At 31.9% G+C, this 72,089-nt stretch overlaps 2 pseudogenes; one reads left to right on the top strand and one right to left on the bottom strand.

The window, feature by feature from the left end:
- Positions 1-57,683: 57,683 nt before the first annotated feature.
- On the top strand, positions 57,684-58,889 carry LOC149546817 (uncharacterized; annotated as a pseudogene).
- A 12,430-nt stretch (positions 58,890-71,319) lies between these two features.
- Positions 71,320-71,919, bottom strand: LOC149546816 (tRNA (guanine-N(7)-)-methyltransferase pseudogene; annotated as a pseudogene).
- Between the last annotated feature and the right edge of the window lie 170 nt (positions 71,920-72,089).

Raw genomic sequence — 72,089 nt, 5'->3', positions numbered from 1 at the left:
CAATCAAGTGACTTTAAGAAAATTTAGAACAAGTTGTCAAGGTTCTCATAGTTTACTGAGTAAAATGGCATCAAGCAGTAGTATAGTGAAGAGAGGGTCTGAAATGTTGCTTTCAGGAGTCGAGTGGAAAGTGTTAGATTTCAAACCCATGCCAGCGATTACAGAAATCCTTGACTCAAGTGGAGCTCAATCACAAATCCATTCCAAAGTACTCCTTATTAACGATATTCATACTCATTTCAAGTTTTCTATTCAAGAAATTGGTACCCTAGAAATGGATGATGCCCTTGGTGAATGAGCATAAGCATTTGGAAGACAAAGGTTTAACACATATTCCCCACATGCCCTGAGGTTTTTAAATTACATTGTTTAGTACATTCTAAGTTGAGTGCATAATGGTCAACTATGGCTTGAGAAACCAGTTGTGATTACAAAGAAAATGTTTCATCAAATCACTAGCTTTCCCATGCTCACCAAAGCCAAAATGACCAAAACCCTAGGTCAAGCTAAATTGGAAAGGAAAACCTTAGCAGAGTGGGATGGTAGAGGCATGAAAATTAGTAGTGTGATAGATACATAGATAAAATTTGGGATTCATGTTATAGCACATAAGATATATAGTTTGAGCCATCTTAATAGTGTATCGTATAAAGCTATGGACTTACGTTATAAAGTGGTGAAAAACAATCTATCTTATGACTTGGTAGATCTGTTGTTGAATAAATTCAACAAGAACATGGAAAGTATTAGGACATCCAAGAACAACCCCTATAAATTTGGTTCACTTTTGACTTGTTTGTTCTTTTATGTTCAGAATTTCTTCCCTTCCAAAGGCATGATAGTATTGAGAAAAGATGTGCCTTTATTATACTATATAAATGAATACATTATAGAAATGAGAGAGAACTATATTAGCATTATGGACAACTACTTAAATGTTTTCAAAGATAAAATGAACAATAGGTTTAGGATACCTAAGAAGTTAGTTGAGGATTACAAAGATAATGTGTGCTTTATTGTAGATAGTGACAGAGTTTACATCTAGGTAGTGAAGCCCATAATGGTGTGGGTAAAATGTCTTCCTTATGAGGTGAATATTGATGAAGCAAAGGATATTATTGAAGCTCTTGTTAATGAACCTATTGATCCAAAGACACCATACTTTGGAACCTATAATGAAGCCAAGGCAAGGATAGAACTAGAAATAAAGTTTCCTTAGGTAGTTAACAAAGGAAAGAGGAGGATAGCTAAACTGAAATCTAGCACACGTCTCATGTTAACTAATGGAAAAGGAGAAGATGTAGAAGAAGTAGAGGACAAAGAGGAATCTAAAAAGGAAGAAGAACCTATGAAGAAGAAAGGTAAGGTGATCATCACCAAGCCACCTAATCCATCTATTGTAGTTTCCACTAGAAGGATAAGGAAGAAGGAAAATAAAGAAGGCGGTGATATTATAATTAGAAAAAATCCACCCATATTTGAGGATAGATTGAAGGAATTAAGAGAAAGAGCTAGTGTAACCAACTTGAAATCTCTCAAATATGAGACCAAAATAGAGGCTGAGAAAAAATAGATTGAAGACCTAGTCATTGATAAAATGGGCCAATCAAAGCACTCACCTGATCAAATGGCATCATAGATTCCCAGTGTCTTATTAGATAAAATTATGATAAGATGGGAGAATACCAAGCAAACTATAAAGGATATATATGCCCAAACATTGACACAATTGGCATTGAGCATGATAGGTGCTGAGGTGAACAAGTCATTGAAGGATAATGAAAGAAAAATGACTCTCAAATTAAATACTTGTTTGGTTTTGATGAAAGAAATTGAATATGTTGTGAAGAATACCACTAACACTTGGAGCAATGTCTATCATCTTCACAAGCCAAATGAACAACCAGTGGAAATAAAAGATGATGATGATGACAATGATAATGATGAAGAAGAAACTTATACTAAGCCTACACATTTTTACAATGAGGAAGATGAAGAAGATAAAGAAGAGGAAGCTACCAAGGAAGAAAAGGACAATGATGAGGAGACTGATCCAGTTAAGATACCTACAGTAGCCATTGCCTCACTTCCACACTCTCTAGGAAACTTTGTAGCTATGTCAAGCTCAAAGAAAGCTTCAAAAAGTTTGATTGTGGGGTAAAAGCACAAACCTGTGTCAGATTTTATGAAGAAAAGTGATATCAGAATGCGACAGTTCAACATTAATGTCAAAAAAAGAGGTATTTGTGTTTAGAATTTGAAAATAATATAAACTGATGAAATGTGTAGAATTGGATGAACTTTATGCCTATCATTATTTTAATTTTTGTTTGAGTAAGAATTTATTCATTTCTTTTATTTTGAAGTCCTTTTTTTAACTATAAAAAATATAGGGTGTAGTTCCCGTCAAAAAAAAAATACAGATCATCTTTTTTTGTTTTGATTTGAATATATCTTATAGATGACATGTATATCTAGTGCACAAAAAAAGAAATAATTATTTTTTATGTATATTTTCTTTGTTATAAGTACTCAAGCTTGACCTTCTTAGAAGCCAACAGTTTTTTCCTCCCGTCAAAACTTCCCAATCAAATCTACACCTTCTTGAGAAAAAATTACATATTCATGAAGAGGACTCTCTCCTCTAGAGATAAATATAATTTTTTTGTTTTTTTGGTATGATTTACTATTTTTTTCCCTTTTTTAAGTGAGCATCTTCTGAAATGTTGAAATATCGACTTATTATATTTTAAAATTCTAACATATTATAACCAATCAAAACACTCAAAAATTTATATAATGATGATATTGAATCTAAGATCTATATAAGGGTGTTTTTAGTTTCTGAATAAAATTGAGTTTTGATAGAGAAATGAAATTTGACCAAAATAGGTTTTGATATCACAAATGGTGATACAGATCTATACTTTTACCCTGTGACAACCATAGACACTTAAAATGTCATTAGTGTTGAATACAGAGTTGATGTCATCAGTCATGAATACGCTATCTTCTACAATTTTGAGTTCTTCAGCAGTAAGTACATCAATTTCGCATACTACAATTTTGTCTACTTTTGTTTTGGATACTTTGGTTATTACTTCATTAGTTTTGGATTCAACAAGCATTCCTATTAGTAGTCCATTGGTTAGTACAATATCAATTTTCACTACAAGTCCTAGTATATCAACTATTGTTTCCATTCCAAACATAAAAGCATTAAGTACAAGGACAGTTGAACCTAAGGCTCAACTGAGTAAAAAAATTTTGAGTAAAGGAGAGGACATAGAGGATGACATAGACTTAGATGAGGAAATAGAAATCCCAAAATGGGATATTCATAATCTCTCTATAGATCAAATACATGATTTTGGTGAAATTCTTTAGAAAAAGGAAAAGCAGTAAAAATTAAGAGAAGAAAGAGATAGAGTATAAGATTATAGATGATGCTAAAAATAGTTTGTTTGAGGCTATAGGAACTAAGGATGATACTTCTCAACCTATTTTGTTTCAATTAGTAGAAGTAGTCAAAAAGTTCAATAAGGACACTAGTGGACATGACAAGCTAATTGAGAAAGTTGAAAAGAAATTTGATAGTAAAGTGTTGGAGCACATTGCTCAACAAATTGCTATTCATCAAGTTGAGCTTTCATCAATTTTGATCAATCTTGAGACCTCTTGCACCAATGTGACATCACTTTTTGGGAAGTTGTGTGATGTTTCCAAGTTCGCAAAGGAAATAAAGGTCAAACTATCAAAAATCAATGAGGATCTAAAAGCCAATGCTCAACAGTTCTAACTTGATCATAATTCAAGCTCTGCACATCACATGAAGATCAAATTTTTGTTAGACATGTCAAAAGAGTTGTTAAGAGAAAAAGCAAGGATTGAATCAACACTGATTGATATTCAGAATATGATCCTTCCTATCATGGATACAATGCAGAAACATATAGTTTACTCAGAAACCTTGATCCATGAGATCAACTTCTCTATTGCAGATCACATGATAAAACCTTGGCACTTTTTTTTAAGGTACATTCTAATTTTTTTAATCTAATTTTGGTGTCTCCATGTAGATAAGTTCTAGATAAATCTTTGGCATTATTGTCAAAAAGGGGGAGAGTATTGTTGAGATGCATGGTATGCTATATATGGAGAGACACATAGTATGGTGGAGAAACATACTATGAAGAGAATGTATATAATAGATGATGTATAGTATACCTTATAGAGATAAATTTTGAAAAATCTAAAAACAATATATTCTACCAAGCTAGTATCACATGGTGATGTATTTAAAATATTGGCTGATAAGTGTTTTTGTCACTAATGCCAAAGGGGGAGATTTTTGACATATCAGTCAAGTTTGTTATTAGTGACACACACTTATTTAGATTTTGTACGACTACTAAGCTTATTGAATAGTCTATAGTGTTTACCATGTAATTTAGTAGCCATTGAGCTCTATATTTGCTCTAGAGTTTTTTAGACTAATTCTAGTAGCTACTAAGAATTTTAGTGGTTACCAAGTGTATTCAGTTAGTGTGAAGCCTAGTAGTTCAAACTAAGAAGATTCAGTCTAGCAGTTGAACCCAAACATTTCAGTGGTTACCCAATATTGTAGTTTCTACCGAGTTCATAGTTCATGTAATGTGTAGCTACTATAAATCGATCTTATGTGTTTACTGAGTGATTTATTTTATACGAAGTTAGACAGTATCTACCAAGTCACCAGTGCAGACCAAGTTCAAGACTACTTTGAAGTGATCAGTATGGACCAAGCTTCTATGTCTACTAAGTGCATGACAATGCCAAGTAATGATAGTGGGCGTCGAGTATTAGAACTTCACCAAGTCAGTCTTCAAAACCCAAGTGTCTTCATTTGGGATGAATTTTTGATATATGTGTTAACCTGTATGATGGCCAACTTTGTAAGTATGTAATCTGGATTGGTATAATGTAATGTATTTTATCACATCCATATGTAAGATAATGAGCATGTAAAAATATGAATGTGAATAGTTGAAGCTAAGAAATAGATAAAGAGTAAATTGAGAAGGCCATATCAAAAGAGAAGTAGTAGAGAAATATTCATCATTTAAAGGTGATCAATACAATCAACGAAGGGCTATCAACAATCCAATTGGAAGTAAAAGATCTATTGTTTCATCATAACATGTGAACCAATCAAAATCCTTTCACAAGGTAGACTTAACAGTATTTCTTAAATCTCTTAATAGAGTACATACTTCATTGTGTGTTTTTGAAACCTCTAACAAGGTGGACCTAGCAGTCCTAACTTCTCCTAATGGGGCAAATCATCAGAAGTGATCAATGTTAGCCTTAATAGGCAAATTTTATGTTGCAATATTGAAGTTTTGTCAATATCATCTCCATCCTAGTTTTCCTTTCTATTTGGAAGGTTTCTGGGTCACCAAATCACTATGTTCAAGCATTATGAATGTTTTATGTTTTGAGTTTGTCATGCATGCAATTTGATCAGATAGGATGAACTAAATGGTAATTGGATTGCTGCAATTAAGATATGTAATTGATAAATTTTTTTTTGGTTAGTAATTCACCCCTCCCCTCTTAGTAACCTAACATAGTCTTGAATATTTCCAACAAGGGGCACTGCCCCCATACCCCCACAGAAATAATATGGGGGAAAACTATGCCAAATAAACATCCAAGTCTTATTAGGCTCCACATCACAACAATCTCCCACTTGGAGACTGATCAAATTTCTCAACAATAAAACTCACATTGGGCAAGAACATAAGTTCAAGCTCATCCTCTTAGAGTGAACTAACATTTTGTCAAAAGAGGTCAGTTGAGATCATGACTAAAGATATAGAGATTTAAGACATAAGTTGACATTGATTCAAATTCAATTATTGCCACAAATAGAGATAATTTAGAAGGAAATCTATATTTCTAGAGATATTTTGAAGAAAGATATATTTTTTTGAAACATTGCAAGATTCATTAACCTAGCTGCCATGATAGAGATTCAATTTCATGTTTTGGAATAGGTACATGAAAGATGGAATACTATATATGCCAATATTGTGGCAAATCATCAACTATTCTTTTAGAAATATCACCTAACCCCAAAAGCCCCAAGTTCCATTAGTAAAAAGAACAAGGGGAAATGATAAGAGATAATAAAAGGGGAATGAAATAATCAGAAAGGGGGATATGTGACATAACAAAAAATATCATAGATCAGATATATTAGATTGAACATAATCAAATTTTGGTCTCAAGGGGAGAATAGTTTTTTTGAATGAAATGATTTCATGACAAAGAGATTTTTCCACTAATATCAAAGGGGGAGATATTTGATCTCTAAGTCTATGTTGTCGATTAGTGTCTAAACACTGAGTCATTTGCAAGTCATTTACTAGGAAAGATTACAATGTCATCACTTTGACCAAGTTATCTAGTAAAGGTTGACCATACAATACTTATACCGAGGGAGAAAGTGATTTTCAAGCTTTTATTAGAGACCAAGTAGAAATTGAGTAACAACATTAAGGTTTATGCATGACCAAGCGTAGGAGCATTCAAGTGTTGAGTAGTTCAATTTTGATATGGAAGTTTGTAATGGAATAAACACATATGTAAACCATTTTGGTCGACATTTCTATAACATTTAATGTCTCTAGAGCCAGCTAAGATGTTGATTACACATCATTATACAAGGTAATGATCCCTAGGTGTACAATTCAACCAATTAGAAAAATGAATGAAAATGAAAAATGATGATGAAGTTTAAGTAGTCAATCAATTTCTAAAAACTTCACATAATGTCTATTTAAGGAGGATTCTAACCCTAGAATCAAGAGTCATTATTGAGGAGAAAATGTGTAAGGAGTGAATACGCATGTAAAGGAGTAAAAAACTATTTTGGAGACAAATCCAACATAAAGAAATCAGAGTAGTGAAGGATTGACTAAAGTTATTAGATTAGGAAAATTATATCAAAGTTATAGGAAAGAAGAGACCCAAGATCAACTTGTAGAGCATACTGATGGTTAGGTACTAAATCATTTATTTTGTTATTAAGATAGGGTAAATCTCTTAATAGAGTGGTCTTAAGAGATCTATGTAAGCCTCCTAATAGATTCCTTACTTTATTGTGAGTGTAAAATCCTTTTACAAGGTGAGACTTAATTGTCTCTTAAGCTTTTAATAGAGCAAACCTTTCACAGGGTAAATCATATTTTATGATGAAATATTGTAACCTTAATAGGTTAAATTTATTGTTGCAAGAGTGAAGATTTGTGGATTTCATCCCCACCCCAGTTTTACCTTCATCTTGAAGTGTTTTTTGGGTAACCCAATCATTGTGCTATGCATTGAACTTTTATGGATGTGATGGATTTCATTTAAGTTTTGGCATTATAGTTTTATTGATAAATATATGTGATGGATTTGATGTATGTTTCAGCATTATAATTTTATTGATAAATATATGTTTCAGCATTATAAATATATGTGATGATTTTGATATGAATTAATACAATTGTTTTTAAAGTTAAAAGTTTAGGATCCCATTTCACCCTTTCCCCCTACCCCCCCACTCCGCCCCAAAAATAAAAATAAATCCTCAATATCCTATTTCTCTTATACTTATTCCAGTAGAAGAAACTACAAGTCATATGTGTATTTTTCATGAAATGAAAATCTATATAATTAGGGTAAATGATATATCTAGGAGAATTAATGGGAAATATGAACATATTGTCTTATTTCAAAGGATGAATGAAGTTAAAATTATATCATTATACATTCCCTTTTATCTCAATGGTGATAATGATAATGTGTATAATGAAGGAAAGAACCACACACTCCTCATAAATTTAATATTTCATAAAATATGACTTGGTTGAAATGTGTAGCTAATAGGTTGAATCTATCTAATGTATCTTTATTGTGCAACATTTAAATGCATTTAACTTATAAGGCTCATAATTTAGAAATGGTAGAAGTAATTGAAGCTTTGTATGTATTACTTGGGTTTAAGAAACAAATGGTTAACGAATAACTATCTAATTATTTATTATGCTACCCTAAATTCTATAAGGTTAGATGTAGATTATGATAATTTAAAAGTTGTTAGATCCTACTTGCAGATCTAAAAACAAGAAAGAGTTGATTTAAAACTCCAATTAATATAAAAAGAGAATTGAATATTAGGATGGATAATGTATCAAAGTAGACATAATAATAATAAATTGATTCACTCAAATAGTAATACTAAATGTAGAATGAAAATTAGGTAAGAAACAAATAAGGAATACTTGTTGAGTTAGTTGGACAACAAATGCTAACTCTTGAATTTGGAAATTAAAAAATGTTTTTTAAGGGTAACATTATGGAACCTATTAGGAATCTTACATCTATGATTATGAATAATTAACAAGCCAAATGTGTTGAAAAGGAAAAAAAAAATTCACAAAGCTTAGTAATATTTAGACTTATCCTTTTAGGTACCCCGATGGGGCATTAAATTTTGTATTAGAGGCCTAGGCTGCTACATTGGGTGTTGTAGGGAATATTATGATTGGAAAATTAAAGAGAAAGTAATAAAACAAAACAATATAGACCTTGTTTCCTAGTAATCTCTAGGATGCCTCCTAAGTTATGAAAGGAAGTAGTGAGTAAAAATGTTCCCAAAATTTCAACAATAAAGTTCTCAAGGTGTGAAAATAAAACAAATCACAATTATAAGAACATTACTCTAACAAATAAATCAAACGTAGGGTATATGTGTCACATCAATATTTTAGGATAAATATTTCATCTTGGTGGTGACAAGAAGATAAGAGTTTCAACAAACTCTAGAAAATTTATACTTTACTAATGCATATCCCAAGTATTAGGCAAAGCTCACTTGATTAATAAATACCTCACCTTTCACTATTCAAGGTGAGCTTATATTTTTAGAAACTTTATTCTTTGGATTGATAGGATAGAAAAAACTAAGTTTATAATATATCTATCATATCTTACAATTTTTTGAACATTACTAGAATAACCAAAAGTCTAAACATTTTTCTAAACTCATTTTTGAACATATAATATCTTAGTATAGAAATCATAGGATACTATACATTCTTGGGTAATAATTATAAAACAAGGATGCCTAGTATACTTAATTAGTAAAAAATTGTAATATAATGTATCAGATAACCATTCGTTATTGTTATATGAAGGTCAAGATATAATAAGATTATAATTCTCAAAGAACCATATATTGCAAGGCCAATGGTTGTTAAATTATTTTGTTCTGTATAAAAAAATCTTAGAACATGGATGTGCTTTACCACTACCTCTGATGAAAAGATTCTTGTAGGCAACAACTTGAAGTTGTTAGTAAAAATGCTTTTTAGATAGATTGTATCCTTTTTTGAGTCTAGAAGATGGATGAACAATTAGACTAGATACATATTCTCTTTCTTCCCCAAAACTCTACAAATGAACAACAAATTGGAGTTATGTAGAGTGAGGAGCTGCTCAGAATGTTAGGTCTTGATTACCTATTGTCTTACTATGTAGAAAGAAATCCCTTCACTCTATAGAAAGGTTGAATATCAAAATAAATGTAATAAGTGTGAGTATTATGCTTATTAATAGATTGCTCATAAGATATAAGGACTAATAAATTACTATATGAAATTAACAAATAGTAATGAGAAAATAATTAAAATTTTTGGTAAAATCACATGTTGAGGAGAAACATTAAAATTCTATAGAATATTAGAATCCAAACCTACAAATTAAACTTGGGACAGTAATTAAATTATAGAAAGAGTAATATTTAGGTTCAATAGATCAGAAGCATGATATTCCGCCATGTGATTTATGATATTTAATGAAGGGTATGTGCAAGACCATAGTCAATCCAACTATGCTCTTAAGTGGCAATTAAAAATTAGAAAATCAGCGTTATGTCAAATTGACGTGAAATCTTCTACTTGTTACTAACTTTATATCAAAAAGTGGAGAGAAAAGAATCTCTAGAAAATTGAATCTAGTTTCTAAACTACCAGGAATTATCTCAAAAAAATAAAAATTGATTGGTCAAAATTTTGAATTTTAATGCAATATTTCAAAAATTTTAGAACAAAAATAAGAAGTAGATGTATGTCTACCCACCTTAATTAAAACCTAATCATAGTATATGTTAATAATATTCTAGATATATGTAGTAGAATCATGCATGTATGTGGCACATATTTTTGGGTATTTTTATTCTAAATAAATAATAATTTATTTATTTGTTGACTTTAGTATTTTTGGAATAAAATAACTCTCATGTCTGACCACCTTAACTAATTCAAAACTCTGCAAAGTTCAATTTATTATTATTTTTCCTTATAATAGAAGAAACATAGAATGTGATGCATCTTTTGGATTTAAAAAATGTTGTACCATTTGAAAGTAATAGTGGTTTTTCAAGTAGTGTGTCAGTCAACGCTTTATATGTAACTCCATTAGAAAATAAGTAATAATTATTTACTAAACTCATAACTTGACAAACCGTACATTTATGGAAAGATAAGAACATTATTAAGAGACCCTTCTCATTTCATCAAATTTTGGTGAAAAAAAGTCGTTAGCTACATGTTTGGAGTAAAAATGACATAAAAATAGGCGAAAAGAACATGTTTAGGATATTTTTTAAGTTGACCATATAGGTTTGGCATCAAAAGATATAGTACACCTTATAAAGATATTAATTGTTTTCATTTAGTATCATGGTGGGTGGTTAAAAAGTTTCAATAGATTTTGAAATGGTTTGAGATATTACAGAACTACAGATTTTTTAAATTGCCACTTTTTGACACAGCATGATCATGCACATACCCTGCATATAATGTTAAAAGAAAGAAATTATTAGCCAGTTAAAATCTAGAAGATATAGGTAAACAAATGTATATATTTCAAACTATTTTTAGTTACCTCCTTCAATGGTAATATGTACCTTTAAATAGAAAAAAAATACAATCTTATAGGTGTCTAGCTTAAGTGATTAATACAAAAAATTACTAGGTCATGCTTGTCCTCATTAGAATACTCATGGAAGAGACACTATGTGGTGAAGGATGGTCTTAAATCTGATGGGTGGATCCTAACACCTTAGAAAGGTACAATGATAGTCACCTAGATGTGGTCAAACTTGTCACACATGCTTTTTCCTCTGGTTGTCCATTTTCTTTGTGATTTCATTTTCCACATTGTTATTTTGTGTGTCTTTATGTTATCTTTGTTCTTTGATTATGGGCTATAAGGCTTAGATTACCTTTTAACCTATGTCGATCATTGTCTTGTCTCCCATATTAGGGGAGTACATCATGTATTTCTTCGCATGGTTCGGCAAAAAATTATTTTTAGGTACTGTTTAAGTATTAATGGATTGATTAATATGGATCCTTGCTAAGCTATCATTGAAGATTTATTTGATGCGTTCCTTGGAATAAATCTATGTAATATTTTAATGTAAAATATAGAAGAAAGTAAAAGTTATATGTATCAATATCATGAATTGAAAATCTATGTAATAAGAGTAAAGGACATATCTTGGAGAAATAATGGGACATATGAAAATATTGTATTATTTCAAAAGATGAGTGAAGTTATGATATGTACCTTTCTCTGGTTTTATATGATATTTCAAGCCTTTAATCAGATTTTCAAAATCAAACGACCAATATTACAAAGACCCACCAATTTCTCAATAAACCCCAAATCGGGTATGTCTGAAATAGTGCCAAAAACTTCACAACTTCACATATAATTAATAAATCTGAAAATGGACCATTTTACAGAAATTTCAGCAGCATAATGGCCTAAAAAATTAAATTTCTAGATGTATATAGAATTTACGCAACAGCTCCCAAATGTAGGACAAAAACCATGCTTCTCAGGCTCTCGAAATTAACACAAAAATGCCCGGAAACACCACAAAAATAATCATAATCTATCTCAGAAGTTTAACCACATCCAAATACATATATTAAGCTTTATTTTAACATCTTAAACTCTGAAATATAGTATCAAACCAAACTGATATGAAATACTCAACCAAAAACACCAAACTCTTACAAAAAACACACCCAAAAACCCACAAATTTGCACTGTTTAGCACAATGGAAAAATCTACATGAGCTTGCACATGGAATGGATTCAAACTCCCATCCTTCACCTTCCTAGAAACCTAAAAACTCTCATCCTTCGGTCTCTTTCTCCACAGGTTTGGCAGCCTCTGAAGAACAACAAAGCAATACGCGAAAATCAAGTTCTGGAATGAGCCCAAAATGCCTCCAAACCCCTTAAAAGATGGCATAACCCTAACTCACATTGAAGAGGGGTTAATAAAATATAATTTAATAATAATTTTTATTTATTAGTCTATTGGTTTCCAAAGATTAGCCCCTTTTTCTGAAACTTCACCTTTTTTGGAGCCTGCCTGCCTTAGCAAAGTTTATTATTTTAATTATTTGAAAAGGGGACATGACAAGTCCTCCCCTCCAAAATATTGCTTGTCCTCAAGCAATGAAGGTTGGAATTCTCAAGAATATGCGCTCCTTCCCAAGTTGCATCCTTTAGTGGTAATCCTTTCCATTTGACCAAATGCTCTATTACACTCCTATTTCTCAATCTTTTCTCTCTTGTATCCAAACTCTCTTCTGGTATCAAAACTAATTTCCCTTCATCATCAAGAGGTGGTAATTCTATAGATACTATGGTTTCTTGGCCTAAAACCTTCTTTAGGCAAGATACATGGAAAATATTATGTATTCTGCTGTTTGGTGGGAGCTCCAATTCATAAGCTACCTCTCCTACCTTCTTAATGATCTTATAAGGCCCATAGAACCTTGGCTTGAGTTCCTCTGCCCCACTCCTCTTCAAGGTGATTCACTTATATAGCTACAACCTAACAAATACCAAATCTCCCACCTCAAAAGATCTTTCAATCCTTTTTCTATTAGCATATAACTTTTGTTGGTTCTTTGCATGTTGTAGATTATCCTTGAGAGACCTTATTATGTCTTGGCTTTGCTTAAGAAAATCACTTGCTGTAGGTACTATGCTATCAAAAAGTATTAGATCAATAAAGGAAAGGGCATCATAACCATAAAGAGCATGAAAAGGGGGCATACCAATAGACATGTGATGAGATGTATTGTAACAATGCTCCCCTAGGTGTAACCATTTCACCAAAGCATGTTGTTGATTTGAAACACAATTCCTCAAATATCCCTCTATCCATTTACTAACTATCTCTGTTTGTCCATTTGTTTGAGGGTGATAGATAGTATTGGGAGTGAGTTCAGTTCCTGCCAAATGAAAGAGCTCCTTCCAAAAAGAGCTAAGGGATCTACTATCCTGGTCACTAACAATGTTTCTAGGCAAGCCATGTAATCTAAAAATTTCCTTGAAGAACAATTCGGCCACTTGTGATGCCTTGAAATCAGATGTGATAGAAAAGAAATGTTCATACTTAGTTAGTCTATCTACCACCACATGTATGGAATCCTTACCTTGAACCTTGGGCAACCCAGTGATGAAGTCCATGGAAATACTTTTCCATTTTTGTTCAGGAATAGGAAGTGGTTGCAACAACCCTGTAGGAAAATTTTGCCCACTCTTTCTTTGTTGGCATACCATACATTCCTTAATGTGTTTAAGGACATCCTCCTTCACAGCCTTCCATGAAAACCGCTCTCAAATTTTCCAGTATGTCTTGAAGTATCCCTAATGACCAGCCAAAGGTGTGTCATGAAAGGCCCTCAATATCCTCTCCTTTGTTTTTGATCCTGGCACTAAGAAGATCCTATTCTTGTAATAAATCAATTCATTAACAACCTTGTACCTGTTATCATCCACTAACTTATCCAAAATCTTGGTCATAAAGGAATCTTTAGCATACTCTAAAATTATGGAGACTTTCTAATCAGCAGAGGTAGATGTTAAGGAACACAAAGTGGGCTTTCTTGAGAGAGCATTAGTAACCACATTATTCTTTCCTTTAATGTATTCAATATCAAAATCATAAGCTTGCAATTTTCTTACCCATTTTTGTTGACGATCATTCAAATCCCTTTGGTTCAAGAAGAACCTAAGGCTATTATGGTCTATCTTTACAATGAATCTCCCACATACCAAATATTGTCTAAACTTATGAAGTGCATGCATGATTGCCAACATTTTCTTATCATATATGGAGTAACCTTTCTCTAATTGATTTAATTTTCTACTCTCAAATGCTATTGGATGTCCCCTTTGAGTTAGGATAGCCCCTATACCTTCTCCAGAAGCATCACATTGAACAACAAAAGCTAAAGAGAAATTTGGAATTGCAAGCACATGGCATGAACTCATTACCTCCTTAAGCTTATCAAATGTTTTTTGTGCCTCTTCTATCCAAACAAAAGCTCCTTTCTTTGTCAAATCAGTGAAGGGGGCAGAAAGCTGAGAAAATCCCTTGGCAAATCTCCTATAGTAGCTACACAACCCTAAGAAACCTCTAAACTGTGTAAGATTAGTGGGTGGAGGCCAATCTAAAATTGCCTAGATTTTTTGTTGATCAACCTGTACTCCTTTAGAACTTATAATATGTCCCAAATATAGGATCTCTATCAAACCAAACTCACATTTAGATAGCTTAGCATAGAAGGATTGCTACTCCAAGATTCCCAAAATAGTTTCTATGTGCTTTAGATGCTCTTCCCATGTTTTACTATAAATCAAGATATCATCAAAAAATACCAAAACAAATCTTTGAAGATGCTGGCTGAATACCTTATTCATACAAGATTGGAATGTTGCAGGTGCATTAGTGAGGCCAAATGGCATAACAAGAAAGTCAAAGTGCCCATAGTGACATCTGAAAGTAGTCTTTTCCACATGTTCACTCCACATTCGAATTTGATGGTACCCTGATCTTAAGTCAATTTTTGAGAAGCATATAGCACCATCTAACTCATCAATGAGTTCATCTATGTCTGGTATGGGATACCTATTTTTTATGGTCTTCTTGTTTAGAGCCCTATAGTCTATACACATTCTAATTGCACCATCCTTTTTCTTGACAAGTACCACAGATGATGCAAATGGACTAGAGCTAGGTCTTATGAATCCCATGTCTAGGAGTTCTTTAATAGTCTTTTTTATTTCTTCCTTATAACCTCTTGGATGGTGGTATGGGGTTGTTATAACTGGTTTGGCACCCTATTCTAACTCTATAACATGCTCAAAACCTCTATCTGGTGGTAATCCTAGAGGCAAATCATTGAAAACTACACTATGCTTACCAAGAATATTTTGAATTTCAAAATGGAAATTACCTTGATTCTTTGGAGAGCTTGTTGGATGGATTATGACTCTTTTTGCCCATGCTACTTGTCCTCTTCAAAAAGTCCTCTGCATCCTCTTTGCAGAGATCACCTTAGGTGCTCCATTCGATAAGCCTCTCAATATGACTTCTTTCCCATTTGAATGAAATTTAAACTCCATAGTTTGATGGTTCATGTAATGGCCTCTAATAGAGTGCAACCATTGAACACCCAATACAAGATCTGTCTCCCCAATACCAACCACATAGAAGTCATCACATAACTCATAATCTCCTAAGGTCATCTTGAGTTGTTTCACTACCCGTGTGCATGGCATAGTGAGTCCATCAGCTAAAGTAACATTGAATCCCTCAAAATTTTCTTCTTTAAGCCCTCTTTTCATGACAAATCCCTCATCAATAAAATTGTGAGTTTCCCCACTATCAAGAAGAACTGTCAACCTTTGCCCTGCTAGTACCCCTCGAATTCGAAAGGGATCGTATCTTGGGACTCCTGATAATGTTACTAAAGTACCATCCTTGATGATTTCTTTTTCTTTCTCTTCTTCTACCTCCTCCTTAGTGTCATGAAATTCCTCATGCTCTTCTGAAGCAACTTTAATATAGTGCACTTGACCTTTCCCCAAACATCTGTGTCCTATAACCCATGGTTCTCTACAAGTAAAAAAAATATTTTTCCTTCGTAATTCACTCCTAGTCTCTTCATCTACCTTTTTTTTTGCCACATTTATCACATCTTTTGGTTGTAGTGTTGGGAAAGTCTTTTTCTAAAAATTTCCCTTATGTTGCCAAAGATTTGGGGGTTTTTGATTAGTGACAAGTTTCACAGGCACGCAAGTCTCAAGTTGCAAGCTTCTTTTGATAGCTTCTTGTAAGGTTGAGGGTGAGAAAGCCTTAACCAAACCCTTAACAAAATCTTCTAAACCATTAAGAAAGAGATAAAAAATCCTCTTTTCACTCATATTAGGTACCATAACAGCCACTTTTTGAAACTCTTCTATATATAACTTATTTGGTTTGCTTCAAGTTTGACAATTTTTTAAAGTACTCTTCATCATCCTTTAGGTCAAATCTATCTATCACTCTTTGACTGAAATCATCAAATGTAGTTACCTGATCATGACCTTGAGTAGTCATTCCATGATACCACCAATCATAGGCTGCATCTTCAAAGTGTAGACTTGAAAATTGAACAACATCACTCTCCTTCATGGGGTTAAGTGTGAAGAAAGTCTATAATTTTTGTAGCCATGCTCTAGCTGAAATTTTATTTGTTCCATCAAAAGTAGGCACTGTAAACTTGCTTATTTTATTTTTGAGCTCTCTTCCACTTATGTCATGCTCCCTCCTATTCTCTTTCTTGGGCATCAAAGTGTTCATCATATCCACATATTCTCTAAAAAGAACCGAACTGTGAAAGTCATCATCTAAGCCATTGTAAGTAGCTCTTAATGCAATCAAGTTACCTGTAACCTCTTCCATGGGATTAAGGGTTGGATTCGATACTGGTGGCTCATCTGCAGGCAAGAAAATAGTTTTGGTTGATTTAGATGGTGTGGATTTTAGATTTATTGGCTCCTCTGAAGTGCTCCCTTTCTCATTAATAGATGCAACTCCTTGCAGTTTTTCTGTCAATATTCGCAAAGCCTCTCTAGTTTCCGCCAGACTATCCACTGTTTGATTCTATGTATTTTGGATGTCTTGGAAGAATTTATTTTCCATCTCATCTAGATCAGCCATACTTTTCCCTTTCTTGGATTTTGTACTTTTACTTTCAACTAGAGGTTTGATCAAAATTTCTTTATTCTTTTCTCGTTGCAAATATCTTTTTCTCTCTTTCACTTATTTGCATGCAAACTTCTACAAACCCTCAGGCTGGCAAGATCATAACCCTGATACCAATAAGATGTCCCTTTCTCTAGTTTTATATGATATTTCTAGCCTCTAATCAGATTTTAAAAATCAAACAACCAATATTACAAAGATCTAGCAATTTCTCAATAAACCCCAAATCGGGTATGTCCGAAATAGTGCCAAAAACTTCACAACTTCACATATAATTAATAAATCTGAAAATGAACATTTTTACAGAAATTTCAGTAGAATAATTGCCTAAAAAATGACATTTCCAGATCTATATAGCATTTACACAACAGCTCCTAAACGTAGGACAAAAACCATGCTTCTCAGGTTCTCGAAATTAACACAAAAATGCCCGAAAACACCACAAAAATAATAATAATCTATCTCAAAAGTTTAACCATGGCCCAATAAATATATTCAAATTTATTTTAACATCATAAAGTCTGAAATACAGCAGCAACCCAAACTGATACAAAATACTCAACCAAAAACACCAAACTCTTACAAAAAACACACTCGAAAACCCAAAAATTTGCACTGTTCAGCACAAGGAAAAACTCTGCATGAGCTTGCACATGGAATGTCTTCAAACTCCCATCCTTAGCCTTTATGAAAACTTGCAAAATCCCATCCTTGGGTCTCCTTCTCCATAGGTTTGGCAGCCTCTGAAGAACAACAAAGCAATAAGTGAAAATCAAGTTCTGGAATGTGCCCAAAATGCCACCAAACCCCTTAAAAGAGGGCATAACCCAAACTCACGTCCAAGAGGGGTTAATAAAATATAATTTAATAATAATTTTTATTTATTAGTCCATTAGTTTCCAAATATTAGCCCCTTTTGCTGAAACTTCACCTTTTTTGGAGCTTGCCTGCCTTAGCAAAGTTTATTATTTTAATTATTTGAAAAGGGGACATGACAAGTTATGATGATGTCATTCTATATTCCCTTTTATCTCAACATGATAATGAAAAAATATATAATGAAATAAAGAACCACATAATCATCATAATGTTAATAGTGAATAAAAGAACAAGTGTACTTAATGGGTTAAATCTATCTTAGGTATCCTTATTGTATGATAATAAATGTATTTTATTTATAAGGCTTATGACTTGGAAATGGTAAAAGTAATTAAAAATTTATATAAGTATTTATTTTGTTTAATAAATAAATGGTTAGGAAATAACTATCTCAGGAAATACCATCTAGGGTTGTTTTGTTATCTTTCTTGGTGGTGTTATGCTCAGTCATGCTTGTAGGCCTACTTGATAACTTTGTTGCTAATTTGTTGTGGTGGATGTGTTCATCCTTTTGTCATATAAATTTATTCCTTCTTTCACTAAGTGGTTCAAGTTTCTTCTTTTGCCAAGTGGTTTGGGTTATTCTCTCACTAAGTGAACTATAGATTGTTTTCATCGAGTTTTTTGGTGACCTTTGTTGTTGCTCAATCATGTCTTTGTTGAGTTGTCTGTGTGGTTCTTTCTTGAGAGATGACTCATGTATTTAATTTTTGTAAGTCATTTAATATCTTGGATTGATTATTGGGAAGCATGAATACTTTTATGTTGTCGACCTTCTCTATATGATGATCTAGAATATTCTTTAAGCTATTTTGGAAAACTTATAAAGTAGGGCTTCTTGGTTAAGATCTAAGAGGAGAGAGCTTGAGAGAGGACAATAGGTGAAGAGAGTTAGAGTTTGGGAATAGATTGCATATGTAGCATGTTGGATGAATTCCATTTTATATCTAAGTTATTTTATTGACTATAACCTAGAAGACCTCACAACTAGGCAATTGTAATGAAAATTTGATGAATCAAAAAAATACTTAGTTTCTCTCTCCTTTTAGGAGTTGTCTCTTGTGAATTAATTTCATTGGTTGTTAGGCATGCCTCTAGCTCTAGCTAGCCATCATCTCCCATGTATCATTATCTTAGTATTTATTATCCTACCCTAACTTCTATAAGACTAGATGTAGATTATCCTCATTTACAAGTGTTTAGGTCCTACTTATAGATCTAAGAATAAGGAAAAAATGATTTAAGACTCTAACTAATAAAAGAATAGAAATGAATATTAAGATGGATAATAAGTCTAATGATAAGTAGACATAAAACTAATAAATTGATTCACTGAAGTAGTATGGATGAAATGTATAATGAAAATAAGGTAAGAAATAAATAAGAAATACTTGTTGAGTTGGTTGGACAATAAAAGCTAACTCTTGAATTTGAAAATTAAGAAGTGTTGTTTAAGAGTGACATTAGGGAATCTCTTAGGTATCTTAGATCTATGATTGAGTATAATTAACAAGATAAAGATGCTTTAAAATAAAAATTATTCACCAAACTTAGTAACATTTAGAATTATCCTTTCGAGTACACTGGTAAGGCATTACACTTCTAGTCTACATACATGAAATTTATCTAATGAGTCATGGTACTTTAATTAGTATAGTTTATAATAATTAGAGAAATCATCTCAACATGGTCTAATCCCTCTAAATCAATACAACCAAGATCATCAATAGTTTAACTAAATTGTTTCTTCTATCTACTCAATCTCTTTGTCAAAGATTGTCTTTAATGAAATATCAAACTCCTTGATATAGAAGGATACTCACAATCTAATTCATCAAGATAATTTCTTTAAAAACTACACTTTATCTATATTAATTATCAAATGACTAATAAACCCTACATCAAAACTTCTTTGGAGCTATTGTCACAAGATTGAGTTCTCCACAATATTTGGTAGCATGCCTAATGTACCAATTTTATTTTCCTGCAAGATAATCCCTACACACCCCCTCTAAGGATAGTCTAAATGGGCCTAGAACACCCTTGTTATTTCCCCCCATAATTTAAAATTATCACTCTTATATCCTTGAATAATTTTACATCACATCAATTTTGGTAAAACTTCTTTATGTTTTTTTTTTCAATTGTAAAGAATCATCTTATCCCATTATAGATTCTAACCATCATCTAATAAGTCCAACGTAGAATCCACTATTTCTTCCTTCAAAGGATGACTTAGCTTGAATTCTTGTAATAAAGAGTAGCCCTCCATCCATAGAATCCCTCGTAAACCATTATTGTAGATTGGGTGAAACACCTCTAATCTCTCACAATTATGTGCTTTACATATAACCTACTTTTATAATTTGACCATTGTCAAATTTGGAAGACATTTAAAACTTGCAACATCCTACATTATCACATTATTCCACAAGGGCTTCTTCTTAAATCTATCCTAACACTACACATTCATTTGAATTGAAGTATCCTTTGATGAAATAGATATATCTTAAGTACTTTATCCCTCATCAAGCCATTATTATGATATTAGGTCTTATGTTTCAAGAATAATTTTGGATCAACCAACTATCAATGATATGTGAGTCATCTAATAGTCTCCTTCAAAGACAATACATCAAAACTTTACATAGTTACTTTTGTATGTTTGGGAAGATCTTATTCCATGCTTGATTAAGAGATCCCAATATTCACAAAATTCCTATCTTATTCTTGCCATGACCACTTCAAAAGTGGATTTTCCAAACATTACTCATAGAAGCACATGTACTTGATTTTAGACAAACATCAAAGGATTTTCATTTTGATTAGCAAGATCCAAATTAACTTTCATTCAACTAATAATACATCCCACCATTAAAACTTTATTCCCTTGATAGATTTCACCATTTTTGTACTCACAGACATGAATAATCTACCCTCCAAAACACTCAATTCCAATAATGTTTTGAATTAATGGTTTAGCATTCACTCTAGTGGAAACAATCAACCAATGAAAAGTTTACTCAAAATCTTGCACAACCAATCAACTCTTGGGAAAATTCTTAGTGCTAACTCTCCACAAACTATAGGCCTTATCATACTTGGTAGACTAGACACAATCATTGAACTTGGGATTAAGTTCAAATAATAATTTTGAAGAATGCAATCTACCTTGATTTTGGAAATAATGTTGATTATATATATTTTATACACCCATAGGATTTTTTTTTCATATGTCATATCACTTGCCTATTTGATCTCTTCTTACAATAATTAACTTAGTCTCTTTTATGAACCATTATTGTAACCAACTATTGTTATGAACTGGTCCTTTGATATATTATTAAAGTTAAATATTTAATGGAAAAATCACATCACTCTAATTTATCTTTTTTGATACTCAATGATGTTAGTTCTTAATGTCATCACATTCAGAATCATTTCTTCCACCTTTGCTTGCTATCCATGAATTAGTTTCTATAGAAAGTCACTAAGAGATCCTTGAAGGTATGCCCCTCACTCTCAATTTATTATAGTGGTTCATCTACCCATCATGAATTATTTGGTGGCATAAATGACTTAACTTGTAGAGTCATTTCAAAAGTGAAGCACAAATCTATTGCACTTTGACAATCATACATGTTTAGTTATCATTTTCCAAATTTAGAGGATTCTATGATTAGTAGTTTACTAATATACATCCCCATAGTGTATATTCTAAAAAAGTTATAAGTTAAATTCCATGTGTAACTATATCCTAGTTTGAAGTGGGTCATCTTTCACATGCCCTCTTATTATATTTTTCACCACATTATCCTATTTCTCTCTGCACTTCAATTCAACATGGTAACAACTCATTTTCCATCTAGGAAGAAACCTTTCATGTGAGCATCTCTCCAATAGTGTAGAATCTTAACTATTGGAAACTACAGTTGGAACAATTGTTGTGTTGTCATTGATGTCAAATCTACTAGTGTGAGAGTTTTCTATCTGAGCTAAATGAAATATATATTTGATTGATGAAGAGGATTTTAGAAGTGGTTCATAAAAAAATTATCTAGAGGAAAGGTTTAATTATGAAGAGGAAACTACAAATGGAAATTTTATTAGTTAGATTTTGACAAGATAAATTGATTGTTTAAATCATGTTGCAAGAGGAGAAGACAATAATGTTAAAATCTTGGAAGTGTGAGCCAAGATAGATCAAATGTGTAGGCTTGACCAAGTAATAGAGTAAAAGACTAATAAATTTTGGTGACCATGTTGAGTGATGCTAGTGTCAATTGAGCCAAAGCAAGTGTCAATAAAATTTAGTTTTGAGCTAGCATCAGTCTTGATCGAGTGATGGTGTTGATGACAAGAAAGAAGTTTTATAGCAACTAGGTAACTTAGTGGTGATTGAGTGTCAAAACTAAGTGTTGGTCAAGGAATAAAATTTTAATTGTTTATGAGGAATCATAATTTATAGCTGACTAAGTTTATTTCCTAAGATATGGTAAACACGTTGAAGATAAGGATAAATGAGTTGGATTATTTAATTTTAGGAGAGGATTAGGTAATCAATCTAAGACATGAATTCAAGGAAAAGTTTATAGAAGAGGAGAGATAAATAGAATTTTGATTAGATACATTGTATCCCATGGATCAAATTGTGAACCCTAAGATATATGGTGTTGATTAATAAGAAAAATATCAAAGCTATCTGTTTAAAGAGGTATAGAGAAATTTTTCGATAGAGATTGTAGAGTGAAGAGAGGTTGTGCATGTGAGAAGAGTTCTAGAGAGTTGGAGATGGTATTGATGTTGTTGACTAGTGAACCAAAGAAGAAGGCTTAATTGAGTTAACAAGAAGTGAAGGGTGATTTCTTGAAGGGTTTCCAAGTGAATTAGAGATTGAGATGATAATGGAGGCCAGACAATGAATTAGTATTAGGAGCTAAACAAAGATTTGAACATGCAAAGTGAATTGTACATAGCAGATCAAAACTCTTGTTTCTTTCTAAACATTGTGAACAATATTCAAAATCCTTTAATAAAGGTTGAATTAACAATCATAAGGACTTAATAGTTTATGTAAATCATTTAACCAAGTGATATTCTAATAGAATGTTCTAAAGTCCTCTAACAAGGACACTCCTAATATGGTGATTAAATCATTTATTAAGGTCACATTTAATAGTGTGTATTGTAATATTTAACAAGGTTGGCTCTTAATAGGGCTCACTTTAAAAGAGGAAAAATTGGTGACATGTTGCCAGTGGTTTTTCAAAACTGAATTTTCATGTTAAATCCTAGTGTCAAACTTATGTGGGGGTAAAAGTACAAAGTTGTGTCACATTTTAGGCTTACTTATCTAAATGATTGAATTTGATTATTTCTATCTAAAACTCAATTTTATTCAAACATATGATTTTATTAAATTAATTTTCGCTAAGTTATATATGGTCTCATACTTTTCCAAATAGAAATCTCTAGTAGATGCATGGTTTATGCTAGTTAATATCCAATTACCAAAGAAAAAAAATTATTTCAAAAGAATTATGTTTCAATAACTCTTACTATTTTTTATGATTTGTTTTATAACATGTAAACACCATTTTATAGATCTCAAAGTTAAGAATATTCACATCTAGATTTAATAGTGTTTTAGTTAGATATAGTATATTGTAATCAAAAAGTTCTAGAAGTACATATTTTAACACTTGAGAAGGTGATGATTTGGAGAAAGAAAAAAAATATAATTCTAAAGAATTTTTTTTAAAAATTATATGACATTCTAGAGGAGAGAGTACTCTTTTAGAATCCATAAATTTTATTTTGGTTGGAGTAGATTTATTTTGAAAAATATTGTGGGAGATAAAAACTATCAATTTGAAGAAGCTAAAATTTAAATTGCTATATAAGAGAAAAATAGAGGTCTAAAGAATTTTTATGTTTGATTGTTCTAGATACCTATGTTATCTATAACATAATATGGAATCAAAGGTACATAAGTTTATTTCCATGTAGTTGTGTAGTGGCAACTAGACCCCTAATTTCTAACAATTTTTAGTAGCTAGATTGTTATCATAGAAAAATAGGAAAATATATTATTTCTTATCCCAAATTATTATTAAAAATTTATAATCGTAAACTCAATCTAGGTCTACACATTTCATTAGTTTACTCCATTTTCAAATTCTAAATAATAATAATAGTTTTATGTCATTGAAGGTGAATAGTTATACTTTTGTTAGCCTTTTCCTTTGTAAAAGGGTGACACATATTTGTGCTTTTACCTATTGATACTATTATGATTCTTTACTAATTAAATTCTAAATTCTACAAGTTTGTTATTTTAGAATAGTGAACATGTAGCTAATGTTACAAATGTTTTTATAGTAGAGATAGAGAAATAGAATAATAAGATATGAAGTTGTTTATGTGTTTGTTTTTTCAATTGGTACATCTAGACCTTAGATAATTGATTCACCCCCCACCTAGTTATTCTAAATATTCTAACAATTTGTATTAGAGAATTGGTGTTTGTAGAGAGAAGTTTGAAGGTACTCAAAGCTAAAGATAATGGCATACAAAAGGGAGGTACCAAAGTTGAACAATGAAAGTTTTCCTATATGTGAAAAGTTGATGAGGATACATATATCTAGTATTGGTGATTTAGAATTGGATTTTATGGATAGTGCATATGTGGAAATAATAATTTTCCCTCTAACTACTCAAAAACTGAAATAAAAAAAAGAACATAATCAATCAATGCTGGAGATTGCTTCAACCCTAAGTTATGTTGAGTTTGATGACCTAATAGAGTGCACAAATTCAAATGAAATGTGGCATAAATTGAAGACCATCCATGGAGGAGATGATAATGTCTTGAGAGCAAAATTAGAAAGTTTGAGAGGTAAGTTTGATGAAATGAGAATGATAGAAGGTGAGCACATAATGCAATATTGCACAAGAATCAAAGAAGTTTTCAATGCTATTAGATGAGCCAATGGAAATATTGATGATGAAACAATAATAAGCAAGGTATTGAGAACTCTACTTCCTATTTATGCTATTAGGGTTTCTACAATACAAGAACTAAGATGTATACTAGGTAATGATCTAGCCTTGGAAGGTGTAATTGGTAGGTTTACTATTTTTGAGATGTCATTTTTGATAATTATACTCTTTCCACTATTAAATCTACTTTTAAATCACAATTGGTCCTTAGAAAGAAATGAAAAGGAAAATATGTGAAAAATGATAGTGATACCTTCGATGATGAACTTCATGAACTTGAGGCATTGATATCTAGAATATTTGGAAGAGGAAAAGGAAAATACAAAGGTAAAATTCTCATAGTAATTTTTTCATGCAATAAGGTTGGTAATATCATTGCAAGGTTTCCTGAAAAGGAGGAGATGGATGAAAGAATGGAGAGAAATTATGTAGGGAGAAGAGATGACCAAGACTTCAAGAAGAACAAGGTCTACAAGAAAAATGGTAAGAAATCTTGTTATAATACAAAGGAAGAAATTGATACTAAATCTAAAAGTAACGATTAAGAGCTAGTCTATGTTGCTATGAAAGAAGATTCTAATCATGTGAACAAAAGTGATTGATGAATAATTAATAGTGCTTTCTCTAATCACATGATTGGTGATAGAAGTAAATTTGAGGATATTGAACCATACAAAGGTGGTTGTGTAAAATTTGGTAGTGATGTTCCATGTCTCATTTGAATGAATTAACTATAATCTATTGAGTGTTTCACAGTTTAAAAAATTATGTTACAGAGTTGAATTCCATCAAAAATTGGCCAAAATATTTGATGTTGATTGTAAACTAATTGGAAGTGGTGATCAGACAATAGGTAACTTTTTCTATCTATATTTATTTGATGGGATGTGTTTGTTTGTAGAATATGGAGATATTCGATTATGGAACAAGAGGTTATGCTATGTAATTTCTGATAATTTGGTTAGCATTAATAAAATGAACAGTGTAAGAGGTTTACCAAAATTGAAGAAACTGACAATGCTATGTGTAAACAATGTCAATTGGAAAAAATGACAAAGTGTAGTTTCAAGAGAAAAATATATTCATCTGATGATATTTTGGAATTGGTTCATACTAATTTATGTAGACCTATTGGAGTTCAAAGCTACTATAGAGAAAAATATTTCATTTTATTTGTTGATGATTATAGATAGAATGATGAGTGTGATATTTCTTAAACAAAAATATAACAATTTTTAGTTGTTTAAGTAGTATTTAGGCTGAGATAAAATTGGGATAGAGAAGAGTCTAAAGTATTTGAGATGTAACATAAGTGTTGAATTCACTTCCAATGAGTTCAACATATTCTAAAATGACAGAGAAAATCAAAAGATAGATGTCTACACCTAGGACTCCTCCTCAAAATAGAATAGTTGTATGACAGAATAGATCAATTATGGATTGTGATAGAACACTAATGATGGAGAAGAATGTGTCATAGAAGTACTAGAGACAACTTGTATGTACAACTGTTTATACTCTGAATAAAGTGCAAGTTAAGAAGCTAAATATGCTACACCTTTTGAGTTGTGGTATGGATATGCACCTAATATAAAATATTTCAAAGTTTTTGGAAGAAAATGTTACATAGTAAAAGACAATAGGAATGAAAAACTTGATGCTAAAAGTGATGAAGGTATATTCCTAGGATATTCTGGTTGGGTAAAATCACAAAGCTCTATCGCCCTTTTGTAAAGGAAAAGGCTGACAAAAGTATAATTGTTCACCTTTAATGACATAAAATTGGTATAAATATTTTGAACCTAAAAATGAAGCAAACTAATAAAATGTACATAAATGGATGATGTTTATGATTATAATTTTTAATAGTTATTTGGAAAAGAAATTATATATTTTCCTAATTTTTATAGGTAATTTTTTAGCTCCTGAAAAACACTAAAATTTAGGGGTCTAGTTCCCACCACAAACTATATGGAAATAAACATATTTCCCTTTACAATCAGATTATGTTAGAGATAACATATATAGCTATAAAAATCAAAAATAAAAATCAGCTTTACACTTATATTTTCTCTTTTATAATGATTCAAATTTTAACTCACCTGAAATTGATAGTTTTTATCTCCAACCACATTTTTCAAAAAAAATCTATTCTAACTAGGAGAAAAAATATACATTCTAGAAGAGGACTCTCTCCTCTAGAACACCATATAATTTTAAAAATATTTAGATATGATTTATTATTTTTTCTTGCTCAAAATAAACATTTTTTTGAGTGTTAAAATGTGGTTATCGATTTTTAAAATGATAATATACTATAACTAATTATAATACTATAAAATCTATATGATAATATTCTTGACTCTTATCTCTATAAAATGGTTTTTATATGTTATTAGAAAATGTCATTAAACATAGTAAGAGTTATTGAAATGCCATTTTTTTGAATTAATTTTATTTCTTTAGTAATTGTATACAAAGTAGTATAAAACATGCATTTAATAGACATTTCCAATTGGAAAAGTGTGAGGCAATATATAACTTAGGTAGAATGAATTTATCTAGTTCATATGTTTGAACAAAATTGCTTTTTAGATAGAAATACTCAAATTTAGTCATTCTGATAAGTCAACCTAAACGGTGACACAACTTTGTACTTTTACCCTCCCATTATCTTGATGGTAAAATAATTTGTCTATTAGTTACTCAACACTTAGCCGGTTACATTTCTACTGAGATTTAAAGTTTCTACCAATCTTATCATACTACTAGTAGTCTAAGCCAAGTGTTTCAGTTGCAATTAAGCCAATCATGTAGATTGTAGTTCATGCCAAGTTTCATAGTATCTACCAAGCATATGAGATAGAGTATAGTGTTAAATGAGCTCTATAGTGTCTATTGAGCTTGCAGTATTGACAAAGTGAATGAAAGTAGTGTTAATCGAGTCATGTAGTGTCAATCAAGTCTACTAAGTTCTATGTTTGTTGAGTCATCTAGTGTTGGCTGAGTTCCTAATATGCCAAGTGATCAATATTGATTGAACATCTACATCAATTGACTACTAGAGTTTTCTGAGTGTTGACAAGTGTTGTTGAGTTTCAAGACATCACCTGAGTGGTTTTTAGAACCTGAGTTACAATAGTGAGCTGACTTTGTAAAGATTGTTTGAATTTGGTATTGCAGCTAACTCTAGGAGGTAATTTATTGAATTGGTATATATATGAAATATATCTTTTAATATGTAATGTAATCAATGTGAACAAGTAGAAGAAGCAGATGAGTGTGAATTAAAGAAAGCTACATGTAGTATAAGGAAAAAACAAACACTTATCTATGATAGCAAGGTGATCATTATTATTCAAAGCAATCTCATTCAGTAAAACAAGTTGTGGATAAGAGATCAACCACTGATTTTTCATAACATGTGCATTAGTAAAATATTTTAATAAGGTGGAATTAATAGTCTTATTCCAAATCTCCTAACAAAATGTGTATGCCATTGTATGTTGAAAATCCTTTCACAAGGTGGACCTAACAATCCTTATTTCTCCTAACAGGGTAGATCGTCATAACTGATCAATTATAAGCTTTAATAGGATAAATTTAAATCATAGTAATAAAGCTTATGGGTATCATCCCCAACCAAGTTTTACTTTCTATTTGGAAGGTTTATGGGTTACCAGATATTGTGTCAAGTGTTATGAATTCTTTATTTCTTTCAGTCCTTCATGCATGTAATTAGATTAGATTACATGGTGAATGTTTAATTGGTGAATTATTGTATAAGTTTTATTGATTCCTAATCCCCCCTCTTAGTCATGTAGTCTATACTATATTTCCAAAAATTGATATCAAAGCTCTCATTTTCACATTGGAAGTTTAGTAGCTTGAGAAAAGGTTAGAGACAATAAAGTCTATAGATTGGAGAAATCTATTTAAAAATGAAAAGTTAGATTTGAAATTAGCCATGAATCAACTCAAGAAAATATAGTAGCATCTCTCTCAATCCATGAAAAGAAGAAAAGATCTTGCAAGACAAATGAATGATAATCTCTACATTGAAGAAAGAATTAAAGAGACTTTTAAAGAAAGAAATTTAGATGAAGTTGATGCAGTAATCATAAATCTACTTGAAAGGAATCTTACTCTTTAGGAAGAAGTTTGAAAGTTGAAAAGAGAACAAAAAATTTAATCAATCAGATTCTGTGAAGTTATGGAACAAAAGGACAATAAAATTATTCAACTATCTCTTCAAGAAATAGATTTGATTGATCATCTCAATGATGCAAAGCAAAAGCTTATCAAATTGTAGAGAAAGAATGAAAGATTGCAAAATTACCTTAGCATGGAGAAGTAAACCAATGAGAGGATGATGATTGCATGAAGTAATTGAATGTGAAAACTTATTATAGGAAAAAAGGCAAAGCCAAATTATGATACATAGAAGAAGGGGAATCATCTCAGTAAAGAGCTCAGAAGGACAAAAGGCCTACATGTAGTCATTGTCAAAAGATAGTGCATCGATCAAACAAGTGTTGAAGAAATGGTAAATCAAAGTTTAGTGAAAAGTGTCATAGTTTCAACAAATAAGGACGTAAATCTTCAGAGTCAAAGACCAAGAAATGGAACCAAACTGAATAAATTGTCAAAGATATATTTGGTTGGGATTACAATACATGGTGCAAATGTCACTATTATGGTGAGTTTATGCACATTGGAGAAAACTACATAAAAAATCACACAAGGAAGAGAAACACTACAAAGAGATATTTTGTATATATAGAACTTGGACATCTTGGCAAGAACTATGAACCAAGGAAGAGTTGAAGATGAAAAAAAAGAAAATTATGACAATATAGGAAGTCAAACGAGGCAACAATTCATAACAAAATCTCCTAAGGCAACCATTTCAACCTAGTTCTTTGTGGAGATTATTAGAACTATGATTCTAAGAAGACTTCTAACATCAATTCAAGTTAGCATGTAGAAGATCCATATTATAATTCAAGTTGCACAAGGATAATTAAGTAGATATCATAGCTAAACACCTTACTAAGAAAGGTCATGTCACAAGACCTTATTGAGCATCATCAAGTTGCAAGACCTAACCAAGATTAGATACAGATAGCAAGATTAGAGTTCATGCTCTATCAAGTTGGTAACTCTATTGAGTTCAGACTAAGTGGTGTTAAATTTATTGAAGTGAAGGTGTCTCCCAAGTAATCTAGACTTAGCCGATGTGGAGGATAACCTATCACTAATCAAGCATGGTACGACACATTTATGAGGATTTGAAGACTAAATTTGGTTAAAAGGAGAAATAGAAGTTCATTGTTTCACCATGAGTTTTCTAGAGTTAAGAGCTAAGAGCATTCTAGAGCCTTGAGCAATTCAAATATATTGTTCTTGAGGTTTTCTTTCATGTTTGAAGCATTACAAATGAATAATGGCATCTTCCAATGCCAAAACAAAGAGGGGTTTAGAGATTTTGGTTCAAGCAATCAATTGCAAAGCTCCAAATTAAAAATAATTCTGACAATCATAGAGGAACTTAATCCTATTTGAGCATAGTCATAAATTTCTCTAAAGGTACTTTTAATTCATGACATTCAATAATTTTACCATAAAACAATTCAAGAGCTAGGAACCCTAGAGATGAACCAAGCATTCAATGATTTATTTGTAGATGGGAGCTTGAAATCAAAGCTTAAGCATTTAGAAACCAAAGGATTAACATACATATTGCATATGCCAAGTAATTTCCAAGGGAAAGGGATTAGAGTCATCTAGAGTTGAGTCCATGACATGCATTTTTAGTTAGATCACCCTATTCAAATTATAAAGAAGATGATACACAAGATAATAGGGTTGCCAATGTTAAACAAGGAAAATACTAAAAAAACCCTAGTTTGGATTAAATTGACTAAGAGAAATCTTGCTGAGTGGGATGGTAGAGGCATGAAACTAAATGGAGTTATTGATATACAGATTAAGCTTGGTATCCATGTGATTGCACAGAAGATATACAACTCAAGAAGATTAAAAAATGTTCCTTGTAAATGTTTTGACCTAGCATAGAAGGTGGTGAAGAATAACCTATTCTTTGACCTTGCTGAGTTGTTGTTGAACCAATTTAGGGAAAACATGCAAAGCATATAAGTTTTGAAGAAAAATCCATGTAAGTTTGATTTCTTGTTGACTTTTCTACTCTATTATGTGCAAAAATTCTTTCCTTCCAAAGAAACTTTGGTGGGGAAGAAAGATACAAGAGTGCTATATCAGAATAATGAATTTATAGTAGAGATGGGTGATAATTTTGAAACTATAGTGGATTCCTATTTTGAAACTTTCAAAGAGAAAATACAAAGAAAATATAGAATTCCTAAGAAATTAGTGGAAGATTATAATCAAGATATTTGTTTTCTAGTTGACTTTGATAAAGTCCATATCCGTGTAGTTAGGCTAAGAGTGACATGGGTTAAGCCACTAGGATATGAAGTAAACATAGATGATACAACAAACATCATTGAAGCTCTCTTGAATGAGCTTGTTCACTCACGGGCACTTATGAGGAAGCAAAGGCAAGAATTACTCTTGAAATTAAGCTTCCCCAAAAAGTGAAAAGAGGAAGAAAGAAGGTGGAAAATATTCTTAAGGCCACCAAATCGTCTAGTTCCTCTCTCTTGCTAACTGAAGGAAAAAGATATAACCTTGATGAAGAAGGAGAGGAAGATCATACAAAGCAAGAAGAATGTGAAGAAGAGAAACATCCCAAGAAGAAAGGGAAGGTCATAATAACCAAACTTGCAAAATCATCCCTTGTAGTATTCACCAAAAGAATAATATCAAGGAAGAAATTGAAAATTGGAGATGATGAAGATGAAGTAGAACAAACTATATTTAAGAGGTTTTCCCCTACCTTCAAAGAAAGGTTATCTAGACTACAAAGTTGAGTAGGTATGGGAGATCTTAAATTCTTTAACTATGAGTCAAGGAACAAAGAATATCATAAATAGATTGAGGAAGCCCTAGTGGCTAAAATTTAAAAATGAAAATACTCCCCAGAGGAACTATCAAATCAAGTTCCTAATATTCTATTTACGTCAATATCACATCATTGGGAGGATGCATTAGATGTTTCTAAGGACATCAGCAAGAAAACCTTGAGATAACTTATGCCAAGTCTCACTGATAAGGAAGTTAAGAAATCATTGAAAGAGAATGAACTAAAGTTAACCTCCATATTCAATTTTTTTCTGATCTTGTCAAAGGAAATAAAATCTTTTGTGAAATCCAACACTATAGCATGGAAAAATATCTATGGGCTATAGAAGCCTAGTGATCATATTATGAAAAATGATGATGAAGTAGAAAATGTCAAAAGAGATAATGAAGATATAGATGATGAGGAAGAAGAAAATATGGAAAGAGATGACATTAAAGATGAATAGGATCAAGAAGCTATAGGAGGAAATCTTCCTAATATATAGAGTATTAAAGAATTAAATCCTGAAAAAGATAGTACCCTCTCTTCCCAACTCTTTGAGAAAAGAATTAGTGCCATCTAGCTTAGAAAATGTTACTACAAAGTTAGCTAAGGTAAAAAATACTTCACTAAGAACTAAACTAACCATTGGAGAAATTTTACCAAGTGCAATGATGAGTAAAGTTTCCATCACTTCATCTACACAAACAATAGCCTCAGATTCATCTAGCATAAAGAAAAACTAAGTCACATCAACATATTCTTTCTAGTAGTATTATTTCTTCTACATTTTTTACTATTTCTACCAATTCTACTACTATTTTTACTAATTTTACTACCATGGAAAGTAAAATGAGAGTTGAGGTTAAGCCTCAACTAGGAATTAATGTATTGAGTAAAGAAAAGGAAATTATTCCCTCCATTTAGAATGCAATGAGTAAAGAGGTAGAATCCTAAAATAAAGAGACTAATCTAGAGGAGAATGTTGTGATACTAGATTGTGATCTTTCAAATCTAATTCATAATCACATGGATATCCTTGGTGAGCTTTGGAAAAAGAAGACCAAACAATAGAAGCTTAGAGAAGAGAAGAAGAAGAAAATCTAGGTACTTGAAGACATCAAAAGCATATTTGTCGACATTCTAAATATTGACATTGATGAGAGAAAACCTACTTTGGATCAATTGGTTGGAGTTGTTCACAAGTATAATGAGGAAATCAATGGGTAAGATAAATTTTTATAGTCTAGAAAGAAAATTTGATAACAAATTTTTAGAGAAGGTAGCATAGAGGATACCCATTTAACCAAGTAGAATTGTGTACTATTCTTGCTGTATTTGAAGTATTTGTAAATAATGTTGTTGCTTTGTTTGTAAAGTTAAGTGATATATCTAACTTTACAAAGGACATAAAATATAAGATAGCCAAGATCAATGCTGATTTGAAGGCAAGTCCATGTCAATTGTCACTTGACCATAGCTATAGTTCTATGCATTTTATAAAGATCAGGTATTTGACAAATCTTCAAGTTGAATAATTAAGGGAAGAAGCCAGGATAAGGGCCACACTTATATAAATTCAAGACATGATCCTTTCCAACATGGATGCAATGAAAAAACATATTGTACATGTAAAGACATTGATTCATGATAACAATTTCCCCATAGCTGATCATATGATGGAATTTTCAGCAAAAGTGTAGATAGCATTACATGCATCAAAAGTTTTGTAAGAGAATTATCACAAGACTATGTCCATAATTTTGAAGGTACATAGTGATTTCTTGTCACATTTTGGTATTACCTTGTAGTTTTTTTTTTGGCATTTGTGTCAAATAAGGGGGAATGTAAATGCATATCATATATAAGGAGAATTGTATATACAAAGGGGGAATACATGTACAGTATGAAAGATGTATATATAAAGAAGAAATTTTTTTTACAAAATAAATTTTGAAATATCAAAAAATAGAGTCAGAGGTTACTGAGCAGTAGCAACAGTAGATAATAGTCAAGACCAAGTTGAAGACCTAGATTGTTGATAGGGGAATTTTGACTTGTATTGTGAGGATTCATATTTTTGGTATGATAAGTGTTTTTTTCACTTATTGAAAAGGAGGATATTGTTGGTCTAATGATTAAATAATTTGTCTATTAGTGACTCAATACTTAGTCAGTTGGTTGCATTTCTACTGAGCTTTAAAGTTGCTACCGAGCTTATCATACTGCTAGACGTGTAAGCCAAGTGTTATAGTTGCTACTGAGCCAATCAAACAAATAGTAGTTCATGTTGAGATTTACAATATCTACTAGGCATTTGAGATAGAATATAGTGTCTACTAAGCTTGCAGTGTTAATGAAGTGAATGAAGGTAATGTTGACCGAGTCATGTAGTGTCAAATGTGTCTATTGAGTTCTTTAGTATTCACTGAGTCATCCATTGTTGAGCCAATTCCTATTACCCCAAGTAATTAGTATGGATTGAACATCTACATCAACTATGTGCCAGAGTTTTTCAAGTGTTTTCAAGTGTCAAAACATCACTCGAGTGGTCTTTAGATCATGAGATATAGTAGTGAGCTAACTCTGTAAAGATTGTTTGAATTTGGTATTGTAGTTGACTCAAAAAGATAATTTAGTGGATTTTTATATATGTGAAATATATATTCTCATATCCAAGTAATCAATGAGAAAAAGTAGCAGAAGAAAATGAGTGTGAATTAAAGAAGGCTACAAGCAGTATAAGAAAAAGAAGAGACTTATCTATCCCAACCAAGTGATCATTGTCATTCAAACAAAAATCATTTTGAAAACCAAGTTTGAGATTAGGGATCGGCCAGTGATTCATCCTAACAAGTACATTAGTCAAATTATTTAACAAGTTGGACTTAATAGTCTAATTCTAATCTCCCAATAGAGTGAAAACTTCATTGTATGTGGGTAAAAGTACAAACTTGTCTCACCTTTCAAGCTGACTTATCATAATGACTAAATTTGAATATTTCTATCTAAATTTTTTTTATTTTTTAAACATATGATCTAGATAAATTCATTCTAGTGAAGTTATATATGGTCTCACACTTTTCCAATTGGAAATGTCTATTAAATGCATGTTTTATACTAGTTCATTTCCAATTACTAAAGAAATAAAATTATTTTAGAAAAGTGGCATTTCAATAAATCTTACTATTTTTTATGATATTTTTTAATAATATGTAAACACCATTTTATAGAGCTTAGAGTTAAGAATATTCTCATATAGATTTTATAGTGTTTCAATTTGATATAGTGTATTGTAATTAAACAATTCTACAACCACATATTTTAAGACTCGAAAAGATGTTGATTTTGAGAAAGAAAAAAATATTAGATCATATAAAAAAATATAAAAATTATATGATGGTCTAAAAGAGAGAGTCCTCTTCTAGAATGTATAATTTTTCTCTTGGTTAGAATAGATTTTTTTTGAGAAATGTGGTGGGAGATGAAAACTATTGATTTTGAGTGAGTTGAGATTTCAATCCTTATAAAAGAGAAAAAATAGCTCTAAAGCTGATTTTTATTTTTGATTGTTCTAGATATATATTATCTATAACATAGTATGAGATCAAAGGGAAATAAGTTTATTTCCATATAGTTTTGTGGTGGGAACTAGACCTCTAAATTTTAGCATTTTTTAGGACCTAAAAATTCATCTACAAAAATTAGGAAATTATATCAATTCTTATTCCAAATAATTATTAAAAATTATAATCCTAAACTTCATCCATTTCTACATATTTCATTAGTTTACTTCATTTCCATATTCAAAACATTACTACCAATTTTATGTCATTGAAGGTGAATAGTTATACATTTGTTAGTGTTTTCCTTTACAAAAGGGTGACACAATTTTGTTCTTTTACCCATGTTGTAAATCCTTTTGCAAGGTGGATCTAATAGTCCGTATTGCTCCTAATAGGGAAAATCATTAGAAGTGATCAATTGCAAGCTTTAACAGACTAACTTTATAGTGTAGTAATAAATCTTGTTGGTACCATCCCCACCCTAGTTTTACTTTCTATTTGTAAGATTTTTGGGTAATTGATGTAGCATAAACCCTTCAAAACAACAACTTAAAAAATTACACAACACAAAAGTTTTAGAATGCCAGATTCTTACTTAAACTTTTCCAACTCTACTCTAATTCTACAATGAATGAAAAACAACTACTTATTAAAATTTTTAAAACTACCATATTTGGCAAATTTTTAGTAAAGTTTTTTCCATTTTAGGTAATTTTCAAAACCCATCCTACAAATCTTGATTTTTCCCAAGAAAAGCCCCCAACTAAGGAAAGATTAATTGCTAGCTAATCTACGAAATAAAAAATATGATTTCATATTTATTACAATAATAAAGTTCTCTAAAAAACAAAAAACAAAAAAAAAAACACAAAAAAGTAATTTCAACCAAAACCAACATTTGAGTCAAAAGTTAAGACTCCTAGAAGTTGATGCATCAGTTACCAAATATTGTGTCAAGTGTTATGATTTTTTTAATGATTTCAGTCTTTCATGCATGCAATTAATTAGATTAAGATGGTGAATGTTTAAATTGTGAATTAAACTATAAGTTTAATTGGTTCCTAATTCACACCCCACTCCCTCTCTTTCAGTCATCTAGTCTATACTACATTTCCAACAATTCCACTAAGAGCCAAGCTTATAAGTGTTTGAACTCTAGCACTAATAAAGTTGTGGAAAGTGAAAATGTGAAAGTTAATGAATATACAAAGATAAATGAATTTGAATGTAAGACAAAATGTTGAGATTATAGTTCATTCATATATGTGAATGATAGTATCTAGGCACTCCACCTGAACAACAAATCAAAGTTGTGGATCCTCAATAGACTAGAAATGTCAATTTGCAACAACTAATTGTCAAGCATTAGATTGTGGGTGCCAAGAAGTAGATAAACGATTTTGTATCATAGATAGAGGAAGCCAAACAAAAGGAAGGCAATGTTGAGCATGCAGAACTTGAACCAAAACCTTAACAAGTAAGAGACAATGAGATTGAAATAATTTTTCAAGATGATCATCTATTATACAATAAAGAAAAAAAGAGCTTGTATTAGAAAAATATGTAAGAATACATGATACACCTAAAGAAATCATTAGATATAAAGAGTTTGGTGTGTGACAAGGAAAATACATAGATGTAATACACACAAGCTTACTTTGTGAGTTTGAGCCCAACTCTATGAAAGATGCAATAGAGAATGAAGATTAGATACAAGTTATGAATGAGGAAATATAACTAATTTTAAAAAAAAAAAATTGTCTCTAGTACCAAGACCTAAAGATAAAAATGTTATTGGAACAAAGTGCGTATCCAAGTGTTGACATTAAGTCATGTTTTTTATTAGTAACAACACTTATTCAATTTTTATATGGTTACCGAGCTCATTGAACAATCTACAATTTTTTCCATGTAATTCAATAGCCACCAATAATTACAATTCATACCAAGCATTCTAGTCGTTACCAAGTGAATTCAAGAAGTGTGAAGTCCTACAATTCCTATCGAGCAATTCAGTTGTTACAAAGCTTCACATTTTTTATTGAGCCAACAATTCATGTGAAGAAAAGTTAGTGTTAACCAAGCAATATGATGATTATTGTTTGCTAAGTACAGTCATGGTAAACAATTAATTCAATTTTTGCTAAGTTACATAGTATCTACCAAGTCACCAATGTAGATCGAGTTTGAAACTACTATGAGGTGATTAGTATAGACCAAGCTTCTAATTCAACCAAATGCATCACAATGTAGAGTAACAATAGTGGACATCATGTATCAAAACTTCACCAAGTTAGTCTTCAGAATCAAAGTTTCTTCATTTGAGCTGACTTTGTAATATTGGTGTTAACTTGTATATTGGTCGACTTTGTAATTTTGTAAATTGAATTGATATATATATGTAATGTATTATATCATATCCATTTAGACAGATGTATGTATGCATGAATGAAAAGCAAGAGTGAAGAATATGTAAGAAGCATGCGAATGTGAATCAGTAGCAAAGTGTATTGTAAGGCCATATGAGCAAAGGAGCAACAGAGTCATATCTATCACATAAAGGTGATCAATACTTAAAAGAATCTCTATTATCAAATTAGTTGTAAGTTAGAGATCTACTATTTCATTCTAACAGGTGAACCAGTCCAAAATCCTTTGATAAGGTAGACTTAATAGTCTTTTGTCAAATCTCTTTACTAAGAACATACTTCATTGTATGTTTGTTAAACCTCTAACAAGGTGGACCTAGTAGTCTAAATTGATCCTATCAGGGCAGATCATTAGAAGTGATCATTGTATGCCTTAATAGGCCAAATTTATGCTGCAGTATTGAAGTTTTGTGGCTATCATCCCCACCCTAGTTTTACTTTCTATTGGAAGGTTTTTGGGTCACCAAATTATTGTATTCATGTGCCATGGATGTTTATGTTTTCAATTTCTCATGCATGAAGTTAGATCTGATTTAAAAAATTAAAAAAATATTGGATTATTGCAATTAAGATCTAAATTTGATAAAGTTTTTAAGGTTAGTAATTCACCCATCCTCTCTAAATAACCTAGCATAGTCTTGAAAATTTCCAATAATTGGTATTAGATCTTTGTGGTTCTCAGGGTAAAGCTTGCCAGCTTGAGAAAAGATCAAGGACAATTGAGATATTCAGACTTGATAAAGCAATTGACAATGAAAAGTTAGATCTAGAAATGGCCATTTCACAACTCAAGAAAGCTAAGGAGAAACTTTCTCAATCCCTAAAAAGAAGGAAGGAACTTGCAAATCAGATGAATGATCACTAGTACATTGAAGAAAAGATTGGAGATCTTTTTCCTTTAAGAAATTTAGATGAAGTAAATAATGCAATCAAAGAACTCTTAGAAAAGAATGGTTCCCTACAAGAGGAAATGAGAAAGCTCAAAAGAGAACAAGAAATTTAGTCAGTAAGGCTATGTGAAATCTTGCAACAAAGGAACAAGGTGAAAGAAAAAATGGAAGGAAGAAACAATGAGATCCAGAACCAATCCATTCAACATGAAGATCTTATAGATCAAATCTCTAATGCAAATTAAGAAATCACAAGTTAAAGACAAATCAATGAAAGATTAAGGAATGATCTAAGTTTAGAAGGATAAATCAATGAAAGAATGAAAAGTGAACCAAGATCTATAAAGCAAATCAGTGAAAGATTGAAAAATGACCTAAACACTAAAAAGCAAGTCAATGGGAGAATGATGAAATACTGAGCAGACATGAATCAACTGAATCAACTAAATGAGCAGAATCTCTATAGAAAAAAGGGTAAAGTAGGAATTGGATACAAAGAAGAAGATGAATCCTCCAAACAAGGTACTCAAAGGAATCAAAAACCTACTTGGAATTACTGTGGTAAGATAGGTCATACATCAAAAAAATTTTGGAGTAATGGAAAATAAAATTTCAATGGTAAATGTTACAATTGTAATCAGCATGGTCACATGGCTATTGAAGGTAAAGAGAAACCAAAGTTTGAAGGCAAATGTCACAAATGCAACAAATGAGATCACAAGGCATCAAACTGCAGAACCAAGTCACTCAATCTAGCAAATCAAATTATGAAAGCAATATTTAGTTGGGACTATAACACCCGGTGTAGATGTCATTACTATGGAGAGTATGGACACATTTCCATGAACTATGTTAAACATCTGACAAGGAAGAGAGATAACACCATAAGATGTTTCACTTGTAAAAAACTTGGTCATCTAGCCAAGAATTGCATGAATATAGGTAGAATTGAAGATGAAAAGAGAGAAAAAAAAACATCAAAAATCAAATGAGGCAGCAATGGACTCCTAAATACACTGAGGAAACTAGTCCAAGCAATGATGGTCATGCCACTAAAGAAGTTGGTGACTCTACCATTTCCAACTATGTTCTTAAGTAAGACATGGAGCTACATTATCATGATCAAATCTAAACAGTTTAAAAATTGAATGGAAGAAAAGATCCAAATCAGTATTCAAGATACAAGGGGATCGTAGAAGATTAGTATCAGTTATCATCAAGTAAGGTTGGGTCATGGACTCTACCAAGAAAGGTTGAGAGTAACTAGTCACACATGTTTGGTTATCGAGTTATGAAGTATTCATCAAGTGATCTAAACAAATAGTGGATGATAGCCTATCACACATAATGGTGTCATCATAGATACTTTCATACCAAGAAATAATGGAAATTTTTTATCAAAAGGTAGGAAATTGAATTCATTTTTTCACCAAAATCTTAAAGTGTTGTTGCGATCAAGTGAATTGTAGAGTGATCAAGCCATTTTTGAGTAGAATTTCTAGTAAATTTTTTTTAAGTTTTCCATAACCTACCGAGTAGCCATGATAGCATCAAGCAACAACAACAAGGAAAAAAAGAGCCAAAAATGTTGGTCTGAGGAGTCAAATGGAAACCACCAGATTTCAAACTTGTACCAGTAATTTTAGATCCTTCCTAAGGTACTACTCATTAACAATATTTGAAATCATTTTAAGTGTGCAATTCAAGAAATTGGAACCCTAGAGATGGATGATGCTCTAGGTGAATTGTGTGTGAATGGTGTTCTTAAACCTGAACATAAACGCTTGGAAGATAAGGGTTTAAACCACATTCCCCGCCTACCCCAAAATTTCCAAATCAAATGGATCAAATACATCATAAGCCAAGTTCACAACAGTTAGGTATGGCTTGAGAAACAAGTTTTAATCACTAAGAAGATGTTTTATAAAGTGAAAACCAAGCTTGAACATGTTTGAGACTATTATTAACTTAAAAATACTACATTGGTAGCATAATTTTTATATTGTATGCATCTCTTCAAGTTGGGGAAGCCTTTCGGACTATTTTTAAAATTTTGTAGTCCAAAGTCAAAACTACTTAAACACTAGGTTGGGTGGAGTTAGAGAAGAAAACCCTAGCTGTGTGGGATAGCAGAGGCATGAAGATTAGTAGTGTAACCGATGCAGAACTAAAATTCAGCATACATGTGATAGCTCACAACATCTACAATTCTAGTCATCTAAATTGTGTATTGTGTGAAGTAATAGACTTGGCATTCAAAGTTGTAAAGAAAAATCTATCATATGATCTTGTAGACTTGTTGTTCAAACAATTCAACAAAAAAATGGAAAGTATAAGGACATCGAAGAATAATCCTTGTAAATTTGGTTCATTGTTGACATGTCTATTATTCTATATTCAAAAGTTCTTCCCTACTAAAGGTACATTCATATGGAGAAAGGATGTTACAGTTTTATATCAGATTAATGAGTATATTGCAAAAATTAGTGAGAATTTTGTTAGCATAATGGACAATTACTTTGATTTCTTCAAGGAGAAAATGAATAATAGATTTAGGATTAACAAGAAACTGGTTGAATATTACAAAGATGATGTTTCTTTGATGGTAGACAGTGACAAATTCTACATTCAGGTAGTTAAACCAATAGTTGTATGGGTAAAACCTCTTCCCTATGATGTGAACATTGATGAAGAAAAAGACATAATTGAAACCTTGATAAATGAATCTATTGATTCAAAGGCACCATGCTTTTGAACATATGATGAGGCTAAAGCAAGAATAGAGCTTGAAATCAAGCTTCCATAGGTGCTTAATAAAGGCAAGAGGAGAATAGAAAATCTCAAAACTAGCACACCTCTTTTTTTGACCAAGGGTAAAAGAGAAGATGATGATGATGAAGTAGAGGATGGAGATGAGTCAGAAAAGAAAGAAGAGCCAGTGAAGAAGAAAGATAGGGTGATCATCACCAAGCCACCCAAACCATCCACTACAGTGTTTACCAAGAGATCTAGAAAGAAAGGTAGTGAAGTTGTGTTTAGCAAGCCTCCACTCACCTTCCATGAAAAAATGAAACAAATGGAAGAAGGTGCATGCATAACCAAATTCAAATCATTAAAGTATGAGACCAGGACATAGGCTAAGAAGAAACAGATTTAGGAATTGGTGCTAACCAAGATGGGTAAATGGAATTATTCCTCAAATCAGATAGCCTCTGATATTTCTAATGATCGATTAGAGAGATTGAAGCTAAGATGGGACTCAACCATGTAGATAGAAAAAGATATATATGAAAAAACCTTGAGGTAGTTGTTACTGATCATTACTAATGTTGAGGTAAAAGAGTATATGAAGAAAAATGAAGACAAGTTGACTCTTAGATTTCATACTTGTTTAATTTTGTTAAAGGATATAGAGCATGTAGTCAAGAATGCTATAGGTATGTGGAAGAATATCTATCACTTGCATAAAAAAAGTGACTTTCTAGTAGAAGTCAAGGATGATGGTAGTGATGATGAGGAAGAAGGAACATACTTTGAGACATTATACTTTGACAATGAAGAAGTTGAAGAAGAAGAAGCTACCAAGTAAGACAAATAAGATGATGAGGACACTGATCCTATAAAGATAGTAGCAACAGTCATTGCCTCACTTCCTCATTCTCCAATCAAATTAGTAGCTACATCAAGTTTGGAGTTAGCTTCAAGAAGTTTGATTGTGACCATAGTAGATACATCAAATGTCCAATCACTCTTTGCTCCCTCACAGTTCAGTGCATCAGTAATGGAAGTATCTACGACTTCATCTACCAAGTTGAAACCTCCCTCTTCTTCAGTTCCCAAGTCAACATCATCAGCAATGAGTATATCATGTTCTATAATATTGTGTTCTTCAGTAGTAAGTATAGTTTTGAGTTCTACAATTTTGGATCCTACAATTTTGTTTTCTACAGCTTTGGATACATGTATAAGTATATCGATTTTAGATTTAGCAAGCATTCTAGTTAGTATTCCATCTATTGGTACTATATCAATTTTTATAGCTAGTCCTATTATCTCTACTATTGTTTCCATTTTAGATTCTAAGGCATTAAGTAAAAAGGTAGTTGAACCTAAGGCTCAACCTAGTAAAAGACTTTTGAGTGGAAAGAGATAGAGGAAGATATTGACCTAGATGAGGAAATTGACATTCCAAAGTAGAATTTTGATAATGCCATTGCAAATCAAATGCAAATAGCTAGTCAGCTCCTCCATAAAAAAGAAAAACAAAAGAAATTGAGAGGAAAGAGATAGAGAATATAAAATCATAGAAAATGCTAAGAATATTTTGATAGAGGTGATATGTGTTGAATTTGATACTTCTCAACACATTTTGTTTCAATTAGAAGATGCAATCCAAAATTTTAATGAGGACTCTAGTGGTCAAGAAAAATTGATTGAGAAAGTAGAGAAGCAATTTGATAACAAAGTGCTTGAGCACATTGCTCAACAAATTGCTATTCAACAAGTGGATCTTTCATCAATTTTGACAAATCTTGAAAACTCTTGCACAAATATAACATCACTTTTTGGAAAATTATGAAATGTTACCAAGTTCACAAAGGAAATAAAGAGAAAACTGACAAAGATTGACAAAGATTTGAAGGCTAGTGCACAACAGTTGAAACTTGATCATAGTTCAAGCTCTGTACATCATACAAAAATCAAATTCTTGTCAGATATGCACTCATAATTATTGAGAGAAGAAGCAAGGATCTGGTCTTGAATTATAGGTATTCAAAATATGATCCTTCGTATCATGGACATAATATAGAAGCACATTTTTTACTCAAAAACATTGATCCATGACAACAACTTCTCAATTGCAGATCACATCATAGAACTCTCTGCAAAAGTCCAAATTGCTCTATATACATGCAAAGTTTTGCAAGAAAATTGGGATAAGACTTTAGCACTCATACTTAAGGTACATTATGATTTTTATTCTTATATTGGTGTCTCTATGTCAATATGTTCTGAATAAATCTTTGGAATTATTGTCAAAAAGGGGGAGAAACAGAATATATATATATATATATATATATATATATATATATATATATATATATATGGTATAGGGGAGAATCATGCAAAGTGAAGGAAAGTAAAGTATATTGTATATACTAACAAAGAAATTTTTTGAAAAATCTCAAAAATAGTATACTAGTACAGAGCCAGTATTGTTAGAGTAAATAATTAATTATTTATTCTATTTACTTAAGCTTACTTAGGTTAATACATTTATTTATATTTAGTGGTTAATAATTATAGAGATGAGTTGTTAACAACACAAGAGTTTGTTCCGTTCTAGCATGTTCCACCTTTTTGTGGAAGCGTGCTTAGTTGTCAACCTTATCTTCTACCACTTTCCAGCTTGTTCTACAAGCTTCCATGAGGCCTTTATATTTGGGCTCTCTCTTTGTATCTCATATCAAATTTTCATTGTAAATAAATTTTCATTGTTTTACAATATGTTCTCTCTCAAGTCCGTTTAGGGTTTTTCCAAGCTCCACCTCTTCGTTCCTGGTTTCCCTTCGACAAGTTATTTGTATGCAGGTGATCTTAGTGAGCTATGGAGTTGAATTTCATCAACTCTTACATGGTATTGGAGCTATCCTTCTACTACTTCGTTGAAGGATATTTGAAGCCACAATCTAGAGACACAAACCCTAGTTCATTTGTTCTTTTTTCTTCAATCTAGGGGAAGAGTGCCTTTTTGGAGCACTTTAGGCCTTAACAAACACTACCATTGGATCCAGAAGGCCGTTTATAATTAGGATTCACAGAAAAAAATTTATTCTTGGAGATAGGGCTTTGGGAGGAAAAAAATTTAGTCAAAGGGCTTTTCGTATGAATCGTATGGACATGCAAAAAAAAAAATATATATATATATATATATATATTCAGATGCACCATGGTGACACTACTAATAGCAATTGTAAGGCCACCCACACTCTGAATGTACCCTACTATGACAAGTAGTGTTGCCTTTGTAGTGCTCATGCCCTACCTTGCCAGTGGCACCCCTCAGTTCTCTGCCACTGTGCCTCCCTATATCTCCACTCTATTGGTGTCTGCAAGTTCTTAGATAGTGCTTCTAGCCTATCTATCATTCTGGCCTAGCCACTACTCGAATGGCACTTTTAACATAGTTGGCAATTTTGAGGTGTTGACATGTGGCATGGGTGCCACATGGCACTTTTCCATGTGGATCCTGCCATGTCACCCTACTGACTTAGCATCCTACCATGTGGTGTCTGTGTGGTACTACCACATGGTGTCCACGTGGTAGCCTTTTTTTGCCACGATGGCCCCCTAGCCATCAAATTTTGTGGCATGAAATGCTAACATCAGCATGATATCAAAACTATATCATTAGCCTATTGCACCTCTCTAGGGTCATCTTGGACCTACTTGCAATTTTTTGGCCATAACTTGAGCATACAAAGGTATTTTACCTATCTAAAAGAAGCATTGAAAAACTAGTTCCAAGACAGAGACATTGGTTTAGGTATTTTCAAGTTTTGATACAATTTTGATGCTCATTTTTGCAGTTGAATTCCAAAGTTTTATTTTCTACTCTGGCACGCTTTTCATTTGTGTCCCTTGTCCAATTTTTGAAAATGTTATATTTTTGGAAAGCTAGTTTTGTCATCTTTTCAGAAATATGGTTTTTTTCCTTAGATTCTAGCCCATGATCTTTCTATCATGTTTTTGGCATTTTTTCTCTATGGTGATATCTTGGGTGTTTCAAGTTCAAGGATCATTTTCCTAGCATGGAATATTTTATTTTGGGCTATACTATCTTTTGTATCAGCTTCTTTTCTATTCTAATCATTGTTGACATCATTTGTAAGAACTTGTATGTATGTGCCTTGAGATAAAGTTCCACTTTTGTATTTTAGGTTCATGAACATTGTTTTGAGATAGTTGTACTTGCATTATTTTTATAAAGCATCATGGGTGGATAGTTGTTTGTTATTTTAGCCCTTCTGCCTTTTGTTTTTCCATGTAGTGTCGATGTGACCATATCTTTATAGGTGTTTTTACCTCTTCCCTCTCTTGTCATTCTTGGTTCTATCTGTAGGGGATATTGGCACACCTTCTTAGTCGCTTGTCATCTTACCCCATCTACATTAAGGGGCAGTTATCTTGTTATTCTAATGCATCCTTGGTTTGATGGTTGAATAGTGTGAGCTATGTATTTAGTGGTTGATCCTATATATGAGGCTATTGCAGTGGCTGGCTACTTATGCATTTCAATGAGATGGATCATCTACCATATAAACATGCTTAGTTTATGCCTTCTTCCATGGAGGTTCTTTAGATCAATAGTTTCTTTCTAATGGAAGATTTTGTAGCTCCTTCATGCTTTAGTGATGCTCTTGTGGTTCCTATTTTAGGGGACATTCCCCTAGTTGGAGGCTTCTTTAGTTCTTCACTAGGTTCTTACATATTTTTGGAGAGGGTTTTTCCCACGTTATTTTCTCTCTTTCTCCATTTTTAGAGGTTGCATTTCTTTGAATTGTACATGGGATTCATTCTAAATTTTCATCTTATTTTTTGTGAGCTTAAGGCATTCATTAGAGTAAATAATTAATAATTTATTAATTATTTATTCTATTTACTGAAGCTTACTTAGGTTAATGCATTTATTCAATATTTAGTAGTTAATAGTTGTAGAGATGAGTTGTCGACAACATGGAAGTTTGTTCCCTTCTAGCATGTTCCACATTTTTGTGTAAGTGTGCTTAGTTTTCAAGCTTATCTTCTACCACTTTCCAGCTTGTTCTACAAGCTTACATGAGGCCTTTATATTCAGGCTCTCTCTTTGTATCTCATATCACATTTTCATTATTTTGCAACATGTTCTCTCTCAAGTCTGTTTAGGTTTTTTCCAAGCTCCACCTCTTCCTTTGTGGTTTCCCTTTGATAAATTATTTGCATGCAAATGATCTTGGTGAGCTATGGAGTTGGATTTCATCAACTCCTACAAGTATCACACTATGATATATATAAGTTTTGGCCAATAAGTTTTTTTGTCACTAATGCTAAGGGAGGATAAGTCAAGTTTTTTATTAGTAACAACACTTATTCAAATTATGTATGCTTACCAAGCTCATTGAATAGTCTACAATGTTTTCCATGTAATTCAATAGCTAACAAGCTTTACAATTCCTATTGAGCATTCCAGTGGTTACCAAGTGAATTTAGGTAGTGTGAAGTCCTACAATTCCTACTGTGCAGTTCAGTAGTTACCAAGCTTTGCAGTTTCTACCTAGCCATTAGTTCATGTGAAGTGAAGTTAGTGTTAACCGAGCGATGTGATGATTATTGTTTACTAAGTACAATCATGGTAAACATGTAATTTAGTTTCTACCAAGTCACACAGTATCTACTAAGTCACCAGTGTAGACCAAGTTTGAGACTACTCTGAGATGATTAATATGGATTGAGCTTCTACTTGTATTGAATGCATGATGATTCCAAGTAATGACATTGGACACTATGTATCATAACTTCACCAAGTCAATCTTCAAAACTCGAATGTCTTTATTTGAGCTGACTTTGTAATATTGGTGTTAACTTGTATATTGACTGAATTTGTAATTTTGTAAATTGGATTGATATATATATATATATATATAATATACATATACACATATATATATAATATACATATACACATATATATATATACACATATACATATACACACACACACATATATATATATACATATACATATACATATACATATACATATACATATACATATACATATATATATACATATACATATACATATATATATACATATACATATATATATAAACATACATATACATATATATATATATATATACATATACATATACATATATATATATATATATGTATGTATAGGTATATAGATATATATATGTATATATATATATATGTATGTGTATATGTATATATATATATGTATATATATATATGTAATGTATTGTATCATATCCATATAGAGAGATGTATGTATGCATGAATGGAAAGTGAGAGTGACGAATATGTAAGAAGCATGTGAATGTGAATCGGAAGCAAAATGGATTGTGAGGCCATATTAGCAAAGGAGCAGTAGAGTCATGTCTATCACATAAAGTGATCAGTTCTTCAAAGAATCTCTATCAGCAAATCAATTGTAAGTTAGAGCATTTCTATTTCATTCTAATAGGTGAACCCGTCCAATATCCTCTAACAAAGTAGACTTAACAATCTTTTGTCAAATCTCTTTACTGAGTACATACTTCATTGTATGTTTGTAGAACCTCTAACAAGGTGGACCTAGCAGTCCTAATTGTTCCTAATAGATCATAAGAGGTAATCATTGTAAGTCTTAAAAGGCCAACTTTACGCTGCACTATTGAAGTTCTATGGATATCATCCCCACCAAAGATTTACTTTCTATTTGGAAGGTTTCTGGGTCACCAAATTATTGTGTTCATGTGCCATGAATGTTTATATTTTGAGTTTCTCATACATGCAATTAGAACTAATTTAATGAATTAAGTGATCATTGGGTTATTGCAATCAAGATCTGAATTTGATGATGTTTTTAAGGTTACTAATTCACCCCTCCCCTGTCAATAACCTAGCATAGTCTTGAATATTTCCAACACCAAGAATAAGCTAGATTAGAAAGGTGAAATCACAAGGAACATGAAAGATTGGTATGCATAGGATATGTACAAGAGGAAGGTGTTGTCTATGGGTAAATTTTTTCCCATGCAACAAGACTGGAAGAAAATAGAAAACTAATTGTATATTCTTCTTATAAAGGATTCAAGGTATATCAAATGGATATCAAATCTATAGTTTTGAATCAGATACTTTAGGAAGAAGCATATATAGAATAGCTTGATGGATTTGTGGATCCTGACAAGAAGAATATGGTATGAAAATTGGAAAAAACTTTATATGGTTTGAAACAAGCCCCTAGAGCATGGTATAAAAGATTGGATAATTATTTGGTGAAAATTGGTTTTGCAAGGAGAAATCATAACATCAATCTATATTTGAAAACTAGAAAGAAAACTGTGGTATTTTTATGTGAATTTTTTGTTGATGATATTATATTTGGAAGAAAGGAAGCATTGTGTAAATAATTTGCAAATAAAATGAAGAAGGAATTTGAAATGTCAATGTTTGGTGAGATAAAATTCTTTGTTGATTTACAAGTATATCAAATGAAGCAAGGTATATTTATTATTCAATCCAAATATATCAAGGAGCTACTAAGAACTTTTAGAATGGAAGATTCTAAACTAGTATGTACACCTTGTATGTGAAAAATCTGGACAAGTATAAAACACAATTCTATGAATCCTTACACTTGAAATCCTTCAAAATAACATGATGAAAACACAAGATCTCAAGAATTGACTTATAGCTTCCAATCATAAATGTGCAAAGACCTTCAAAGGTTTGAAGTGGTGGCTCTCATATGAACATTGTTCTTGCTCTTTCCAAGTACATCCAATGAATGGAACATTGAAAATAATCATAAACATTCATGATATCTCTAAGTCATTAAGAAAGATTTAAAAATGTCTATAATAACCATAGAAGAAGAAATTATCATGTCAAAATGAAGAAGGAGGTCTCCTTTATATTTTAATCCAAAGAGGCATTCCCAAAGTGGAGAGAAAATGAAAATTAAATAAAAGGGTATGACCCATATAAGAGAATGTACAATTAGCATTTAATTAAGGCATGTGAATTATAACACTACATAAAACTTATAAGATAAGGGATTTTTTTACTTAACTTAAATGTTAAATAATCACTTTTCTTATTCAATAAAGTGTATGATAGTTAATTATTTATTTATTTTAAAATAATAATTTTCCACATTAAATTAAGTGAGGAGGAGTTTTATTAAAATAGAGAAAACTCCTTTAGTTAAATAATACAAAAATCAAGATGATCAAAAATAAATAATTAAAATAAATTGAATAATTCAAAAAAATTAATTTAATAAAAGGAAAAGAATGATGCAAATATTGATTCAATTTTGACAAAAATTATGAAACCAAAGCACATAGTCAAGGTGACCATTTTTGTGTTCTTACACAACTATGGTTATTGGATGCAAACTATCTAAAAATGATGACTTTGCTGATGTGAACTAGACACAATATAGATCAATGATTGGAAAACTTCAACATTTTACAATGTTTGATCATAATATATAATCTACCATGTGAGGGGTCTATCTTGTTAAAAGCTTCAAGACTACTAAATCCTACCATGTTAAATGATTTCACAAGTTTTCCTATTAAGTAAGGAATTTTTTAGGAGATTCACATAGACCTATTAGGATCACTCGATTAAGTGATTTTCCCTAATTCAAAATTGATTTAGTACCTGACCCTTAGTTTTCTTTGTAGGATTTTGGATCTCCTCAGTACAAAGTCTGATCTTTTCTCTCCATCTAATATGCCAATTTAGTACTTCACTACTTTGATTGGCCTTGTCTAAATTGATTTTAGACTTATCCTTTCTTTCTCTATTCTTTCCTTGTTTGCTTGTATACTTGCATAGTCATACACTCACATTTTTCTCTTTCACTCATTGATATTGATTCTAGGGTTAGAATCCTTCTTAAATAGATTTTCTATGAAATTTCTAGATCTAAATCGAAAGTTTACAATTCATCATCTTTTGTCATTTCTATCTAACTTTTGCATTGGTTAATTTGTATTCCTTGATATCATTACCTCCTTTGATGACACATAATCTCTATCTATCTCTACAAAAATTAAATTTCATATGGAAGTTGACCAAAATGGTTTACATAGTTGCTTGTGCAATTAAAAACTTTTATAAAAATTTAAACAACTCGGCATCTAAATTTTCTAACACTTAGACATTGTTGAAATTTATACTAGTACTCGACTTCAATATACATATGCTTCTCTTATTTCTTGGAAAAAACTATCTCTCCAAATTTTTTAGTCTCTACTAAAATAACTCATCTTACATATAGACTCAGTCTTAACTAGGGTCCTTTATAATCACTAACTTGTTCAAAATGTAATGCAAAATAAGTTCATGTCCTTTGTTGTGTGCTTAGCCTTTACTAGATGACTCAATTGCAGTGAAGATTTTTCATCCTCACCTAGTAAATGACTAAATGTTTGGAAACTAATAGGAAACATAAGCTTATAGATCAAAAATCTCCACCTTCTACATTAGTAGAAAAAATAATTTTTCATGCATAGCCATTGTCAATGTACTAAAAAATACTCCCCTTGAGACTAGAATTTGAACCTATAAAATCTAGATGTTGTGAGATCTGATGTCTTTGACTCGTTTTATTTCCTCTTTTGTTTCATCTTTCCAATATGCGACCCTCTTATTCTTATTCTTCTCATCTCCCCATTTCCTCATTTCCTCCTTTTGTTTTTCATTGATGCCTTGGGGTTGTTGGGCTTATTTGGTGCTTCTCATAAAATTTCATATGGCTTGCCAAATTGTCTAGATAACCTTTATTCTAATGCTCTTTTGTTTTCTTTAGAAAATAAAACTGAATCTATAGCTTGGTAACTACATCAATTAGTCCTTTAATGTGTGAAAAATATGTATCTTCCTTCAAAATATTATAGGCAATGGATACTTCTTTCTACATTATTTCCAAATGGGGTAATAATTGGTATTGAATTAAGATCAACTTATTCCTAATCTCACTGTCCCTAGCTGTGAGCTTGGCTAACCTTTGTTGAATAGTTGTCAAGTTATTATATGAGAGTGAGCTTGAACTTATGTTCTTTCCCAATGAAATAACACTTTCCCTCATATTATTATTCAATAAATCAATGGAACATTGAATTTCAAGTGTAAAATTATCAACATCACTCAACTTCATATACAATGAATAAATGGTCTTCAAAATTGTTTCTAACTCAATGTCTAATTTTGAAAGCTCCATTTTCCTATTTAAAATTTCCTAAGAGACTTTTTCCAAAACTTTGTGTTCAAACCTTCTTTTAGACCACTGAATTATTTTATCATTTCTCTCTATATCCTCTATCTAAAATTTTTCAAATATGTATACTCTAAGTTGATTCAAAATTGGATGCTGACCTTCTAAGTTAGTTATGCCAAATGCATTCGCAAAAATATCTCTAACCATGTGAAGTACTTGTTTCTTCTTATTCCTTCTTTGTAGATGGTCTTTTTTTTTTCTTATAGCTTGACAAGGCTTGTAGTTCCTATATATTCTTTAGTGTTAAATTGTTCAAGTCCTACATGGATAAAGTGATTACCTCATTTAGATTGAATGACTCTTCATCGAATTTATCTATCTCTACCAAAATATGAGATATGAGATTTGTATCAGAGGGTAGTGATACTTGAAATTATTTCCCCTTTTCATTATATCTCATTGCCTATTGTTGCCTCTTTGGAGTGGGTGTGACCTATTGTTCAGGTGTACTAATCATTGATTCTGTAGGATTTGCGCTTGACAAGTCTACAAGAGCTAGTGAAGCCCCTTGCTCTTTTGGTAGTACATGTTCTCCTACCATCATTGTACCTTTGACCTTTTCTTTCTTCTTTTGTATTTAACAAATATGCATACAATTTAGTTGTGTAAATACAATTATTTTCTTGACTTGTTTCTCTACACTTGTATCCTCTTCTACTAATGTAACATCTACATTGTAAGTCTTTTCTATCTCAATCTTTGGATAATCTACAACTTGTAACAAAACTAGATTTGTAACAAGGTAGAGTTGTGTCTAACATGAGATTTTTCATGTCCTCCTTAGTTAGAACATTTTGGTTCTATGGAGGTGTATCAGATATGTCATTAATAGTAATGAGATCTTGTTGTTCACATTGATGCACCAATTACTTGATCTCTTTAGTTATTTTAGCAACCTCTTCTTTATATGTATCATCATATTTCATTGCATCATTTCCTCCTCTGGGCTCTTTTATTGGTGTGATGACTCCAAATACTTTCGTACACATTTGAACATTGTCCTACTCCATGTCAATGAGCCTTATTCTTCAAAATTTTGTATGCCCTATCTCTTGGCATAAATTTCTTCACAAAATATTTAAGGGCTATAGACATACATGTCTTTATCAAATCTGGAATAGCCAATGTTAATGTAGTCTCTCTTATTTTATTTTCAATGGATAGTGCCCACTTTCATTTGGAATCTATCCTTTTGCATAAACCCACTAGGAATCCATCTCCCAATTCCAAGGGTGCACATCTAAATTTGATCATCATATCTATCATAGCTTCTTCAAGTTTATCTTGATCACCATTGTTGAAAGAATCATAACTAATATCATCATAATTAATATCTCTGAATACTGCAAAATTTCCTAATTCTCTAACCTTCTCACATGCCCGATCTATAATGGCATAGCTTGTGTTAATGTAGTCTCTCTTATTTTATTTTAAATGGATAGTGCCCACTTTCATTTGGAATCTATCCTTTTGTACAAACCCATTGGGAATCCATCTCCCAATTCCAAGGGTGCACATCTAAATTTGATCATCATATCTATCATAGCTTCTTCAAGTTTATCTTGATCACCATTGTTGAAAGAATCATAATTAATATCTTTGAATACTACAAAATTTTCTAATTCTCTAACCTTCTCACATTCCCGATCTATAGTGGCATAGCCTGTGTTAATGTAGTCTCTCTTATTTTATTTTCAATGGATAGTGCCCACTTTAATTTGGAATCTGTCCTTTCGTACAAACCCACTGGGAATCCATCTCCCAATTCCAAGGGTGCACATCTAAATTTGATCATCATATCTATCATAGCTTCTTCAAGTTTATCTTGATCACCATTGTTGAAAGAATCATAATTAATATCTTTAAATACTGCAAGATTTCCTAATTCTCTAACCTTTTGACATGCTCGATCTATAGTCATTGGAGGGAGTCTCATTACAATTTTTAATTTTCTTGGATGATCTAACTCCCTCGCTTCATCATCATCATCCCCCTATGTAATGATTAGTTTTCTCCCCAGCCTCTCTTGTATACTCATTTATGCTAATTTGGTCAATCTTTTTTTTGATGGACTACCTTTGATCTTCATAGCTGGGGGTTGAGCTATCTTTCATTTTGTTATTATTTTCACTTTTGGTTTCTAAGGTGTGACAACCTTCTTCACCTCTCTTTTAAGATCAATTTTAACCTTAGGATCAACAATTATTACCTTTCTCTACTCTGTTGCCTTGAGCTCCACAATATCCAATTCTTTTTATTTTCCTTCCTCAACCTCACCAAGTTGTTATGATCCTTCCCCTTCTTCATTCTTCTCTTCCTCAAGACTCTTTCTCTTTCCTTTCTTCTAAGCCTTAGGTGTGCTAGATTTTGCATTCAATTTCTCTATTATTGTTTCATATGTGCTAAATTTCTTGGCATTAGTATCAAGATCATCAATTGAAAGCGCATTCATTTCTATTGTAAATTCTTCAACATTAACTTAATAAGGCATAGGACCTAACTAGTAATTCTTGGTATATGGCCTAAACATTTACAAAATCTATTTCCACTACAAAACATACCTCATCATAGTATTTATCAACAACTAACATACATATTCTCATTCTTTTTCTCTTTTTCTTTTTAAACTCCTCAAAATAATTATCTATTATATAGAGTACATATAGGATCATGGTCAACCAAACTATGCTCTTAAGTGGCAATAAAAAATTAGAAAATTTGGGTTATATCAACTTGATGTGCAATTTCTACTTGGTATTAACTTTATATCAAAAAGTTGAGAGAAAATAATCTCTAGAAAATTGAATATAGTTTCTAAACTATCTAGGACTTATCTCAAAAAAATAAAATTTGATTGGTCAAAATTTTGAATTTTAATGCAACATTATAAAAAATTTAGAACAAAAATAAGAAGTAGATGTATGTTTGACTACCTTAATCAAAATCAAATGATAATATTTTTTAATAATATTCTAGATATAAGTATTAGACTCATGCCTAGATGGGACACATATTATTTGGTATTTTTATTCTAAATAAATATTAATTAACTAATTTTTCACTTTAGTAGTTTTTGAATAAAAAAAATCTCATGTCTAACCACCTTAACTAATTCAAAAATTTGCAAGATTCAATTTTTCATTTTTGTTGCTTATAATAGAAGAAACATAGAATGTGATGCATCTTTTGGATTTAAAAAATGTTGTACCATTTGAAAGTTATAGTTGTTTTTCAAGTAGTGTGTTAGTTAGCACATTATATGTAACTCCATTAGAAAATAAGTAATAATTACTTACTAAACTCATAATTTGACAAGGCTTACATTTATGGAAAGATAAAAACATTTTTAAGAAACCCTTTTCATTTCATCAAATTTTGGTGAAGAAAAAGTCATTACCTACATGTTTGAAGTAAAAATCACATAAAAATAGGCCAAAAGCACATTTTTAGGATGTGTTTAATGTTGAACATATAGGTTTAGTATCAAAAGATATATTAGATCTTATAAATATATTAATTGTTTTCATTTAGTATCTAGGTAGGTGGGAAAAAAGTTGGAATAGATTTTGAAATGGTTTGAGATATTTTAGAACTATAGATTTTTCAAATCGCCACTTTTTAGCACACCATGATCCTACACATACCTTATAACATCAAAAAAAATTATTGAACTATTAATCAGTTCATTTAACTTCTCTATAATAGGTTGGCTCCTATCCCATGTTACTATTCCAATCATAGAAAATAAATTATTTACATTGGAAAATATGCATGCTAGAAAAGATCTCAACTTACATGATGTATTATTTTATTTCATGATTGCCTCCAAAAACCCTGATAGTTGTTGCAACTATAGATCAACAAGGTCATAAGTACGATCCTTTTTGACAATTTTAGATCCCAAATCTGTTGTAATGCATGTCATTGGGACTGAAAATCAATGCCCCAATTTTGAGTATCATTGAGAAATCAAGCCCTATAAACACCTTTTAATGCATACATACCTAGCTGTACTTGTGAGGCCTAAGAGGTGTTTAATGTTTCTAACACCTTGAATTTAGTATGTCTACTTGTTCCATGAAGATAAATTGCCATTCCGAGGCATTTCATGAAGTCTCATTTTGAGCAATTGTCAGTTCTGCATTTTTTGCCAAAGTCTCAAACAGCGACAGGATGCCTTGTTTGTAATTGAATATCTTGTACCTAGTAACATTTCATGACTCACCACTTTGTGAGTGTTTAGTGTCCATACCAAAGAGGCTATGTTTCAGATTTTGACTCACTTTGAATCCATTTGCCTATGTTTTTAATCCCACAAAGTTTGTTGTTTATTGTTGTCATGCTGATGCCAAATGTTTAGAATTATGGAAGGCCTTGTTTGAATTATTATAATTTTTACGTAGTTGACCAAAATGAGAAAATTCCTTTTTTGTTCCATTTTAGAGTTCGAAGAATTTTTATGTTTCAAGTTTGAAATTATGATGAATCCATTTGATCAAATTTCAAATGTGATTCCAAATGCAATATTTAGCTTTTTACTAGTGTCAAGAAGTTTAGATTGATCAATACCCCTGTTCATGATGTTATAACTCAAGATCCATGATAGATGAGATCAAATGGATTTCACCAATATGTTTTACTCTAAAAATACTTCGAGTTTCTTCATAAATCCATCTGCATACTTTCCCAAGTCAATTCCACTTGCGAAAATCACCTTTTTGTCATTGTTTCTAGTCTGCAAATTTTGAGTAACCCACTTTGACTGCTTGCCAAATTTTCCTAGTTGTTCATCATGAGCCCAAATCCAAAATTCATACTCTCCCCATGAAAATGAACCAAAACCCCAAGTTTGGTGCCCCCAAGTGTTATTTTTCCCTATTTTTAAAGCCAAATCCGAACACGATTTATTATTTTATGACATGTTTTCTTGTAGGCTATCTAAGAGGGCAACTTTGATAGTCAATATCTTTTGACTGTGAATTTTTCATGAGATAAAATTCAAGAAGATGCAAGTATGTGTAATAGAGAATCAATAGGTTTGATTTTGGTGCCTAGTCAGAGGTTTAGATTAGTGTTTAAAGCCAATCAAAGGACCCTCTAGCATTAAATTGACAATTTGCAGATTAATCGTAAAATGAGCTTTAATTGATGGTTTAGTGATAGACCTTGATTCTAATAAATACGAGAGGGTGAATGGATCACTTTTTCATGTTAGGTGTTTGGAAATGAATTTTTTTCAGCCAGACCCACTTGGGGTCCGATTGTTTCCATCATAAGTGATAAAGTGTGTGTAATTTGGAAATTTGAAAAGGATATTGTGATGATTCTAATTCTTAGAAATTTTCACCACTTTTAAAATCCTAACAACTAAAAGTCATAGAATAGAATCTATGTTGTTCTATGAAAGGTTATGTGGAATATGGTTGAAGTTTTATACCATTAGAACCTAGATACAAAGCTAGAACTCATGTTCACATGTAGGAGATTGTGTTGCAATTTCTTGTTTCATTTACCAGACCAATCGAGTAGTTTAGTTTTATTTAAGAGCTTCCTTCTTAGAATCACTAAGAATCTAGAGCGGCACTTGGAAATGAAAGAAGGTAACAAAAAGAATCAAGAAATCTTGAGAATAGTTGTAAGGTAATAGCTAGGCTAACTTCTTTGAATAGAGCACTCACATAGAACAAGTCACTCAAGGGGAGCAAACATGAATGCAAAGCTCAAAGAAGGATTGGATGGGCGAATGATGGGGATAGGTACAAGACCCTCCTATAAGTAGAATAATTGGTTCCTCAAATAAAAGGGTAGGTTCTAATGGAAGTAGGAGTAGTCATAGACCAAGGAAATTTATGATGATATAACAGAGGCTACATAAGGAGTTTAGTTGCACTCTTTGCAAGAAAGTTTTGAATCTTCCAATATGTACTTCATGTAGACATATTTTTTGTAAGTCCTATATAGAAGATTTTTTTGTTGGAACACAAGATGTGCAAGAGTGTACTACTATTAGTGGCCACTCTTTGAGAATACAAAAGATAGTTAAGAAGTATCCATCTTGCCAGGGAGATATTAACAATTTTTTTATAAATCTATAGGTGAATAGAAAAATGGAGAATGTTATACAATCACTTCAACATAAATATGAAGATGGGATTTAAAGTGATGGTGATGTGAAAGAAGTTTAGTGTGAGGGTGTTGAGAATGAAGACATGGAAAGAGAAAATTATATAGTGTAGGCAACAAAAGATTCTAATGAACCTAAGGTTACACCACTTGATAGATCCAAATATTTCAAGGTTATAGATGGAGGAGAAGGTACTGAGATTCAAGAAATAGACAATTTTTTTGATAAAAAGGTAATTTTGGATAATGGTAAGAGGCCTTCAAACCAAGAGAAACAAAAAGCAATCAAGCAACTTCATTGCAAGTATTCTTGCTACTCAGAAGAGCTATTGTGGTGTACACTACCTGACCAAGAAGGTTATATAAGGGAGCTTGAAACTCTTTTGGGAGCATTGCAGTGGCAAGAGATCAAGGAAAATCTTGCGGTTTCAAATTCACCAGCTTCCAATAAGAATAATGGTGCATCTTTTCATAGCACTATTCTAGAGGAAAGTGACAATGATGTTTCAAATGAAAATAATATAAATGCTAAAAGAAAAGAGTCAAAAATGAAGGACATTGAAGTTTTGAAGGTGGATTGCATTGAAAGGGAAACCATTGAATTTGCAGAATCATCCCCAATAAGGAAATCGGCTTGGAAGAAGGTTGAAGCACCATGGAAGTATAGCAAGAAAAACAATGAGAACATTATCCCACATGTATTGGGTGGGCAGAATTTTAAAGGTTTAAATATAACAATGCTTATATGTTTTATTTTCTTAAGGAATGTGGGCTTTTGGAAGCCGATGAGGTGATGAGGGGCCCGCCTAGATGCCCAACTAGTGCAAGAAAGAAGGAATGTTTTAAATAAACCAACTCATGCAATGATGTGGCGAGATGAAAAGTAGGAGGCACAAGATTGCACCACATGGCATATCTATGGTGGGCACTTCCCCACTTGGGGAGGTTGCTTGACGGATAAATAATGTGGTAAAGCACCTAGATGCCACATGGCAATGGACCTAGGCTAGTGGTGAGGTGGTACAACTCATTAGAAATGATGTGGATGGCCAAAAAATAAGATAGTGACATATGGCATCCATTGAACAAGTCCTAAGCTGACAAGTGGAAAAAGGCTCTAGCCTAACATGAGATTCAAGGTGCTAACATGGCACAGGAGACATGTGTCACGATAATGCTTCCCTACTTGCACAGTCAGCACTTTTTGTCTATAATGTGGGGAAGTTCCCAGGTAACATGTGTTAGTGGGCCCCACTAAAAAATGGTGTGGACAGTGACGGTACAAGTAAGCCAATCAGAGGATACCACATGGTAGTTCGTCAAACTAGGTTTGACCTCAAATTTCAAGGGTGAGGCAAAAATATGAAAATAATTAAAAATGAATCTTTTTAATTGAATTTCAAAACTAAATGTCACATGCAGGCTTTTAAATTGAAGAAGATATAAGATAAAGTCTAAATATTAGGATATTTTAAATTTTTGAAGTTCAAGTTGCAAGCCAGAGCCATAACAGGGGGTATATTTTCAAACTCACTTTTAGGGGTTTCTAAGAGGAAAATATAGCAATATTATATATTGCCAAAATTAGGAGAAGATGAAATTTCCAATTATGAGGTTAGTTCTTGCACAAGAATTCACTGGTTCAATTTATAAGTAGATTTTTAATTTCCAGGGCATTCTTAGTAGAACAGGTAGGTTTCACCATTGAGCTTCAAAATTGGTTAGGAGGAAGATATAAAGGCTTGTTGAAGTCTGAATGTAAATAAAATCAATTCTCAAAGGTTTTCTTGGCTTCTTGAGGTTATTTAATTGATTTTTCACTTTTACCTTGAGCTCAAATCTTGCATCAAAATTAGTTATCTTTTCAATCAAATATCTGAATAACTTTATGCTTTTGGGAGGTAAAATTATAAAGGATTTGATTTACCAATTGCAAAGAGAGATTAGAGAGATTATTTTCATTGCTAGCAGACATTTTCCATGTGGGCACATGTCAGATGCAGAAAAAATCTAGGAATTCACTCTCCTCTATATCATTCTCTTTCTCATTCTTTGCAATGGCTCTAGTTTTTGGAGAAAAGAAGGCTAATTTTTGTGATACCATGTGTGTTCCAATCTAGAGTTTACTCAAATTTGTGAAACTGGGGTTCTAGTCTTGATGTGTTTTCTCTACTATGAAACCATACTTTATTCAGCATATTTCCCTCTATTATGAACAATAATTGTAATTTTTCAGAAGCAATTAGATTATACATTCATTTTTTGTGTATATTTTGAGTTTTGGCATATAGTTGATGTATTGGTTTCAAGGACATTAATACAGAGCATCATTTTCATAGTTTCATTCTGATTCTTGTCTCCTCTCTCTATAATTTGCAATTTTTTGTGGTTTAAGGACAAAGAACTTAACCCTTTTTGTAGCCTCTTAAAGTTGTATGTCTAATGTGTTTTGTTGTTGGAACAAAGAGAAAATTAAATGCTTAACACATCTGATAGGGTTGCTAGTTATTTGAGGAGGATATTACAATAAGTATGAGATCTTTGTAAACATTGATGTCTATTTTCAAGGTGAATAGATAGATCAAATATCTAAGTGTATGAGTATATTTAGGTATCTAGGTGTATGTTATATCTTAGTTAATGCCCAATGGATAAGGGACTGATTAGCCAAGAGATTGCTTGTGTTTACTGTTGCATATTTGGGGTGTGCTGATAACCAACATCATTAATTAAATGTTTTTCCCTTTCATGTTGAAGAGTTAAAAAGGATGCCCTCACTCAACTTATGAATTTCATTATCTTTCATTTAACTACTGTAGATCTATGTTATTGCATGAGTATTAGGAGATATAAGGGTTTTTATCTACTTTGTTAGATTTAGAAATATGTTTAGCACTACTATGATATAATTTGAATATGAGGTCCACCCAACTAGGTTTTGCAGAGCCTAAAGTAGAAGAAGGGTCTTGCCTTATAGTTGGTCGAATGTCTAAAATGATGTGTTATGGACGGGAGTTAGCTGCCCCTAGATGTGTCTTGTTCTCATCAGGGTAATTAAAAACCTATAGCATTTCAAAACACCAAAAAATGTCATGTTGTACGGTTGGCTAGATTGGTAAAACATGTGTGCTATCACATGAACTATGAGTTCAATAACATGATCACCTATCCAATCAATTGACATTCCTCTAACATTCCTCTATTCTTTGGTTAGGTTTTCAATTTCATTCTTTGCTACACTCCTTATTCTTTTAGGTCAATCCAAGGTAGGGTAACTAGTTACTTGATGTATTATAGCCTTGTTGATTTTGATAGATTCACCTTCTAACCATATATTCATGTTGTGGATGTGGTTGAGCATGACCTTTATCCATTCTACATTGAAAACCTTAGGGAACCCTAGGGCACAAGTTAGCAATTTCTTGACAACTATTTTTTTCTCATCTTTCAATACTCAACTATTTCATAGCTTCTCATAAGTGGTCTAATTTCAAAGTCTCTGATATCTCCTACTTTACATAGGTAGCAGGATCTTGCATCCCAAATAGCCATCACTTAGGGTGTAATTAATGAGTGGGCATCAATATCATCTTGAATCTTATCAGCCATTATTGTACCCCCAAAATTTACTAAAGGACACTCGTCATTCTCCACAATTTGTGCATTGGTATCCTTCAACATTTCTCTTAATGATGCCATTTGAGCTAGGGTTTTGAAAAGATAAACTTCTTCTATAATAGCTTTTGAAAACAATTTACTTTGCAGAAAAAGTAACACTTTTTGATGTAAACTAATTTTTCAATGCTCCACTGTGATTTTATTGCTTCATCACTAATCACCTGTAAATCACTTGAGAGCTCATAAATATTTGGTGAATAAAATGTATACATAAAAATTTGATATATATCTTCAAATTTTCATTCTAGGTCTACAATAAATGCTCTTGTACTTGGTTTGTGAATGGCAGTTAGCTTGGTCTTCATACTTGCTTTGGTAAGGTTAACTTACTCAAGAAACACTAATTCATTTAGTCAATACATCAACCTTCTTGACCACTTGGTCTATACAACAAAGATTGCTCAATATAGATTGTACAACTGAAGCTCAATACTCTATGTAGTAAATGATTTTCTTTTACTTTTCCTCTTATGGATCTATTCTCAATGCATCTTTACTTATGCAAATATAAACCTTTAGCACATCTATGTTAGGAAATTATGTAAAATATATTATTGAATACATAGTTCCTACACACCTTCCTTCATTTAATTACTTGTATTGTGATCACGTAATCCATTGGATTGGGCAATCTCAACTTTTTTTGCTCCACTTCTTCTAGCTTTCACTATGTCTATCCATATTTTATTTCCCTCAACTTTGTCATTTCCATTATTTGGTGTCGGTGCTCTGGTTCTATAATTTTTACTAGTATGTCCAACTTTGAGACAACTGAAACATATTATATCTCCATTTAGTCACTTCTTGTAATTTCCTCTGAATTGTGTTCTGATGAAATTATCTGGAAATTTTCTATACTCTATAATTTCCTTGGTTAATCTAGATTTCTTCTCCTTATTCAAATAGTCATTTTATAATGAATTGATGAATATGTCTTTTGATTTGAATCTATATATGTATGATGTTGATTAGATCTGGACTTGAAAAGATTTTATTTTATTTTTACCTTTATGTCTTTTCTTCCTGAATTTCTATTTTTCCTCTTTCATGTCCCTAATGTGTACTCTACTCCAAGTACTTATATTTTTTAACCCATGAGCCATGACTCTTTGTGATTTAATTAATATCTTTGACACTATACTTATTTTTAACTAAGTTTATTTACTATATTAATATATTGTTCATTTACTAAAATTTAAATATTATTAGCATATGTACAATAATGGTAATATTTACTATAGTTTATCTTTTCTTACTATTATAAATTATCAACCTTAATATATTATAAATTAGATCATATTATTTATATATTATTCCTTATATGATATATTGGAATAATTATATTTATTAACTATGACGTATAATATGATTTATGTATAGTAATTTAGTCCTACTAAAAGTTAGTAAGTAATAATTATTATTAGATATAGAATCTCTTTGTATAATAATTAAAATGATTGTTATAAGTATTTCACCTCATATATCTATTTACCTATACTTCCATAATTTGAGGACATGACAATCCACCCTTCCTCAAATTTCTTGTCCTCAAGCAATGAATGTGTACACTGAAGTCACATAAAAGGTGTAGAATAGGATGCAAAGATACATCAACTATGGATGGATTTTATATATTAATGCATGAAAACATGAACTGTTCACAACGTAATTATATAAGTTCTTAAAGGCATGAAGCATACACAAAGAAGACACATTGATGCATGAAGACATGAAGCAGACATGATGTAGACACATATTGAAAATATCATCCTATAATCTAATAAGATTTTTATAAAAATAATATGTTTTTTCATTGTAATTTTATCCAAAATCCTACACCAAATGAATACAAGTTAGTCCACATGAATGTACTTTCGAAAGAAGCTAATAGTTTTAATTTAGAAAAATAACTCAACTGTAATGTCACTACTTATAAGGGATTATAATATTGTCATTTTTTTCAAAGGAATTAATTTAAAAGATTATCATTGCATTATTTAATCGAAATAATTCTTCATATCTTATTTGTTACATTGCATGTATAGGCTAGGTCACCCAGGGATTGGACAAGAAAATCACATTAAAGGCTTGACAAGACTTTGGTCCTCTCTCTAAAAATGGATACTTTCCATCCCTCATCATGCCTAAATTTTGTACCCTACCATACTCCTCAAAACATCGTAATGGGGTCCCATAGCTTGGTAAACCTAAACCCAAGATTTGGTATATACCCCTCTTGCCTTAGGACTCAGCTCTACCCTCTTGTCCACCTAGTTTATTACTAACTAACATAATCTTGGGATCATTTTAGAATTATTAAATTTCTTTATTACCCTACTAGAGTACTTAGGTATTGTAGTGGGGTCCCATCCCTCGATAAGCATAAACCCAAGAGTGGAATACATCCCTCTCTTTCCTTAGGGATCTGCACTACCCTCTTACCTACCTAATCCTTTCCTCATTAACATGCATTTTCAATTTATCATTAACCATTTTGATTCAGATGACTAATAGATAATAATTTAACAAACTATTTTTGTATAATATCTCAACATATGTTTGTATCATTTTGATCCATAAATAGTAATTTGGTTTTACCTTTCCTTACCTTGATCTGCGATGGTAATTTTATCCTCCTATCAAGGTGGTAGGGCATGTTTGCATACCTTTTTTTCATTCCATGCATTTATGTGAATGATTTGAGAGGAGGAAGGTGCAAATGTTCCCTCTATTGCACAATTGGTTCCATCTTATGGACTCCTAGATTGAATGCTGGAATCTTATTCTTCTACGAATATGCAACTCGTTATCAATCATGTAGTAGAATTCACTTAATTATTGTGGTTCTTCTTTATCGAAGGCTCTATTTTATATGTTGTTTTTAATCACAAAATATACCGATCATAAATATCAAATGCTGAATTTTTTTTAGAAAAATCATTGTATTTTTATTTTTTTGTAATTTTGTCAACTAAACAATTTGTAGGGAGGATAGTTGTGTCCTTTACTTAATAAGTCCTTGCTAATATTTTTCCTTTAGTGTTTATATTTTTATCAATGAATATGATTTTCCAATATCAGCTCGACTTCTTTTTTTTATTGATTCTTGTTGTTCAATGTTTGTGGCTTTAATTTGAAGCCTTCAATGATGATTAATTATATAAACCTTTACTAATTATAGACTCTTTCATTTACCTTGTATACGGTTCCCAAAAGTTGATTCAAGTCTATATTCCAATTAAGGATACGTGTATGATATCCATTTCCCTCATTTATACATAGTGGTGTTTACAATCTACTGACATCTTTATTTAATATTTGATCATAAATTTATTTCTTTGTTGGTAATGAATTAATATATGTTTGAATTGTCTTTCCTTCCATATCCATTCTAAAGTCTATCACAATTAATATACAACCACTATCTATCTCTAACAGCCACCTAAAATTATTTTTTCCTTATTGATTTCAAAAGAAAAACTAATGTATTCTTCTATTCAATGATAAACATCATTCCTTCATGCTTACATGGTTCTGTGTACCCTTGGTGGAATCACTATGTTATTGGGTGAATGCATGGACAATGAATTTTATACAATGCCATTATTGCAAGCTTTTCTTACTAAATTTTTGTAAATGGACAATCTAAATGCTTAATAGTTCAAAGAGAGAGCTATGTATGTATTAATTTTGGGTTTTTCTCTTTTTGAGTTCCATTGAAAATTTCAAGTTACGCTATGAAATGAAAAAATATAATGCCACTTGAGAAAGATCTTCTAGTAGGTGCATGGCAGGTATTACTTATGGAAAATTTCTTTCCAATTTAAGTGACATAATGATGGACTATTTTAGAATATCTCAAAGGTATAGGCTGTTGGAAATATTCAAGACTATGCTAAGTTACTGAGAGGGGAGGGGTGAATGAGTAACTTATAAAACTTCTATCAATTTCAATTCTTAATCCAGTAAACCATTTAGCATTTAATTCTTCACAATTGATCTAATTGCATGCATGTGAAACTAAAAATATAAAAGCATCCACAAAACTTGAACACAATGATTTGGTGACCTAGAAACCTTCCAAATAGAAAGTAAAACTCGGGTGGGGATGATACCCACAAACTTTAATACTATAGTATAAAGATGGCCTGTTAAGGCTTACATTGATCACTTCTGATGATCTACCCTATTAGGAGAAAATAGGATTGCTATGTCCACCTTGTCAGAGGATTTACAAATGTATGACGAAGTATGCACTTGGTAAAGAGATTTAGAAAAGACTATTAGGCCTACCTTGTTAAAGGGTTTTGATTGGTTTACCTATTAGGATGAAGCAGAAGATCTCTGATTTGCAATTGAGTTTTTTGACAGAGACTCCTTGATGTACTAATCACCTGTCTATGATAGATTTGTCATTGCTGCTCCTTATGCTAATATGGACTTCATAAATCTTCATCTATTTCTTACATTCACATTCTTTTAATTGAATTAAACATTCATTACATTCCATACTACATTGGATATGATATAATACATCACATATATATACCAATCCAATTTATAAAATTAAAAAGTCAGCCATGACACAAGTTAACACAAATATTACAAAGTCAACCCATATGAAGATACTAGGGTTCTAAAGACTGACTCAATAAGGTTCTGATACTTGGTATCCACTATCACTGCTTGGCATCTTCATTCTTTTAGTGAACATAGAAGCTCAGTCCATACTAATCATTTTTAAGTAGTCTTGAACTTGGTCTACATTGATGACTTGGTAGATATTGTCCAACTTGGCAAAAATTGAATCACTTGGTTACCATGGAGCGACTTGATCAACACTGCCTTCACATCACATGAATTAAGAACTTGATAGACACTATAATTCTCATTAACCACTAGCTTGACATCACATGAACTATGAACTCGATGACCACTGATAAACTTTGTATACACTAAACTACTTAGTTTGTACTACTGAACTTTACACTAATTGAATCTGCTCGGTAACCACTAGAGTTGGTCCAAAGGACTCGATAGCAACTATAAATCTTGGTGGTTATTGAATTACATGGAAAACACTATAACATTTTCAAAGAGCTGAGTAGCTATATAGAATTTGAATAATTATGTGTCACTAATAATAAAATTGACAAATATGTCAACAATCTCCCCCTTTGGCATTACTGACAAAAACACCAAAACTAAATACCTTGTATTCATCACCATGTGATACTAGCTTGGTTTATTTTTGAGATTTTTCAAAATTGAGCTTTGTAGAATATATACTGAGTACATTTATACCATAGCATATATCTCCCCCATACTATGTGATCTACTATGTACATGAACTTATTTATTTTATATACATTTCTCCCCCAGTAACTCTGCTCTTCTCCCTCTTTAACTTTTCTCCCATATCCTATCTCTTCTCATTTCTCCCATGTCTTATTTATTCTCCCTCTTTTTGATAGTAATGCCAAAGAATTATTCAACATATTTACACAGAGACACCAAAATGAGATAAGAATTCATAGTGTACCTTGAGGGTAATTGCCAATGTTTTATTCTAATTCTCTTGTAATAGCTTGCATATATGGATGGCATTTGCACTTCTATTGAGAGTTCAATCATGTGATGAGCAATAGAGAAGTTCTTATCATGAATTAAGGTTTTTGAATAAATAATGTGTTTCTGCATAGAATCCATGACATGAAGTATCATATTTTGGATGTCAACCAATGTGGAACAGATCCTTGCTTCTTCTATTAACAACTCTTCTTGCATATTTGACAAAAAATTGATTTTCTTAAATTGTGCAGAGCTTGAGCTTGGGTGAAGTTGCAACTGTTGAGCACTTTCCTTAAGATCAATATCAATTTTGGACAATTTGTCCTTAACTTCTTTGGTATACTTAATGACATCACATAGCTTAGAAAAAAGTGATGACACATTAGAATAGGACGGCTTAAGATTGACCAAAATAGTTGATAATTCAACTTGATTAATAGTAATTTTTTGAGCAATGTGATCCAACACCTTATTATTGAACTACTTTTCTACTTTTTTAATCAATTTTTCTTGTCCCTTGGTGTCCTCTTTAAACTTTTGAAGTGCCTCTTCAAGCTGAAACAAAATAGGTTGAGAAGAATCAGCCTCAACTGCAGTATCCTCAATCAAAATGTTCTTAACATCATCTAATATCTTGTATTCTTTGTCTCTTTCTTCCCTCAAATTTTTCTTCTTGGTATTTTTCTAAAGAAGTTCACCAGCCATGTGCATTTGATCTATACAAAGATTGTAGAAATCCCATTTGGGGATTTTTATTTCCTCATCTAGATCTATATTTTCTTCTATTTCCTTTCCTTTCAAAAACTTTGTACTCAGTTGAAACTTAGGTTCATCTATCCTTCTACTTATTGCCTTAGTACTTGGAATGGAAACAATGGCATACATACATGGGCTTGTAGTAAAAACTATTATAGCACTGACTGGTGGAATACTGATAAAAATGCTAGAAGAATCCAAAATTGATGAAGCAAAAATTGTAGAATCCAAAATTGAAGTAGACTAAAGTTGCGACTGCTGAGGACTTTCCTTAAGATCAATATCAATTTTGGACAATTTGTCCTTAACTTCTTTGGTATACTCAGTGACATCACATAGCTTCACAAAAAGTGATCACACATTAGAATAGGATGCCTCAAGATAGACCAAAATTGTTGATAATTCAACTTGATTAATAGCAATATGTTGAGAAATGTGCTCCAACACTTTATTATTGAACTTTTTTTCTGCCTTTTCAATCAATTTCTCTTGTCCCTCGGTGTCCTCTTTATACTTTTGAACTGCCTCTTCAAGCTGAAACAAAATAGGTTGAGAAGAATCAACCTCAACTCTAATATCCTCAGTCAAAATGTTCTTAGCATCATCTAATATCTTATATTCTTTGTCTCTTTCTTCTCTCAATTTTTCTTTCTTGGCTTTCTTCTAAAGAAGTTCACCAACCATGTGCATTTGATCTATAGAAAGATTGTAGAAATCCCATTTGGGATTTTTTTCCCTCATCTAGATCTATATCTTCTTCTATTTCCTTTCCTTTCAAAAACTTTGTACTCAGTTGAAACTTAGGTTCAACTATTCTTCTACTTATTGCCTTAGTACCTAGAATGGAAACAATGGTAGACATACTCAGGTTTGCAGTAAAAACTATTATAGCACTGACTGGTGGAATACTGACAAAAATTCTAGAAGAATTCAAAATTGATGAAGCCAAATTGTAGAATCCAAAATTGAAGTAGACAAAACTAGAATTCTTACCATGGATGTGCTTAAAATTGAAGAAGTCAAAATTGGAGATGTGATGACTAAAGAACTCAATTTGGTAGATGAAGGAGTAACCTATAGCTCAGTTGATGAAGTGGAAGTCACTTCTATCAATGATATGTTGAGTTGTGTAGGGTAAAGTAGTGATTTTATATTTGATGGATCTATAGTAGTCACAACCACACTTGTTGAAGTTGCCTCCATACTTGATGTTGTCAAGGGTTTGCTTAGGGAGTGAGGAAGTGAGGAAATGACTGTAACTACTATCTTGACTGGGTCAGTTTCATCATCATCTTCCTTATCTTCCTTGGTAGCTTCTACACCTTGCTCCTCTTCATCTCCCTTTTCTTTAGCTTCTTGCTCCTTATACTCTTCATAATCAACAATAACATAATGAGTTGATTCTTTATCATTCTCTTCATCCCTACCTTCTTCCTCTTCATTATCCTTTACATCTACTAGGAAGTCACTTGGTTTATGAATATGACAAGTGTTCTTCCACATGTTTGTAGCATTCTTAACTGCATGCTCTATATCTTTGATCAAAATTAAACATGTATTAAACCTTAGAGTCATTTTATCTTCATTTTTCTTTAAAGACTCTTTTACCTTAGCATCTTTCATGCTTGGTAGTAACTACCTTAAGGCTTGTGCATATATATCTTTTTTTTTTTGCATGGAAAAATCCAATCTTGGCTTTATTTTCTCTAACAATTCATTAGAGATTTGGGAGGCAATCTAGTTTGGTGAATATTTTGATTTGCCGATTTTGGTCAGCACTAGTTCTTCAACTTTTTTTTTGCTCTACCTCTATCCTTTTCTCATACTTCAAAATTTGAAGTTTTTTATACCAGCACCTTCTTCCATATTCTTCAACTTTTATTGAAAGATGGGATGAGGTCTACTAGGAACAATGTCACTTCCTTTCTTCCTAGACCTCCTTGTGAATACTATAGTGGATGCCTTTGGAGGCTTGGTAATGATCACCTTGTCCTTTTTCTTCAAAGGTTAATCCTTTTTTTTTTCTTCTTCAGCCTCTTCTACTCTTCATCTTCACCTTTGCCCTCAGTTAACATGAGACGTGCACTAGATTTTAGTTTGTCTATCCTCCTCTTTCCTTTGTTAACCGCCTGAGGTAGCTTTATTTCCAACTCTATTCTTTCCTTTTCCTTCTCATAAGTGCTAAAGCAAGGGACTTTGGGATCCATAGGTTCATTGACAAGGGCTTCAATGATATCCTTGGTCTCATCAATGTTTACTTCATAACCAAGAGGCTTGACCCACACAATTCTAGGCTTGACTACCTAGATGTATACCTTGTCACAATCTACCATAAAACACATATCATCCTTGTAGTCCTCAACTAACTTCTTAGGTATCCTAAACCTATTGTTCATTTTATCTTTAAACACATCAAAGTAGTTGTCCATTATGCTTCCATAGTCCATAGCTTCATATGATACACTATTGAGATGGCTTGAACTATATTTCTTATGAGCTATAACATGAATACCAAACTTGAATTTTGCATCTATGATACCACTTATTTTCATGTCTCTATCATCCCACTCAGCTAGGGTTTTCCTTTCCAACACAGTGTGACCTAGGGTTTTGGTGGTTTTGGCTTTGGTGAGCATGGGTAGACTAGCAATTTGATGAACCATCTTTTTGGTGATCAATATTAACTGCTCCAATCACAATTGACCATTGTGCACCCAACTAAGAATATACCTAATTCACTTAACTTGAAACTATTAGGGAATATAGGGAATGTGAGTTACACCTTTTATTTCCAAATGTTGATGCTTAGGTTTCAATGTTCCACCAACACACAACTGAGCTACGACATCATCCATTTGAAGAGTACCAATTTCCTAAATTGCACATTTAAAATGTGTTCTAATGTCATTGACAAGAAATACCTTAGGAGGGATTTTTGATTGAGCTTTGCTAGTGTCTAGAGTTTCTGCATCTGCAGGCATGAGCTTAAAGTTTGGATGTATAGTGTTTACTGAGTGATAGAAAAGTAAATGAAGGATTCAGTATCTACCGAGTCTCCAATCACTAATAGATTTGGGAGTTTTTTGTGACGTCAATTTGCATTTGGCTTTTTTTTTTCCTTATAGCCCTACGATGTCGCAATTGTGACGTCGTCGAGCTATAAGGAAAAAAAAAAAGAGGTGCATTGCTCATTATCTATTGTCGCTGAATCGAGCTCCGCTACCGCCAAGAATTATCACTGCCTCCGAATTGCCAAATTGAGCACCCAAGGTATGGAAAAGTTTCTAATGCTTCTTTCTCCTCCTTTTTCCTTTTTATATGCTCTGGAAACAAACTCAGTAGGGACACTACAGAGATATTATCATAATGGCCCGGATTTGCTTTTCGCAAAGAGAAAATTCTTTCTTTAACATACTCACTTACCTTGTCGCAGAGCTCCATGCCTATCATCAGGGTTGATGGGAAAATGGGTGAAAGCTGCACCAGAAGCCCACCAAAGCCGCAACCAATATCTAAAAATTGAATTTTCTTTTCTTGACCAGTTGAGGCAGAACATGCATTCAGTGGTTTCAAATCCTTAGAGTTTGAGACTTCGTGTTCTTCTTGAGCTTCGCCATTAGGGTTAGGTGCTGGAGATTTGTTGTCTTGGAGATTTTTTTCGGAGAAATATGAAGGGAAATGGTCGGCATAATCGAATTGAGCTAGGCAGAGAGGTACAAGAAAGTGCGAATCACTGAGAGGATTGCTGTGAGCTCGTGCTCTGTAAAAATGCTTCCTTGGATGCTTCACGGATGCACAATGCTCTCTAGCATGTGACATTGCTCAAATTCGAGGGTTTTTCTTCACATTTCTTGATGAGATTAGAGAGAAGCTCTATGGTGAAGAATGGTTGTTGCAGAACCTCCTAGATGAATGGCTGTCGTAACACGCCTCCCGTTGTCTTGTCATATTTGTTCAAGATCTTTGCAACCCCTGTGTATTCATGGTCT

The sequence above is a fragment of the Cupressus sempervirens genome, chromosome 7 (genome assembly GCF_028749045.1).
Source record: "Cupressus sempervirens isolate cs-2001-9-10 chromosome 7, ASM2874904v1, whole genome shotgun sequence".
Taxonomy (NCBI): domain Eukaryota; kingdom Viridiplantae; phylum Streptophyta; class Pinopsida; order Cupressales; family Cupressaceae; genus Cupressus; species Cupressus sempervirens.
This window is presented reverse-complemented; position numbering and strand designations above follow the sequence as displayed.